The 56,070-nt window shown below is 39.8% G+C and overlaps 2 protein-coding genes across 3 annotated transcripts; both read right to left on the reverse strand.

Annotated features, from left to right (window-relative positions):
• Window positions 1-1,739: 1,739 nt before the first annotated feature.
• On the reverse strand, window positions 1,740-18,001 carry CBLIF (cobalamin binding intrinsic factor). 2 transcript variants are annotated; one of them, XM_003275203.1, is made up of 9 exons: window positions 17,861-18,001; window positions 16,330-16,506; window positions 15,481-15,594; window positions 14,895-15,035; window positions 13,593-13,774; window positions 9,668-9,845; window positions 8,301-8,502; window positions 4,138-4,256; window positions 1,740-2,012 (listed from the first exon to the last, which is right to left on the reverse strand). In XM_003275203.1, exons 1-9 carry the CDS (start codon window positions 17,937-17,939, stop codon window positions 1,951-1,953), a joined length of 1,254 nt encoding a protein of 417 aa, XP_003275251.1. In that variant the 5' UTR covers window positions 17,940-18,001; the 3' UTR covers window positions 1,740-1,950. The 2 variants fall into 2 exon arrangements, with proteins under 2 accessions (XP_003275251.1, XP_012366997.1); XM_012511543.1 differs by having other exon boundaries at window positions 17,730-17,985.
• A 6,728-nt stretch (window positions 18,002-24,729) lies between these two features.
• Window positions 24,730-38,261, reverse strand: TCN1 (transcobalamin 1). The gene is made up of 9 exons (XM_003275204.3): window positions 38,078-38,261; window positions 35,581-35,760; window positions 34,257-34,397; window positions 33,403-33,558; window positions 30,937-31,127; window positions 27,767-27,956; window positions 26,552-26,735; window positions 25,128-25,246; window positions 24,730-24,961 (listed from the first exon to the last, which is right to left on the reverse strand). The coding sequence occupies exons 1-9, from the start codon at window positions 38,154-38,156 to the stop codon at window positions 24,900-24,902; spliced, it is 1,302 nt and encodes a 433-aa protein (XP_003275252.2). The 5' UTR covers window positions 38,157-38,261; the 3' UTR covers window positions 24,730-24,899.
• Window positions 38,262-56,070: the final 17,809 nt, after the last annotated feature.

A 56,070-nucleotide genomic window follows, 5' to 3' on the forward strand; every position in this document is an offset into this window, starting at 1 on the left:
AAAAATAATCTTTGTATAAAATAATGTTTTTTCCATTTTCCAGTTGCTCAATTATTATGTGTTGAATAGCTAAAACTTAGAAAACAGAGAGGCAAATAAAAAAACCCAATCACCAATAATTCTGCACACAGAGATCATCACTGAAACACTCCAGCATGGACAATATTATAATATCGTCGTGTACTTGCCTTCATTCACTTGGAGTTGCCTTCATTCACTTCATTCACTCACTTCATTCGTGTTCATCATGAACGTCTTTTCATGTCGGTAAGAATTTATCTTCAACATGACTTTTAGTAACTTTTAAGTATCCCATCATATGGATGCACCAGTTTGTCCATTGTCTTATTGTTGGACATCTAGATTGTTCTATTTTTTCTCATATTGTAAACATTATGTTATGTGAGAGCACTTTACTCACCACCCCTGAGATTTCCTTCTATTATAGTGACAGTCTTGGCCTTTTTCTGGGATAGAGAGAGTTACCTACTAGATAAGTTTGAAATGAGGACCTGGGCCTGTGTGGCCCACACCTCCTTCTCCTAGGAGCCAGACTGTTACCAGAGAGCAGGTACTTGCTCTGAGATGCTCAGATGGGAGGCTTGTGCCTGGGCAGTTCAGTCTATCTGATTCTGGGGTTCAGTTTTAGGAAGTGTTTTGTGGCTGTACACCTAAGCTCTTGTCTATAGTAGTTACAGCTGACCTTTTGATTCTTGTATATTTATGTGTCTTCATGTATGTATATATATATATATAAATTTCAGAATTGGGATTTTTTTTTTGGCCAAAGGTGTGTCTATTTTAGGCCTGCTTTTTTTTTTTTTTTTTTTTTTTGAGATGGAGTTTTGTTCTCGTTGCCCGGGCTGGAGTGCAATGGTGTGATCTCGGCTCATAGTAACCTCTGACTCCTGGGTTTAAGTGGTTCTCCTCCCTCAGCCTCCCAAGTAACTGGAATTATAGGCACGTGCCACCACACCAGGCTAATATTTGTATTTTTAGTAGAGAAGGGTTTCACCATGTTGGTCAGGTGGTCTCGAACTCCTGACCTCAGGTGATCCACCTTCTTTGGCCTCCCAAACTTCTGGGATTACAGGCATGAGCCACCACGCCCGGTCATTTTAGGTCTTTTGATACAAATTTTTGTATTATTCTCTAGAAAGTTTGTACAAGTGTTCACTCCTACCAGTAGAGATTAGAGTTATGTTTATCTTTGAAAGCTTAATTTTTTTCAAAGATCTATATCTATTTATCATATAAAATATATAATATGTTAAGTTATATATAATCACATAACAAATATTAAGTTATATATAATCATGTAAAATATATGATATATTAAATTCTGTATAATATATTGAATATAAGTTAACTTACTACATATGTAAATGATCTAAATATATATTTTAAATATGAATTTAACAAAAAAATTGGAAATGGAAGGAGAGAGTTAAGACATAACATCAATTACCAAGTTTTGAACCATCTGGGAGTTTTATATGTTGAAATGTTTGGCCATTTCATGTATACATGTATGTATATACGTGGGCATATTTACATTAGGCAATTTGAAAAGGAGTACTTGGTATGATAAGAAAATATGAAATTTAAAAAATATATCATTTGTAGAAATAGGGAGTGTTCTATTTAATTAATCAAGAAATCAGAATGATATCCAAAAATATCAGCTACTCTCCCTTTTCCCCTCACCTTAGGTTTAAATGATGATTGGCGTCATTGTGTTGAGAAGCTGAAAATTTTATTTTCATGAGTCATAGATGTTGAGACTCCAGTGAACTTTGCATTTTTATTTTCCATAGTGGTTTTCCATGTTATTACCGGGAATATGGTAGCATCACAGGCATTCACTTTTTTGCATAGATTTAAAATGAAGTGGAAAAAATTTCACCCATCCTTTGGAGATGTTTGATAGAAGCTGAACCCACCTCTTCCTTAGTACTGTGTGAAATTGGCTGTGATGTGCTCGTGGTTGAAGGGTATGTAGTCAGCAACCCCTGGAAATAAGCAGAGAATAACATGAGGTGACTGTGGTGCATGTAACCACCTCTATTCCCCAAGGGATGCAGTGAGCTAGATGCACTGAACCCACTAAAATTTTTTAAAGGAGTAAAATCATCCTAGAGAGAAATAGACAGTTTGATGATGAAGAGAACATGAAACTGAGATTTAGGGAGTTCTTGTTTCCAGTCTCTGGTCACCACTTCATGGAGTAAGTCTTTGGGTACACTCTTTAAGATGTGCGAGTCTCTTTTTCCTCACATACAAGATTTTGTTAATAATATTTACTCTGAAGAGTTATTTTCAGAATTAGGAATAATGACCACTGGGTACCTAGTACAGTACCTGACACAGAATAATTGTGCAATAAATGGTGGTTATTGTTAAAATGGCTTATTTAGGCCAAAATTAGGGCATTGAAGGGAGAACCTCCTGTTCCTTTTTGAAGATTTTGTAAGACTTAAGAAAGAGCAGTGGGTGGAGAATTTTTGTCTTTCAGAACAGGAAAGATAGATGATGGTAATATCTGTTACCTTTCAGGTAGCTGGGCAACAGAAAGAATGACAGTTTCAGGCCCAAATAGTTTTGTTTCTCAGAGGCCTTTACCATTCTTTCTCCCAGGGAAGAAAAGTAATTGGTAGACATGAGAATATGCCTGATTTAAGTTCCTGGGGCAATTACTTTCTTTTTCTTTTTTTTTTTTTTTTTTGAGATGGAGTCTCGCTCTGTCACCCAGGCTAGAGTGTGCAGTGGTGCAATCTTGGCTCACTGCAAGCTCCACCTTCTGGGTTCACACTATTCTCCTGCCTCAGCCTCCCGAGTAGCTGGGACTACAGGCACTCGCCACCACGCCTGGCTAATTTTTTTGTATTTTTAGTAGAGACGGGGTTTCACCATGTTAGCCAGGATGGTCTCGATCTCCTGACCTCCTGATCTGCCTGTCTTGGCCTCCCAAAGTGAATTACTTTCTTTTTTAAAAAAAATTCTGGGTATTTAAAAAATTTTTAATTTTTCTGGGTACATAGTAGGTGTGTACATTTATGGGGTATATGGGATATTTTAATAGAGACATTTCTTGGGATGAAGGCGATGGGAAAACTAATAATAATGATGATTAGTATTTTTGAATACATGCCATGCAAAAAACATTGTATTAATCATTCTAAGTATATTATTTCCAATCCTTACAATAACCCAATAAATGATTAATGGAATTTCCATTTTAAAGCTGTGGAAACTGGCTCACAGATTTACTACTAATGTAATGCAGCTATTAAATAAGAGAAAGAGCTTCTAACCAAGTCCTCTGTGACTCCAAGATCTTTATTATATGCTTTGCTACAAATCCACAAATTCTGACTGGCAAGATTTTGCTAAATACATGATAGACTCTAAGAAAAACATCTCCTCCACTGTAATATTGGATAATGAAGCATCTTTACCAAGCCAAGTGGCCTTGGCTCTAGTGTGACTTTATTTGGCTTTACATGTCTCTGAATGGTGACAGTTAACATCAGGTTAACTAGGTAACATCATGCTTAGACTAAAACCGTACAGCAATGCTCTTTAAATTGGGGAATATTTTAATATGTGTGCAAAAGCTTTAACAAATGTTAAGGTTTTGCTGAAGTCTGAGTTTTATTCTTCCCACTTTCTCCTAATTTTTTCAGGGGAAACATGCACCAACATCCATATGCAGGCATTCCTGTCTTTGGAGATTTTTTTAAAAAAGAAGGTGAAGCATGAATTTTGAGTGAAACTTTTGTACAAAGCACATTTGTCCTAGAGTTTGGAAACCTGGGTTTGATTATCCACTTTTACATTCTAGATGCATGCCTTGTACAAGACCCTTTAATGTCTCTAAGACTTACTTTCCTTCTCTGTGAAAAGTATTATCGCTGCCTACAGAATTAATCTTTCTCTATGTAATGGTTATATATATATATACAAAATATATATGTAAATACATATATAAGCAATCACTGTCTATAGAATTATTGTTTATACACATATGATCTCATAATTATTAAGTGAATGAGTGAATAAATTAAATGAAAAAATAATTAAGGAATGTAGCCTTCAGACTATGGAAGATAACGCCTATGCCTTTTCTTCCCTCACCTTCATTCAAAGGTGTTACGCCACTAAGGAACTGCCAGTATGTCTTGTGATTAACATTTTCAGCGATATTGTTGATAGAAGAGACAAGAAGGCCCCAAGATGTCATTGTGGTTTCAAATCTAAAAAAAAAGTTTATATATGATTAACATCTCACTTTAGGTCAGGGAATAAGGGGTAAGATGAAGGGATAGAGACAGTCAATTAATTAATTAGTTAATTAATTTTTTAGAGACAAAGTGTCACTTTGTTACCCAGGCTAGTGGTGAGATCCTAGCTCATGGCAGCCTCGAAATCCTGGACTCAAGCAATCCACCCACCAGGATAGAGACACTTTAAATGCTTCAGATAAATGCTTCAGACATTTTAAATGATATTCTCTTTTGAGCATGATTTTATCTGATAAAATGATCAGATAAAATCAAATGAGAAATTGCTTTAACCAGTTTACTATTGATGGGCATTTAGGTTGATTCCATGTCTTTGCTATTGTGAATTGTGCTGCAATGGACATGGATGGAGGCCATTATCCTTAGCAAACTAACACAGGAACAGAAAACCAAATACTGCATGTTCTTACTTATAAGTGGGAGCAAAATGATGAGAACACATGAATACACAGAGGGGAACAACACACACGGGGGCCTATCAGAGGGTACAGGTTGGGAGGAGGGGCAGGATCAGGAGAAATAACTAATGGGTAGTAGAATTAATACCTGGGTGATGAAATAATCTGTACAACAAACCCCATGACACAGTTTACCTATGTAACAAACCTGCAAATGTACCCCAAACTTAAAATAAAAGTTGTTAAAAAAAAAAAAAAAAGATAGAAAATGGGCCAGGTGCAGTGGCTCATGCCTGTAATCCCAGCACTTTGGGAGGCTGAAGAGGGCAGATTGCTTGAGCCCAGGAGTTCGAGACCAGCCTTGGCAATATGGTGAAACCCCATCTCTAACAAAAATACAAAAATTAGCCAGTCTCATAACCTGATCTCAAAATAAATAAATAAATAAATAAATTTTAAAAAAGCAAACATGCAAATGATTAATGAATATGAAATTACTTCACTTAGAATGAAATGAAATGAAAATGAATGGATTTTGAAAACACCTATTAATAATCAAGTTAAAAAAATGTAAATTCCCCCAAATGGGTAAATAGTTATATGAGTGATGGAATGAATATCCAAGATTAAATATTTGGAAGCCGTGAAAATATTTGTCAGTAATTTTCAGTAACACAGGAAACTACTTATGCAATAATATTAAGTGAAAATATGAGATACAAATTTTACATGAAATATCTGTTTGTCCCATATATATGATGGATCACACCTATTTGTAATATGCATAGAAAAAAACCTACAAAAGTTATAAAAAATATTAACAGTTGTGATATTGTGTGTGGACTGTAGATGATTTTTCTTCTTTATGCTTTTTCCCTCAAAATTTCTGCTATATGTATTTATTACATTTATAATCAGAAAAAGAAAAATTAGGCAAAATTAAAGCTAACTTCAGAGAAGCAAAGTACGGTATATTCAGAGGGTTTTAAAATTAAATATTTTTGGGCCAGACACAGTGGCTCATGCCAGTAATCCCAGCACTTTGGGAGGCTGAGGTGGGTGGATCACCTGAGGTCAGGAGTTCGAGACCAGCCTGGCCAACATGCTGAAACCCCATTTCTACTGAAAATACAAAAATTAGCAGGGCATGGTGGCGGGTGCCTACAATCCCAGCTACTCAGGAGGCTGAGGCAGGAGAATCACTTGAACCCGGGAGGTGGGGGTTGCAGTGAGCCGAGATCGCGCCATTGCACTCCAGCCTGGGTGACAAGAGCAAAACTCTGTCTCAAAAAAATAAATAAATAAACCAGTTTTGAAGTGCAATGTTTATCCTGACCTGTCTATGGAAGTTAAGGAAGTTATGGAGTTGTGCAGTAAGCAGCAGACACAATGTGCTCAACAGAACCGGGTGGAATGGACCCCCACGTGGCATCACTCAGTTGTCAATTCCTTAGCCTTTGTCAGTATTCCCTCTTGATATCTTCCTGAAGAATTTGGATCATCTTTTCTTTGAAAAAGAAAAGATGCTTTTTTCCTTTCCATGACTTGGCATTTTTCCTCCTCTACTCCTGTAGCTTAGACTTCTCCATGTTTCTTTACTGCTTCCTCTTTTTGCAAACTATAAACATTCCCTAAAAGTTAATTTTCTCCTCTGTGATTTATTTCTGTATTTCCCCCTACCCTGAGAGGGGCATGGAAAGAACATGAGCATCAGATTCAGTCCAACCTGGGTTCTGCTCCCAACTCTATTAGTTACGTGTTATGTGATCTTAGGAATATTATTAACTTCTTGGGGCCTAAGGGTTCTATCTGTAAAATGAGAATAACTAAATGTGTCTTATGATTTTATTGGGTGCATATATCTGCTACCTACTGCATGGATTCTTGACTTAGGTCATCACCTCTAAGAGATGACTGCCCAATTTTTTCTTTGCCTGTCGTGACCTCTTTTCCTAGTACTTCCCTCTATGCTTCCAAAAGCCTGCCTTTCTTTTTCTTTCTTTCCTTCTTTCTTTCTTTCCTTCCTTCTTTCTTTCTTTTTCTTTCTTTCCCTTTCTTTCTTTCTTTCTTTCTTTCTTTCTTTCTTTCTTTCTTTCTTCTTTCTCTTTCTTTTCTTTCTCTTTCTTTTCTTCTTTCTCTCTCTCTCTTTCTTTTTTCTTTCTTTCTCTCTCAATTCCTTCCTTCCTTCCTTCTTTCCTTCCTTTTTTTTTTTTTTTTTTTTTGAGACAGAGTCTCACTCTGTCTCCCAGGCTGGAGTGCAGTGGCATGATCTCAGTTCACTGCAACCTCCACCTCCCAGGCTCAAGCAATTTTCCCATCTCAGCCTCCTGGGTAGCTGGGACCACAGGCATGCACCACCATGCCTGGCTAATTTTTGTATTTTTAGTAGGCACGGGGTTTCACCATGTTGGCCAGGCTGGTCTCGAACTTCTAACCTCAAGTGATCCACCCGCCTCAGCCTCCCAAAGTGCTGTAATTACAGGTGTGAGCCACTGTGCCTGGACTGTACCTCCAAAAGCCTTCTAAGATTCCTATTTCAAATGCCCACCATTAAACATATCTAAGGAATTTAATCCCTTTCTTTGAAAGATATTCTTCTTGACCTTTTAATCAATAGTTTTGAAGCTTCTTTCTCTTGACCTCTATGTCCCATCACTCACAGAGCCTTTGTGTGGGTCCGTGTATCCCAGAGGAAGTCATCGTCACTTCACAGCTCCATTATTGGAGTCATGTCCTACGTTTAAGCCTTGTCTCCTATTCTCATGACCTAAGCAACATTTTACAAAGTGGATTTTCTTACTCAAAGTTTGCAAAATGCAGTCCAGTCTCCTGAACCTGGTATTTCAAGACTTACACTGTCAGCCAACCTGGTGTGTCCACCTGGCCTATTCATTGGCCCCAAATTCGTTGCTCAGTCTTATCGCAAATGCTTTGTTCTGGCCATTTCTTTTCTTTTCTTTTCCTTTTTTTTTGAGACAGAGTTTCACTCTTGTTGCCCAGGCTGGAGTGCAATGGCATGATCTCGGCTCACCTCAACCTCCGTCTCCCGGGTTCAAGCGATTCTCCTGCCCCAGCCTCCTGAATAGCTGGGATTACAGGCATGTGCCACCACACACAGCTAATTTTGTGTTTTTAGTAGAGACGGGTTTCACCGTGTTGGTCAGGCCGATCTTGAACTCCTGACCTAAGGTGATCCGCATGCCTTGGCCTCCCAAAGTGCTGGGATTACAGGCGTGAGCCACCACGCCCGGCCTGTTCTGGCCATTTCTTTTTCTGAATTTACCTCTTCCCACATCTTCCTAAATAGTACCTATTCTTTGTGGTTCAAAGCTACAAAGTCTCTTTTGCCTATTCTACTCTGCCATGGACTTTCGAATCTCCTCTGAATTTTTGTTTTTAAAACTTCATCATACATTGACTTGTATGATTTAAGTTTTCCTGAGAGCCTTACCTATTTATTAGATTGTAAGCTGCTCAAGGGGCTATTAAATAAAAATCTGTTATCAAAAGGAAAAAAAATTAAGAAAACAGGATGGATTAAAAATGGGAATTCAAATCAGGCCTGAAGAGAATGATGAATGACATTTGTAATACTCACTTGAACATAGGATTTTTGCGCTGTGCTTCTTCTAGGACAACAAGTAACACTGACCCACTTTTCACACTAACATCGATGGTCTTGTTGAAGAGCAGCTCAACCCCCCTCAGCTGGTTATTTATGGTGTATATGACAGTGATGTTAGATGCGGAGGTGGGGCCAGGGCCAGGGTTGCTGGGTAGAGTTGGTTGTACCTCATGATCTGTGAAGGGCAAAGAGGCCACATTTGTCAAAGATTATGGGGTTTGTATCATAGGTGCAAAATCTCTGTTATTGGCAACTCACCCCAGAAGACATTTCAAGAAAGTAATGAGTTTCATACCATTTAACAAAGTACTTGGACAACTAGCATAGAATTCCAGCAAAAACTCCATAGCCACCTTGTTAAGGTTGGGACATCACTGGGAAGCAGCCTAAGGGGTTGAGTGAATGTGGTAGTGTTTGGTAGAATTGGGATCAGTTTGCTTGATTTTGGTCTCCACATTCTGCATTGAGATAGACAAGGAACTTATTAATCGCTTCTTGTCTTAGGAAGTTCATGCAATGCAAGAGGAATGATGCTTTATGTTAGCATTTTATTTAAAAAAAAAAAAGAGTTTGAGGAATCCATACCAAACACTAGTAATCTCTGGAGTGATAAGTTTTTATGCAAGACTTCCACTTTCTAAACGCGTATTTCTGTAATGTTTGAATTTTAAGTGTCTTTCAATTATAGCATAATTGGATAAAATATATTTTTAATTAAAAAGTGGTATGCTAGGTTTCCACTCCATCTCATTGTTATGTTGCGTGCATTGAGCTTTCATATTTAGACCTTTAAGGCTCGACTTAAATATGAATTCTGTTCTTCTCCAAAGCCTCCCAAACAAAATCAACAACTGGTCACTATTTTTCTTTTTTGCATTTGCACTGTGTGTGGCTTTAACTTCTGTTTAATACTTACTCGATTGTCCCAAATATTGTAGTTTTTGTTTACACATCTGTCTTCTGACTTTGCAAAAGGCAGATATGATAAGATATGCATAGTGTTTGATGGTACATTTGTCAAATGAATAAATGAAGCTATATATGTTATTTGATAGTTGGGACCGTGGAGCTTCTCCTACCTCTAGTATCCCACAAAATGCTTTGCACATAGTAGGAGCTGCATAAATATATGCTGAATGAAGGAGATATGGGGCTGAGTTCTGAGTGCAGGAAGGTATGTCTGTGTGCTAGCACACACTCTTAAGGACTGGGAGTCAGATGTGCTCTGCCCACATGGGAATAATGGACATTACAAGCCTATATACCACTTAACATCGATCCACATGTCATTTCTGGCATAAGTTGCTGCTTTATGACATAAGGAGAGGTGGATGTCTTACCAGGGCTACAAGTGACCTGGGGCACATCTAGGTATGTCTTGCCTTTCAGGGAAGGGAGGATTTGAGCAATGGACATGGGGTTGTGGAATTTCCCCTGCTTAATCTCATCCAGTATCATATCCATAGTCGTCTTGCAGTTCCATTCCTTTTTAGGTGGCTCAGGTGTTACAGAGAGAGCCTGGGACACGAAGACCGAAAGAGAGAGAGGAAGAGAAATTAGGCATAGCTGAGAGTTGGCTCTTACATGTCTTAAGAGATAAACTTGATCACTAATCATTGTGATCACGCAGTCACCCAGAATGCAAAGCCAATGCTATGTAAGGTTTGGAACACAGACAGTAGACACAGAACTGTGCAATGATCAGATCCAGGGAACACTATTAGGCAGTCATATTTACGAACGGCTCTTGAATGTAGAATGAGGGTGAGAGCTGGGCTCCAGAGGGAGCTTTAGCCTAGGACAATCTAGCCACATAAACGGGGTAGACCCCTTGTTTTATGTTGTCATGCGCCCCCTTTGGTGGACTTTTCCCTCACTTTGTGCTTGCGTCAGGACTCTCAGAGGCTCCACAACCCTGGCCCAGGATGGACTCATGACCTGGGCTGGGCTGATGGTGGTCACCATCCCCTTGATGACAGTGATTGGTGGACACCTGTACTAATCAGAGTCATTCCCTAACATACAGACATTGGGAGACCGAAAGATTTTTTTTTTCTCTGCTAAGGTTATTCAACTGGGACCACACAAGTAAACAGTAAGCTGCTAGTGACCATCTTTCTCAGCCACTCTGAAGAAGCCCTGCAGCAGGAAAGAATGAGGAAAATCAGGGCTGGACAATGAAAAAAGAGTGGCTCCTGATATCATGATTTGAGCCCTTTATTCTGGTTATTCCTGAAGCCACCTAATTCAGCCCTAGACTTCCCAGTGTATGTGAACAGTAAATCCTCATTTTTTTTCTTGAGCTAAAAGGATTTGGGTTTCTGCTACTTGCAAAATGAGTCTTGAGTAATACACCAAGCCATTCAGCCATTCACCTATTTTGCTGCGTTATCTCTTGCATGAATAAAATAGAAATAATAACTTCTGTCTATTGTTGGGGGAGTCATTTGCGGTTCCAAGGGGCTAATGTATAAAAGCATTTCGTGATGTGTGATGTGTGATGTGGAAGCTGTCATTATCACCTCCCTTCCTTTACAGTGCTGATTATGGCCACCAGAGCATGTTAATAGGCTGAGATTGTTAATGACTGGTTCACCTGAAGATTGGAATAGGAAATGGGAGAAGAGAGAGAGAGGAGTCAGAAATGGCTGTCTCAGCTAGGGTCAGTATGCACAACTGGGCAGTTGTGACACGGACGACCATCACTGAACCTCAGCATCCATGAAGCATGGCTCTGGACAGAGGCCACTTTACAAGGCAGTTGGTTTAAGGGCATCAGGTGGGTGCTCCTCAGCAACAATATCTGGTCCACTTGTCATATGCACCTCCCAAATTTCACTAAGCAAGATATATTCATTGGGATTACACATCACCAATGATGTGAGAGGATAACACATTAAGTGGTTAGATGTCATTAATAACTTTCCATCAAGAAGTTTATCAGCTCTCTTTTCTTTTCTTTCTTTTTTTTTTTTTTTTTTTTTTTTTTCTTGAGATGGAGTCTTGCTGTGACACCCAGGCTGGAATGCAGTGGCGCAATCTCGGCTCACTGCAACCTCCATCTCCCGGGTTCAAGTGATTCTCCTGCCTCAGCCTCCTGAGCAGCTGGGATTATAGGTGCCTGCCACCACACCTGGCTAACTTTTGTATTTTTAGTAGAGATGGGGTTTCACCATATTGGCCAGGCTGGTCTTGAACTCCTGACCCCAAGTGATCTGCCCGCCTTGGCCTCCCAAAGTGCTGGGATTACAAGTGTGAACCATCATGCCTGGCCTATCAGATCTGTTTTCAAAATAAGCGCCTATCAGAGGAAGCTTGAAAGCAATAGGATATTCATGGAAGAAAGATGAGAAGTTCTGGAACAGAGGAAATGCCTCATGAGCGTCTTTCGGTAGGGATGAGCGTGGCCTGGGCCACTGGAAGTGTACTGACTTCTTGGAAGAAGGTGAACAAAGGCTGAAAAGGAAGTTTACTAGCATCACTGCTCTGCTGAGACAGATCTTGAACAATTGTTAAGCATGACATTATGCATGCATTTTTTTGCATACCACACTTTATTTCACCTAATTGCAACCTTATTATTATGGGGAAAATAAAATTTGGGGAAATTCAATATTTGTCTGAGATGGTGGCAGGTCTGGGAGTCAAACCTAAATTGTGATAGTTCCAGAGCCCTTTGATTTTCTATATCAGAATATTTTAGATTAGGAAAATATTATATATTAGACACCTATTGATTCCAGATTTCAGGATGCCTAAGTAAGTTCCAGTTAGAGGCAGTAAAAAGGGTAGGGAGAGATTATGTATTCTGACAAGAAATCCACATGGCCTGTGGTACTTGGATCTAGACAGGGTCCTGCCTTTTGATAGGAAAAGCTTTAATTCCCAGGTACAGCTTATCAGAGTGTAATTGGCAGGTGATAAAATCCAAACAGAATTCACAAACCAAGTTAGCAAAAGTAAACACTTTTCTGTCCAGTGCTAAATTGAAGCAAGGTTATTTTTAGAGAGTCACACATAAAAAAAAAAATCCCCAAGCCATCTTTTGTATCTCTTCCAGATTGCCTTTTTCTTTCCAAAAAGCTTCTAGACCAGAGCACTGGGAATGCTCTTTTAAAATTCAGCCATGAAAAAAACAGGGTTTTGTTCTATGACAAAGTCTCCCTGACTGTGACATAGAAGTGAACTTTATTTTTATTAGTCACTTCTATACTTGGTCCATTGAAGTGGAAATTATTTTTTTTGCTCTTATGTTTAACATGAACCAATTCTTAGGCTGTTTATATTCTTTTCTAATGTTTAATGTATGAAATCTCAATACTAGTCTCTACTGTTTTCCCCAGGAGACAATTTCTTTCTAATAGTTCGCAACTATGTTAGGTTTAGGGCTGGCATCATCATTCCATGATTCTCCCTTTCCTGGGCTTTCTGAGTTGAAGAGTCCCTGGTCCTATTAATCCCCATAGGACATTTTGAGACATTGGAGCTCAAACTTCTCAGTTGGGACTAGAGGATTCAGCCAGAGATGGCTGCTAGTTTTTGATTCTAGTTGGTTATTTCTGTCCACTACCATTGGTGCATCTGTCTTCTATGGAGGCAGCTGCCCTAATCAACTAGAGTAGGGTGGGTTGTTGGATTTGGAACTATGAATACCAAGCACATCTTACAGAATCCAGGCTTGAGAATGCATGCTATTAAAGCATAGAATTGAGTATGGACTTGGCTGACAGATAGATCTGCTTTACCATTTACTATGGGTTTTTGTGAGGCTGGGTCAACTTTAGGTTATTTTCCTTAATCGTTTTGAGTATAAACTTGCTATTTTTAGATCAAGGTAAAACACTGAAAAAGAACACTTGGCTGGTAAGATTGCATCAGAAAATTGTATATTTTTACAGGGCCTGCTTTAATATTCTTATTATTTATACATCAAAATTGTAATAGTCTGTAACTATTACAAATTAACTGATCATTATTAATAATAAATTAATATATTTCTTGATTTATTTGTTTCATTTTTTTTCCCAAGGAAGAGAAACGAGTTCATATAGATTTGTTTTCACACTTTACGTAGGAGGTAGGGAGGAATTAACACTTACCTGCATTTTACCAGTAGAGAAACTGAGGCCCAGGCACCACAAAGACTATATCTCAGGTCATACTAGCTTGACTTTCACAGAGATGTTGGTAGAAGCCTGGCCTCTTGGTTCTGCAATCCAGGCTTATTGGCAGGAACCCAACCAAGAGCATCCAGCACGTGTTTACCTGCATGGCGAGGCCAGTACTGTAGATGTCTCCTATGATGCCATTATCTTTGATCTTCATGCTGATTTTCTCCACAATATCCTTTAGTACCTGACCAAACAGGGATCTGTAACCTTCCTCTGAACCTACAGGGATCTTGTTGTACATACAGGTCAGAGCCAAGGTTGCCATTGCTCCTGTGTCTGTGAATGACAGAGGGGATAGGATCACCATAGTCACCATCACAGCAATATGAACAGCTGACATTTATTGTGTGCTTATTATATTCTGGCTCCATGATTTTATTTGCTCCTCAGAACAACCTATAAAATAGTACCTGTAATCATCTCCATTTAAGAGACAAAAAATGGAGGCTCAGAAAAATTGAGTAGGCAGCAGGGCCAAATATCCATTTGAAAGTTGCATAACTTCATTAAGGGTGCTAGTGTTACTGACAACCAGAAGCAAATAAGTCCAAATTTCTGGAGGCAGAGATGCCCCAGAAATGTGTGAGGTCCCAGATGTGAAAGGGGGACCAGTCTGTTCTTAACCCCCAGGGAGGATCCTAGAGCAGTGGTTCACCTGTTTGTCTGACAGAAACTGAAACGAGAGGTTGCTGATGGGGCATGCGTAAGGGAGTGAAAACCTGAGTTAATACTATTGCTTAGAGAGTTGGCAGAGGAGAAAAGGTGACCATGAATGTGGGCTGTGACAGTGGCCCCCACAGAGAAGGATCATTATCCATAGAAGGGGACAGAAGGAGGACATGATGTTGTAGAGGGAAAAGCTTCCATTCACAAGCAGCCATATGCTTGCAGAACAAAGACGCAAGGTGGTCCCCGAGTTTCCATGAAGGGAAACATCATGAGTTAGGGTTCCGAGAGTAGCTGTTTAATGGAGAGAGGATATTTGGACGTAATGAGGAGAAGCATCGAAAAGAATGGAGTGTGGGAGCATCAGTAGTGATTAAAGAGAGGATGCAGAGGAGAACTGAAGCAAGACATTAATATTTAATTTGGAAAGAACTTGTGACTTGAATGACATGACTATTGTTCCCAGCGGAGATTCTGTAGCTGCCAGACATACCAAGTATTATCAATTGTCTTCGTTTCTACATAATGCTCCCTCCCCTTCCTTCCTTCATGTACTCCTCAATTCACCTGCCTAACAAATATCTGATAAGTATCTCCCATCCACAGGCACGTTCACGTCCTTAGCTCCTCCTCCATGGAATGCTCTCCTTTCCCACTTCCCTGCCAGCTCCACCATTCAGTGCACGAGGCCTCTGATGTTCCTAGCTCAGGGTAGTGGTGACCTACTCACCTACATTGAAGGGAGAGGAGTTGGCCAGCAGGGTCTTGGCAAAGCGGACGGCTATTGGCAAGGTCGCCTCAGAGTTCTTCTGGCACAGCGCCAAGATCGCTAGACTGGGCCCATAGAACGCTGATGCTTCAGTGTTGGGGCCTCGGAAGGGGACAGAGAACCTTCATCAGACTCACATTCACCACGATGAGGACATTTGCAAAGAAGGAAAAGCCAAGCCTTTGAAAAGGAAATTGCTAGAAAACCTGCCCCCAAAGAGAGACACAGCATAGGCAAAGAGCAATTTCAGTGTTTTTCAAAAGAATGTCATCAGGCATCTGCAAAGAATAAAAGGGATGACTGTGTCTTCAGACAGGCGATGGCTGGACAAGCTTGTGTCTTTGGGATCATGACCTTTTCTAGTTCATTTTGGATTGGAAATGAATCTTTCCGTTGTGTGATTATCAGAAGGACCAGAGTGAAGGATACATTGTGTCTCTCCCCTAACTTTCCTTTCTCTCCACCCCCACCCTTTTCCTTTCTGGGTTTAAAATTCTTAGGAAAAACCATGTGCCTGACTCTTTTCTCCCTTCCAGTCAGGTCTTACTGGAAGGTGCCCAGTTCTCCATTTGTCTTTGTAGAAGGGATACTTTATCCCCAGCGTCTCGGCAGGAGGAGGTGAGGGCCATGATGACGAGGCCAAGCTGCCCAATGGTTAGATCTGCGGAGAAGAGAACACAACAGTTAGACAGAGACATCCTCAGGGGACAGCTCTCCAGGAGCCAGTGATGAGTTCTCTGCTTTTTATCTAGAGCATTTTGACTTTTTAATAATATGAGCAGTTCTTTGATCTGTCTTTCCAAAGAAAAAAATATGGAAGAATACGTAAGGAAATATTTAATATAGTGGCCTCTGTGTAACTTGATGACTCTAGTATTTGGTATTTGAGAATCCCTGGTATATGATTAGAAAAGCAGCAAAATACTCATAGATTTATATACAGAAATTTACAGTTACAAAATAATTTAAACTTTATCTAACTTGAGCCTGCAGGCAGCTCCTGGGAGACAGGCAGAACAGAGATTTTATCATTATTATCATCGCTATTAGTAGTAGTAGGGTTATTGTTATTAGAATCATCTGCAAGGCGAGGCTGAGCAGTATCCAGTGACTTGTCTCAGATCCCAGAGTTATGACATGGCAGAGCCAGAACCAGAAGGCTGCTCTTCCGATGTCTAGTCCAGAGCCCTCCCTGCTTTACTGACCTCCTCCATGAATGCTCTGACTTCACACGTGTTTCTTTCCAGGTACCTTCCAGGTATGTAGGGAAAGGTGTTTGGGTAGTTTATTTACAGTCAGAGGCAGAATTGGGGTGGGAAGGACACTGAGTTGGGATCTGGAGGTGGTGTGTGATGTGTGAGATTCAGGGAGAGTGCCAGCGGCTCAGATGTCTCACCGTCGGTGTCGCTGGACATGAGCTGGTAAGTCAGGAGCTTTTGGGCCTTCAAGTTGTAGGCTCCGGCCAGATTCATGGCAATCAGGATGCTGGGGTTTGGGTAGGCTGATGAAGTCACTGAGTTCTCCATGAGTACTTGTATTCCATTGACCAAGGGCTCCTGTGCTGAGGGAACGGCTGAGAAGAGGAAAGCCATTTACTCACCTTCTAACCCTCATTCCTTCTCAAAAACATTATCCCTGTGTCTTTGATTTTTTTGTTTGTTTGTTTTTTGTTTTGTTTTGTTTTTGAGATAGTGTCACTCTTGTTGCCCAGGCTAGAGTGCAATGGCACGATCTCGGCTCACTGCAACCTCCCCCTCCCAGGTTCAAGTGATTCTCCTGCCTCAGCTTCCTGAGTAGCTGGGATTACAAGCACGCACCACCACGCCTGGCTAATTTTTGTATTTTTAGTAGAGATGGGGTTTCACCATGTTGGCCAGGGTAGTCTCAAATTTCTGACCTCAGGTAATCCACCCTTCTTGGCCTCCCAAAGTGCTGGGATTACAGGCGTGAGCCACCTCGCCTGGCCGTCTTTGATGCCTTTTAGGAGAACACTTGGTTAGCATTAGTATCCTAAACGACTAAAGAGAAATGGAGAAAATGCTGAGATTTTACTTTTGAGGATAATTAGTTTCTACATCTTCTCAAATAATCCATATCCTTAACAAAGTGATTTTTAAATTTAGTAACTTCAAGCAATATGGCTCATGACATTTCTCGTAGTTTCTATCACTTTCCTGGAAATCACTGATTTCCTTGCATTCATTTTTTCCCTCACTCTTTCATGAAGAATATTAAAGATTCGGGATATAATTTATCCTCAGCGAGTACCAAAATCTCTCACTACTATGTAGTGGTGTCTGGTCACAATAGCCACTAAGTGTCTGTCTTTGTACCATCAACCATTATTCCTGCAGTAGTACTCTCATCTCTATTATTTTTATTTATTGATTTTTTGAGACGGGGTGCTGCTGTGTCATCTAGGCTGGAGTGCAGTGGTGTGATCATAGCTCACTGCAGCCTCGACCTCCTGGGCTCAAGCAATTCTCCTACTTCAGCTTTCTGAGTAGCTGGGACCACAGGTGCATGCCACTGCGCCCAGCTAATTTTTTATTTTTATCTATTTTTTTTTTTTTTTTTTTGTAGAGATGGAGTCTCACCATGTTGCCCAGGCTGGTCTTGAACTCTTGGGCTCAAGCAATCCTCCTGCCTCAGTCTCCCAAAGTGTTGGGATTACAGGTGTGAGCCACTGCACCTGGCCCCATCTCTCTTAATAAAAAACGTATAGACTTGCCTCTCAAATAACTTATGCTATTAAGTCAGGAAAGATGAACAGCACACAGTCACACTCAGACTTACCCGTTTTGGAATTCCTATAGTGATTGCTATTTTCAACCACTTTCTCATCAGCAGAGCTCAGTGTCAGAGGTCACAGCCCCTTCCCCAGGGCAACTGCTTCCCTGACCTCCTTGGAAAAACATCATACTCACAGCATGAACTCCGGGTCTGGGTACTAGTCCCAGCCGTAGCCCAGAGAAGGCTCAGGAGGTAGAGAGCAAACCAGGCCATTTCACTCTCCTGTCTACGTCTCTCATCCACAGATACCGCGATTAGCAAGTGGAATATTTCTTTACCTTCTCTTATATGTGCTTCCCTTTGTTGAATAATCTGTCCCCAACCCAGCCTCTCCTAACTGCCCCTGTGCTGACCTCTCCTTTTCTGATACAAGTAAGTAAATTTTCATTTGCTTATCTAAGTTTGCCTACTATAGACCCTCCAAGGTGTCTGAAGGTGACTTCTAGGTTACACGGTCATATGAGAAACCTGGGGCTGGGTATGCAGTGAAGGCAATGCTGAGAAAATGTCCTTTACCAAAGGCCTGGGTCAGACATCAGGAAGTTTGGATAATGTGCTAGTATCAACAAGACTTCTTCTAGCCCTTCTTGTATCCAATCAGTTACCAGGCTGCTTTTTAGTAACTACTTCACTGGGATTTAGGCCATTCATAGGCATCAGCTCATTTTATGATCCTAGGCATCTGCTTTACAGCATGCCCTTTTAGGCTCTCAGGCAGGGATCTGCCAGGTGACATCTGGCTTTATGAAATTAATGATGTCTACCTGGACCTGGATTCTAGCCTAGACTCTTTGAAGTTGTTTGACTTTAGGCAAGAAATGGACCTCGGTTTCCCAGAAATGGTTTTGTTTCATTTCTCTTTCCTTATCTGGAGATAAAAGCCATCTCAAACACCCAAAGCTTTCAGATATTATCTTTTAAAGTAAGTAATTAGAAAATGTGAGATCCATTAAGTATACGTATTTCAGATGTGTAGCTATATTATAATGCAAATTATACTTCTTTTTAAGGGAGAACTGAAAATGGTATCTTGAAATTATAAAGAAAGGAGCTTTTTTTTTTTTTTTTTTCCTGCCTGTAAAGTAGCTCATTTGAAGGGGAAATTCTCCAGTGGCACCCATCTTAGCATAAAAGTCAAAGCCCTTTTCATGACCTACAAGGCCTTAGAAGATCTGGCTCCTGGTTTCCTTTCTGACCTCAGCTCCAGGCGTTTTCCCCTTTGCTCACACTGCTCCCATCACACAGAACTTCTTGTGCCCCTTGGACATATCAGCTACCTTTGCACATGATGTCCCCTGAGCCCAGGACCCTCTTCTTTTAAATAGCCTCATGGTGGCTTCCTCACATCCTTCATGTCTCTGCTCAGAGGTAAGCTTTTAGAGACGCCTTCCCAGGCCGCCCTACATAAGATCCTATATCCTCACCTCCACTGACACCCCTCATGCCCCTCGCCTGCTATAACTCATCGCCCTCTGTCGCACTAAGTGTGTGGTTGTTTATCATTTGTTTATCTCCCTACTAGAATGTCTGCTCCACGAGGGAGGGGCTTTGTCTCTTTGGCTCACTGCTCTATCCTTAGCCCTTACAACACTACCTAGCTCACAGTAGAAATAAAATACTTTTTGAATGAGTGAATTAATGAGCAAATGTAAGACATGGGTAATAAAGCATTTTTCCCCCTTGGGAAACATGGGTGAGTTTTGTGAGATGAGAGCACAGGGTATGTATTGGGGTGTGCTGGACAACTTCTAACATGGCCCTGTGTTTTCACCTCCCAGTATTCATGTCTTGTGTAGTCCTCTTCCCTAGAGTGTGGGCTGGCCTGGGGCCACATTCTATTATAATGAACATAATGCAGCAAAGGTGATGGGACGTGGTTGCAAAAGACCGATTTCCCTCTTGCTTGCCTTCTCTCCCTTGCCCTTCTTGCTCTCATGAAGGCAGCTGCCAAGCGTGAGCTGCCTTATGGAGAAGCCCACATATGGCCCCTGAGAGTAGCCTCCAGCCAATATCCAGGGAGGAAAGAACCCTTCCCCAGTGAACTTTGAGATGAAGGCAGCCTCAGCTGACATCTTGATTGCAGCCCTGGGAGAGACCCTCCTAAGCCAGAGGACCCATGTAAACCCTCCCTGGATTCTTGACCCACAGAAACTGTGGGATAATAAATGTTGTCTTAGGCCCCTAAGTTTTAAAGTCACTTGTTATGCAGCAATATATATCCAATACATGGCATATGGTGGAAGATGAGGCTGGAAAGACAGTTGGCATCTACTTGGTGGAGAGACCTGTATGCTGTGTGAAGGAGTAGGAGGCAGAATAACGGCACTGCCTACACACTGCCAAATGCCCATGCCCTAATCCCTGGAACTTGTGAACATGTTACATGGGTTATATGGCCAGGAAGAATTAAAGATGCACATGGAATTAAGGTGGCTAATGAGCTGACTTTAAGAGAGGAAGGTTAGCTTGGATCATCTGGGTGGGCTCAACATCATCACAGAGGTCCTTGTTAGTGGCAGAGGAAGGCAATAGCGTTAGAGTCAGAAAAGCAAATGTGATGTTAGAGGCGGAAGTCAGAATGATGCAATTGCTGGCTTTGTAGGTGTACAGGGGCCATGAGCCATGCAACGTGGGCAGCCTCCAGAAGCTGGAAAAGGCAAGGAAATGGATTCTTCTTTACAAGCTCTGTTACTAGGGCAGCCCTACGGAAATAGCTGGGAAGGCTCCTTATTTTCTTAAACCGTTGCTTCCCCTTAGCCTTTTTATCTATAGGTGCCACTGCTTAAAGAGCTCCAGATTGCCCAGGATGCTGCAGGAGCTTCATGATCCCTTGCCAAATACCAGAGGAAGATAAGACCTGCATGAGACTGGTGCAAACCAGAACCGGCAACCCCTAGTTACTTTTAGATCATTAACATATCATTATAATACTAGATTCCTCTCCCTTAAAAGAAAATTGCTGCCATTTTGTGTACATGCGGGGTATGAAGAAGTATGTCTGGGGACTGCGCCTGCGTGTTTGGAACTCCACCCTCGGCCTGCTTACATACCTCCCCGCCCCATGTCTAACTCTTGAAAATTCCCCTGCTTCCCATTGCTTAAGGAGAAGGCATCTTCAGAGCAAAAGCTCCCTTTCTCCATTCCCTGGCCAGTGAATACAACCCAATTGCTTTTGTCCAATTGCATGTTCCTTCTTTGTGACCCATACAAAGTAGGGAAAGAACTTGGTTTACTGGTGCCACCTCTAGAAGGAACACAGCTCCTTCAACACCTTGATTTTAGCCCAGTGAGACTCTGACCTCCAGAACTGTGAGATGATACATTTGTCTTAAATAACAAAATTTGTGGTAATCTGTTGCAGCAACAGTAAGAATCTAATACAGGATTATGAGTACAGTATGGTGCTGACTTTGGGTTCCAGAGCCTGCTCCTGATCGTCCTGAGATGATCCACACACCCTTGGCCTGCCAGCTCTTTAACCACTCACTTCCTTGTATTATAAATTACCATTTACAACCAGGACTGCTGCAAGATTGATCATGACACAATTGTTGCAGTTAGTAAATAATTCCCAGAACAGGAACCACACAGGCCGTACATTTCTTAACAGGGATATTTTGACAGTCCTTGGTTAACTATTGACTGGGATGATGTGTTCATTTATTTCCTTGCTTCTCCTGTGCCTAATATTTTGGTATCAAAGCACCTAGACTCTCTGGACATAAGTAAGGTTTATTTGTGGTGATTATTCTTTGCTGTGGCAGCAAAAGGAAGTTCTTGTCTTCAGACTCAGTTCAGGTTCTGTAATAGTCTCAAGCTGTAGGAGCTTCTTGTAAGGCAAGTGTGGCCAATCAGGTTTCTTATTTTTATTTTTATTTTTATGTTTTTCTGAGATGGAGTCTGGCTGTGTTGCCCAGGCTGGGGTACAGTGCTGTGATCTCGGCTCACTGCAACCTCCGCCTCCCGGGTTCAAGTGATTCTCCTGCCTCAGCCTCCTGAGTAGCTGGGATTACAATTGCCTGCCACCACACGTGGCTAATTTTTGTATTTTTAGTAGCGACGGGGTTTCACCATGTTGGCCAGGCCGGTCTCAAACTCTTAACCTCAGTTGATCTGCCCGCCTTGGCCTCCCAAAGTACTGGGATTACAGGCATGAACCACCGCGCCTGTCCTCAGAACTAGGTTTCATGGGCCGATGTTAGTGGAACCCTAAGGAGTGTTATTTCATGTCTACTTCTGAGATTAAAGGCATTTATATCAGACAGCAATGTTACTACATTATACTTTTTTTTTTTTTTTTTTTTTTTTTTTTTGAGACAGAGTCTAGCTCTGTTGCCCAGGCTGGAGTGCAGTGGTGCATTCTCGGCTCACTGCAACCTCTGCCTCCCAGATTCAAGTGATTCTCCTGCCTCAGCCTCCCGAGTAGCTGGGACTACAGGCGCACGCCAACACACCTTGCTAATTTTTGCATTTTTAGTAGAGACGAGGTTTCACCATGTTGGCCAGGATTGTCTCGATCTCCTGACCTCGTGATCCACCTGCCTCAGCCTCCCAATGTGCTGGGATTACAGGCGTGAGCCACTGCGTCCAGCCTACATTATACCTTAAGACCTCTGGCTGGGAGAAACTCGGCTCTCTCTGTTAGAAATAGAGGCTAGTAGTGCTAATTGCTAGTATGCAATTCTGACATTTTGCATATTTCTCACCTGAAACCAGTATCCTTCAATTTCACATAGCTTGTATAGGCTACAAACAGATCTGAGCACTAACAGCACCAGGGATCCTGGAAGGGTAACATGCCTCCCAGCTTCTCTAACTTAGCTTTATTATTATTATTATTATTATTATTTATTTTATTTTTAATATTTGTGGGTACACAGTAGGTGTATATATTTTCTAACTTGGCTTTAAAGATGAGACACAGACCCAAGGGATAGAATCCATTTCTGTCCACTCATGAGTGTCATGTGTTACACCCAGTTAATGAAGACCAGGGCAGAGTTGAACCTGAGCATTGAGTATCAATAGCAGAAAGCAGTATGTTGGAAGAGGGTTGAATCTCTGACTGTGAAGCAGTGTCACTGGTGAAGGAGAGGAAGCTAGGATGATCATGAAGAAAACACAGGAGTAATGAGGAAGACGTTATTAAAACAATTTAACTGGCCGGGCACGGTGGCCCATGCCTGTAATCCCAGCACTTTGGGAGGCCAAGGCGGGTGGATCACCTGAGGTTAAGAGTTCAAGACCAGCCTGGCCAACATGGAGAAACCCTGTCTGTACTAAAAATACAAAATTAGCTGGGCATGGTGGTGCATGCCTGTAATCCCAGTTACTCAGGAGGCTGAGGCAGGAGAATCACTTGAACCCAGGAGGTGGAGGTTGCGGTGAGCTGAGATCACACCATTGCACTCCAGCCTGGACAACAAGAGCGGAACTCCGTCTCAAAAAAAAAAAAAAAAAAAAAAATTTAACTAATTCTACCTGAAGGCATTTTTCTTATAAAAATTACTTTACTTTAAACTTTTACTTTAAGTTCAGGTATACATATGCAGGTTTATTATGTAGATAAACCCATGACATAAGGGTTTATTTTCCAGATTATTTCATCACCCCAGCCTAGTATCCGTTAGTTATTTTTCCTGATCCTCTCCCTCCTCCCCACCCTTCACCCTCTCATAGGCCCTAGTGTGTGTTGTTCCCCTCTATGTGTCCATGTGTTCTCAACATTTAGTTCCCACTTATAAGTGAGAATGTGCAGTATTTGATTTTCTGTTCCTGTATTAGTTTGCTAAGGATAATGGCCTCTGGCTCCATCCATGTTCCTGAAAAGGATATGATCTCATTTTTTATGGCTGCATAGTATTCCATCGTGTATATGTACTGTATTTTCTTTAAAAGTCTATCATTGATGGACATTTAGGTTGATTCCATATTTTTGCTATTGTGAATAGTGCTGCAATACACATACACGTGGTTTATATTAGATTTAGATATAGAATGATTTATAGTCCTTTGGGTATATACCCAGTAATGAGATTGCTGGGTTGAATGATAGTTCTGTTTTTAGCTCTTTGAGCAGTCTCCACACTGCTTTCCCCAGTGGTTGAACTAATTTACACTCCTACCAACAGTGTATGTGTTTCTTTTTCTCCGTAACCTCGCCAGCATCTGTTATTTTCTGACTTTTTAATAGTAGCCATTGTGACTGGTGTGGCATGGTGTCTCATTGTGGTTTTTATTTGCAGGAAATTATTTTAAATGGGTTACTTTACGCTTTACATAAAGTACCTTTTGCCCTTTGGTATCTTAAGTGTCCTTCTGGTTTCTGACTGTACTGCATGTAGCCCAGGTACTCAGTATAAGTACAAACTCGTGCTGCCTTGATGTGATTCAACTTTTTTCCTTTAAGATGTGACTTCTTAGCATGACAAAAATTGATTAGAAAAATAAAAAAGGAAAAAAGTGAATTCTGTGGAAATGAACATTATAAGTGACTTTTTTGCATATGTATTTTGATGATATGAATATCGGGGTGATTTTATGGGGAAATAAAGGGAAAATAAATGTAAAAGAAGAATAAGTGGGACCCAAGGGAGACAGCTGGAGGCAGGGGATGAGATGGTTTCTCAAACTACGGGTGGACCTTTTATGTATATGCCTCACGTTTCCCCCTTTCTTCTGAGCAACATGTTTTTTTTACCCACTACCTGTATGAAATCAGTGTGACCAATGGGTTCCTCTCTTGCATCTGGGCCTTGGAGAGCTCAGTCTCTCACAGACTTTCTGCTTGATCTCATTGGTTGTTGCTGCAACATTTAGACCTAGAACCTTATCCCCATTTTACCCAGTTGCCCAATGCCACTGAGATAGTAGGAGAACCTTGAGTAGAACGCCGCTTATTAGACATGTGGTCTCATTTCTTTTCACTTCAGTTCTTTCTTAGGTGGACTTTCCTGTAATAAATTTTAAAATCCTTTCAGAATGAACTAATTAGAACATGCTCTTTTTGTATAGTTGTTAATCTTTTAACAACTTTTATTGAACGTGTAGAGAGAGAAGGGGAGGTTATGAACTCTCCTACTTGTACTGGGATAAATGAAGAAGGCATAAGGATAATCAACATGGAACTCCACTGCAAATGGATTTTATGCAGCTGAGGAAAGTTTGGGCTTATTAGTATTTGCTCCAACGAACCTCCAAGTTTTCTCCATTGTGGACAACATAACTACCAACTCCTGAAAAGGAAGAAGAAAGAGAACTGGGTCAAATGATTTGACCACTAAATCGCCAAATAATGGATGTCATCTCTACTAACCCCTTGGCCCAATCCCCACAAAGGCTCACACCCCTCTCCATTTGGGCATTTTTAGCATGGGTCTTTTTGGCATGTCTCCCCCTTACCTTGGCTCAGTGGTTTGCCTCCACTCAGAAGTTCCCAGTAGGTTCTGTCATTATTGCTGCCACATAGGCCCTGAATACAGGTGATATAGGGCCCCCATGAGCTCTCCTCCATTGTGAAACTGTGGGCGATATCCGGTAGGTTACTGGAACTTAGAATTGTCAAAGGAAACCCACAATAGGCATTTCTCAAACTTTAATGTACCTGAGAATCACTTGATGACATTATAAAAAATGCAGATTTCCTGGCCCTATCCATAGATATTTTTATTTTTAGATATGAGCTGGGGGTCAGGAATCTGCATGCTTTATAAACGTTCCAGCTGATTCGAATGCAGGCACTCCACACTCCATGCTAAATTAGAGAAATGATGCTCATGGTTTCTGCTCTCCCCACCTGCCATGGTAGACACTTTTCAAATAACAGCTTCAACCTTCCACCCCAAGATAGTGACTGCTGAAGACACTGATTCAGTAGAAGAACATGTTATCCTCATGTGCTAGAGACACCATAAGTTACTGAGTTTTCCCTTAGAAAGGAGGAACAGGAAAGGATAATTTGATATTTCATATTGTGTTTATTAAAAAGTGACAGGTCAATATCTGTTTTATATTCTGTAGCCATTTTTCTACCTCCCTTAAAGCCCTTGAGGGTAGCCTTTATAATATAATATTATTATTCTGATTTTATTTATAGCATCCCACGCTATGTTGTTTGATATGATAAATAACTATCAACTAGAGTTAAGAAGCCAAATAAGTCATACTTTTCAGAGGCAAAGCCATTATTTTAATTTTAATACTTGACCTCCTTGACCAGTTACTTTAGTTTAGGGATCTATGACTTTTCTGAAAGTGAGGGCAGGGAGAAGCTTCAGGGTATCTGTGAAACTCTCAGTTTAAATGCTAAATTTGGCAGTGGCTCATGCCTGTAATCCCAGCACTTTGGGAGGCTGAGGTAGGCAGATCTCTTGAGCCCAGGAATTCAAGACCAGCCTGGGCAACATAGTAAGATTCTGTCTGTAAAATAAATAAACAAATGCCAATTTTTGTGTGTATGTTTATTTTTTCCTGGATGAACATTCATTACATTCACTTGATTTTCAAAGGGGTCAGTGATTCAAAAAGAGTTAAGAACCACTGTTCTAGATCTCAAATGTTTGACTTTAGAAGTTACATTTATTGAAAGAATTTTACTGAAATAAGAGAGAGCCCTGAGATTCATTAATTTATTTAGCGAACATTAATTTACTACCTATTATGTGCAAGAAGATGAAATATCTCACCTCCTATTTTAAACTCCTGCTGTGAGATGTAGATGGACAGAAGCATTTTAAATATACTTTGTATTTAGGTGCAAATGCATTCTTACTGCATCTTTAGAAATGACAGCAAACATCTTAACGTTAGGTTAGGTACAGACCTACCCAAATACAGTATCATTCATTTCCTGGGCTTTCTCCATCACACTGAGGAAGACAGAAGCATTTAGCACAGTGACATTGGTGAAATATGTTTCATTGATTCTCACAGAGTAATTGACTGAGATATATGATTGTGAGTCAGGAGGTGTCACAGTTATAGGCTCATCAATGGAGATGTTGAAGGTACCTGGCAGAGACAGAAAAGCCCAGAGCAATATTCAGAAAAATAAAAATAATGTTAGAGTTTGCAGACCTACTCAACCCCTGTTCCAAGGACTCCTTGCCTTAATGCAGACATGGATTTACTATAAGGAGCAATTATCATCACTCAAGGGGCAAATTTCTCATATAACTAAAGCAGAAACTAAGACCCAAACTCACCAGCTTGTGAATGTTGGCACTTGGCTCAACTCCCAGCTGTTTAAGCAATTCAGTTGCTCTAACTTCTGTTTCTCACAGAGGATCCTGATTTTTTTCTTTTTTGGCCTTGGTACAGCATACGATAATGCTTGTCTCTTCTCCTTTTTATTGCTTAACATTTATTGAAAACATCTGAAGTGCCAGGCACTATACTAATCATTTTACATGGATTGTCTCATTCAATCTTTACAAAAACCTTTGTTAGATACTGTCCTTGTTCCCAACTTTTACATTAGAAAACTGAAGCTTAGAGGTTAAACATTTTGTCCAAGTTTCCTAAACCTGTGAGTGGCTGAACCAGGAATGGACAGAGATGTAAGACAATGTCTCCTCTCCTTCTACCTGGTTGCAAAGTCATTTGTTTGAATAAGTAACGTATGCTACAGTTTTCGAATACTGGCATATCCTTTCCACACAGATGTCTCATTTCCCTGAGGGATCACTCACTGTGCAAAGTCAGAGTCATGGTACCAATCCTCTATACTTTATTTAGGATGAGAATGATGCTCAGATCCTTCTATATCCAACAGTCAGAAAATTCGCCTTTGGAGATAGACATGATTTAATCAGGTCTGCCTTGTTAATGTTTGAACTAAGAAGGACATCTAGCACTCAGTTAAGAACAAATCCTCAGGTGACTGTAATCCCTGATAACATGATGAAAACTGAATTCTCTCTGGCAACTGTTATGTTTTGCAGGTTTATCTGGTCACTTTTGGTTTCAAAGGACACCTGAATCTCACATGCTTTGGGTGCTATGGTGAAAAGCAAAAACAGTGTGCTCCTTAATGCTTATACCTGCAGCAGAGACGCAGGAAGAGTTTTTGTTAATATCCAGGAGGGTCTTTCCCATCAGGGCAGGTAAGACCTGGGCTGCAGCATTTGGATTACTGAATGCTCCTTGAGAAATTTCCGTGAGCACTGTATTCAGAGTTTGTTGGCAATTCCAGTCATTTTCATTATAATAGTCTGATGATACAAAGAGGGCCTAATGAGGCAGGGCAGGGGTGGGGGGTGATGAGAGATAAAGAGAGACAGAGAGAGAATATGAGATACTTCAAATAAGGGGGAAGCCTATATATAACTAATTCAGTATTAATTGAACATCGACTACCTAGGAAGCACCTCAGATAACTCAGTTATCTTTCTTGTTACCCAGAAGCTTATAAACTAGTTTGGGCAGGGAGGTTGGAACTGCTTAATAACACAAGCTATAATAGTTCCAATGAAGGCAGACTTTCCCACATTCATTTCTATATCCCAATGCTGGGAAATACCTGTCATATAGAAGACACTCAATAAATATTAACAAACTACTGTAAAAGGAGATCAGAGGAATGCCCTAAGGGATGCATCTAGTGGGATGCCTCTTTCAAAAGAGGAGAGGAGCTCACAAACATTTAATGAAGCCAAAAAAAAAAAAAAAAAAAAGCTTCCTGGAGAAGGTGGTATTTGAGTTAGGCCTTGGAGAGTAGGATAGAGCACTCAAGAGGAACAACATGAACAAAGGTGTTAGGTAGGAATGGCCAGGACATGACCTGGCAGTGATGAGAGTATCTGCATTTTAGCAAAGTTCCTCAGGGGGTTCCTCCTGGTTTAGGAGAACTGTGTATGGGGAACATTGGAGGCAACTGTGGAAGAACAGGCTGGAGAAGGAAGTTGGGCTAGACTAGTAGATGCTTGAATTTTACGGTGAGATGTCTGACTACATTTGATTGACAATGATGAGGAGGTGTCTGACATTATTTGATTGACAATGGGGAGACTAATAGTTCATTAAACAGAAACTCTCCTGGCAGCAGAATGTAAGCTCGATTGAAGGGGCAGAATTGTGAGGTAGTAAAAGTTAGGAGGGCATTGGGGTAAGCAAGACAGGAACTAAAGTGGGTTGGATTTGAACATGCTGCTCTGTAGTTTCCCAGGGATGGACATTTCCTGTTTTCATCTTTTCTTGGAGGTTCTTAAGCTAACCAAGTGGTCCACAAGCATTTGTGGGATATTAAGAAAAAAGAAAACTGGCCATAGTACATTTCCGCTTAAGACACGTCAATAAATGTTATTCACATACATAACAATAAATTAAATGTTATTAATATTTAAAAATACCCAGTAGTGTCTTGTAGGCAATTAGCTCTTGATCCTACTGTGAATTTGTATCACCTGTAGGGCTTTTAAAACAGAGCAAGGCCCAGGCTCCACCTCTAAATTTCTGTACTACCTGGCTGGTGTGGGCCTGGGTATTAGTGTTTTCTAAGAGTTCCTTCAGGTGATTCAAATATGCAACGAAAATGGGAAAGCAGTTTATATTCAGTTCAAACTTAGTAAGGCAATCAACAACATAAATAGTAACAACAACAATACAGATAACCTTATGATTGGACCTGTGCTTACACCTCCAGCCTCCTGTTATGTTTCCCAAGGACTCTGTGCTGGTCATGCCGAACACCTTGACCTTAAAATGCCTAACATTCTTTTGTGCTTTTGGGTCTTTGTCCTCACTGTCATCTCTCCCTTGAAAGTCCTCTAGCCCTGAGTCAGCCTGAAAAATATCTGTTCATACTGATGATGCAGTAAAGGTTTTTTTTTTTTTTTCTGTAAACCTTCCTTGATCGCTTCTTATGTCTTCCCCTTAGAGTTTGTAAATCAATGGCTGAATGAATGCAGGAATAAAGTCTCAGACTTCAAAGAGCGTATGCATGACAGTGTAGGTGCTGAATGTGAGTTTTGAGAACAGCCCAGGTCCCATCCCAATCTACACCACTTTCTGGTTTTGTGAGATTAGTTAGATTATTGACACAGTTACTGTGACTCATGCTCCTAGTTTAGGAAACGGTGGTAATGGGGTAGTTCGCTCTTATCAGCGGTGGATACATTCCAAGACCTACAGTGGATGCCTGAAACCATGGATAGTACTGAGCCTTAAATATACTATGTTTTTCCCTATACATCCACACCTATAATAAAGTTCAGTTTATAAATTAGGCACGGTAAGAGATTAACAACAACAATAATCAAATAGCACAATTATAATAATATACGACAGCACCATTGCTCTTGTGCTTTGGGGCCATTATTAAATAAGTAAGTGTTACTTGAACATACGCACTTCAATGTTGGGACAGTTGATCTGATAACCGGCTACTAAGTGATTAACAAGCATAGACAAAGGGATGAGTCACTTCCTGGGTGGAACAGAGCGGGAAGGTGCAAGATTTTATCACACTACTCAGAATTATGCACAATTTAAAACTTATGCATTGTTTGTTTCTGAAATTTGTCACTTAATATTTTCAAGCCTCAGTTGACCTTGGGTGACTGAAACTGTGGAAAGTGAAACTGTGGATAAGGGGGGGACTACTGTGTGTGTGAAAGTGTAAAACTACGTGTGATAGAACAACAAGGTAGATTGTAGTAGACTCTAGAGTTTCTTAGAGAAATCGTAGTTAGGAAAAGCTTCCTAGAAGCATTGGCTATGGGGAAGTAAAGCTGAAGATGAGAAGAGTACATGTCAGGCAGGGGAAGGGAATCGTATGAGCAAAATCAAAGTTAGTATAGGAACCGCAGAATGGATAATAAGGTCTTAGGAGGCCAATAAGAAAGGAAAAAGATACTGGCTGGGCACAGTGGCCCACGCCTGTAATCCCAGCACTTTGGGAGGCCAAGATGAGTGGATCACCTGAGGTCAGGAGTTCGAGACTGGCCTGGCCAACATGGTGAAACTCTGTCTCTACTAAAAATAGAAAAATTAGCCCGGCGTGGTGGTGGGTGCCTGTAATCCCAGCTACTCAGGAGGCTGAGGCAGGAAAATCGCTTGAACTCGGGAGGCGGAGGTTGCAGTGAGCTGAGCTCGCACCGTTGCAACTCCAGCCTGGGCAACAAGAGCGAAGCTCCATCTAAAAAAAAAAAAGGTGCTGCTTTCTTCCAGAGAAGACTCCTTTCTCTGCCTCCTGTTTCACCCTCTGACTTACCTGCATGGCTTCTCCTGTGCTAAATGTGTTTCCAATGAGACCATTTTCTTTTTTCTCAGACAGAATCTTTTCTACCAGTGACTTTGTATAAATACTGATGTTCTTTAAACTGCCTTCATCTGCTTTGACCTGCCCATTTATTAGACTCCTCTTCACACAGGTCAGAGCCAGGACAGCCATTGCACCAGTATCTGTCAGGAAACAAAACATTGTTTATAGGCGACCAAGCATCTCAGTTTGTCCTGGGCTGAGAGGTTTCCTGGGATGTAAGACTTTCAGTGCTAAAAGAAAAACAGATCTAGAAAAACTGGGATGGTTGGTCATGCTAATTGGTGAAGAAAGATTTCGAGATACAGCAGTCATCTCTCCAGCACTAACCACTCAAATATTTAAAGATTTCTTCCCAATGTTCAGTTGCCATGTACTCCATGTTCATACCTCATACTGTAGTGTGATGGGCCTCCCACTTAAGGTTACTTAAGGGAGATTCACCTCACTAGTGGCCACCATGGCCAGTTTATTTTTCCCAGTGATAATGTACTCTGGCCACCTTTAGCTCATATACTAGCATTGTATATTTTGGTACTTATGACACTGTGTCCTGTGTTGTTCAGCTATTTCTGGTGTAGTTCATCATTTGACTTAAAACCAAGCTCCCAGAGGATTAGAGAGTGGTGTCTTGTATGTGTGTGTGTGTGTGTGTGTCTGCCATCATATGTAAAGAAGTACTTGACATAGGGTCAATGCTGAGCTGAACATATTTAAAAAGAAAATTCAAGATGCATACTGAAAGGGGAAAAGGGAAGTGCTCTGCAAAGATATGTCTGCTGCCTGAACTCTGGGGCCCAGGCCATGGAGCCCAGCTGAGGAACAGGTGTCTCTGAGAATCCAAACATCCTGGAAAGTATCTAAGAACTTGCCAAGGAAAAGAGACCCATCACACACACATAGTAGGTAAAGAGCCAGGAAATTCGCTTAAAAGTAGTTGAGGGTGGGATGTAGCACAAATCTCTAAAGCTCTCTTGCTGCTGTCCGGAGTGTTTGTTGTTGTTGTTGTTGTTGTTGTTGTTTTTGTTTTTGTTTTTTTTGAGATGGAGTCTCGCTCTTGCTGCCCAGGCTGGAGTGCTGTGGTCCGATATGACTGCTAACTCTGCCTCCTGGGTTCCAGCGATTCTCCTGCCTCAGCCTCCTGAGTAGCTGGGATTACAGGAGTGAGCTACCATGCCCAGCTAATTTTGTATTTTTAGTAGAGACGGGGTTTCACCATGTTGGCGAGGATGGTCTTGAACTCCTGACCTCAGGTGATCCACCCGCCTCGGCCTCCCAAAGTGCTGGGATGACAGGTGTGAGCCACCGCGCCCTGCCTTTATTTTTTTTTTAAAATACAATTCTGGGTTTCTTTTTTTACACATACTTTGGTCACAAAACACCTATGGATTTGTAGGTGCATATACATGGACAGTATTTCACTTTTACATCTTGGTTGCTGTCATCTTTTCTATCTTTCTCTAATCTTTTAGCCATGTTGGCTGAGGGACTGAGAAAACCTAGGACGATGCATCAATTAAACTATGTCTTTGTAAGGCTCTCAAGGGTTTCATTAGAGTGATTAGAAAATAGTACTTTACAGAGTTGTTGCCCAGTAAACCTCTTTACAAAAGAGGATGAGGCAAGAGACTGGAAGAAGGAAAGATAAGGACTCGTTTTCTGGCTTGATACTTGGTGTCTCCTGTGTTCTTTAGCATGGGACCTTTCCTCTCTGATGGGAGAAGAAGTCTGAGAAATCTCACATTCTCCTTACTATCCAGAAATACTAAATGGTGATTTGCTTTGAACTTCAATTTGAACTTTGAATTTGGAGAAAGATGAACTTGTATATCTGGATCCATAGAGACTAAGCACCTGTACTAACTGTCTAAAGACTTCTTTATGGATATTAAGGCTGACACAGTGGGAAATTTCTGGTTCATTTCCCAAGGTGAATATATAATCTATTGATTGTAATATTGGACTTTGTCACTGGAGAGGTGGTATTGTTCAAGACTATCAAGGTATCCAAATTGTCCCAATAAACTAGAGAAAGAGGCAGTGTTAAGATAAACAAATGCCATTGCATTTCCCTTTTCTAAAACTTACCCTTTCTAAAATATTTCATGTGGATATTCTCATGCTTTATCCTCATTTTACAGATGGAAAAATTAAGATCAAAGTTAACATTCATTGTTTATATAACCCAAAGAAGAGCTGGAGCAGAAACCGGGTGTTTCTACCATACCACACATCTAGAAAGAAGCTTAAATGTTGTCCATCATTCCTTCTTCTCAAAAAGAAAATTCCCTTTTGAGGAGACTAGAGCAAAGAAGGTAGAAAATAAAGTCCAGGTACTTACTGGTAGAAAAACTCAAAGAGCAAGACCTACTGGTGACCATGTCCTCTGTACCAAGGGAATTGGCCTTAGTAACTCACCTACTGAGAACTGGCTACCAAAATAATAGTTTTTATTTTCAGGAGTGAAGTAGTTGACAACTTCGGCGGTTGAGTAGCTCCCATTGAACAGACACAAGGCCAGAACATCCAGGCTGAGCTGGTAGTAGTTAGTCAGGGGAGTGCCATTGTGTGTTTCTAGAAAAGAGAAGAAATACCTCCCTTGATCATGGAAGTGGTAATGGAGTATGCATTTTCCATCTATTCCTATTTATTCTATTTCAATTTCTTTACATTTAAGGAAAGGTGGGTAATAGAAGGGGAGGTCACCCATAGAATCAGAAAACCTGAGAAATGTGAAGGCTTTTAAGGGCCACTAAATTCCACTCAATTTCTTTCATTTTATAACTGAGGGGACACAGCCTTAAAGAGATTAAGATGGCAGGGCACGGTGGCTCACGCCTGTAATCCCAGCACTTTGGGAGGCCGAGACGGGTGGATCACGAGGTCAGGAGATCCAGACCATCCTGGCTAACACGGTGAAACCCCGTCTCTACTAAAAAATACAAAAAATTAGCCAGGCCTGGTGGTGGGCGCCTATGGTCCCAGCTGCTTGGGAGGCTGAGGCAGGAGAATGGCGTGAACCTGGGAGGCGGAGCTTGCAGTGAGCCAAGATCGCGCCACTGCACTCCAGCCTGGGCGACAGAGCGAGACTCCATCTCAAAAAAAAAAAAAAAAAAAAAAAAGAGATTAAGATACTATCTAGATATTCAGATGGTTAGTGAGATGAATGGGATGAAGAGGAGAAGGAAAGAGCGGAGGGAAACTTCGTATAGTTCTGAATCAGCGGAGGAGAAGACAAGGTCGTCTAGGGTCTCTAAATATTTGATTCTTACCCATATTTTCAATTTCTGCTTGGAATTTATTTTCTAGCTTGTCAATCAGGTGGTAATCACATATTAAGTTTTCCTCAGTGTTACAACATACTCCCAAAGCCAGTATAATCAAGGCAAGCTCTCCCGAGCTTACATCTGACACTGAAAAGAAAAGTATTCAAGCTTAACAAGGTACATGCTTTATGATTTTTTGGGCCTCCTGATTTCCTTGAGACTTATATTGCCTATCACTTTTTTCTTCTGTTGCGCTCTATACAGTCTTGTGTCGCTTAATGATAGGGATAAATTCTGAGAAATGGTTATTAAGCGATTTTGTCATTGTGCAAACAACATAGAGTGTACTTACACAACCTAGATGGTATAGTTGACTACACACCTAGGTTATAGAGTACAGCTTGTTGCTCTCAGGCTAAAAACCAGTATAGCATGTTACTGTCCTGAATACTATAGGCAATTGTAGCCCAATGGTATTTGTGTATCTAAACATATCTAAGCACAGAAAAGGTACAATAAAAACACACTATTAAAATCTTGTGGGACCACTGTCATATATATTCATCATTATGTGATACATTCCTGTACGAATATTTGATTCCTCTCTTCTTTATCCTCAAAGCAGAGCCTTTTAGAGCAGTACTGTATAAATGCAAACTAAATCTTAGTCTTTTCCATAAAAATCACAGAATCGTTTTGGAATCATAGAATCCTTATGAAAGTGAAAAAAGAGGAAAAATACATAACAAGATCTTGGGTTTTTCTTCTCTTTGTGGTACCAGCTTGCTAGGATAGTAATACTTGATTTTTTATGTTCTGCCTTATAGAGTATCAAAACTCTCAGGATTCTCATAATTCTTGTAATAATATTATGAGGTAGGTAAGAGTGGCTTCATTTCCCCTGATACTAATTAGAAAACTGAGGCTCAGTATTAACATGATTGGTTCAAGGCCAACCCACACCTAGTCCAAATCTGGATTGTTCCATGGTTGCCTCTCCATCACCAGCTTTCTTAGTTATGATCTGTATTCCCATATGGTTGTGACCTAAGCTAGCTTATATAACAGCATTAATGGATAAGAATCCATAGCTTTTGTTTGTGGCTTCTTGAACAAAAGTGGCTTTTAAGACCAAAAGAAGCAAGACGTAGCTCTAGGGTGAGTGGCGTGGGATTGTGTTTTGGGCATGTTTCTGTTACCTCAGGTTTGGTACCATTAGAGGGGATGTAGCAGGGATACTTTGGATGCATAATTTTTAGGATTAGTTGCAGATAATCTTTAAATAGGTAGATTTTTTTTCCTAAATCTTCCAGAGAACACAGAAACTTACGTCTCCTTTTCACACTGTATTTGATTCGTTGGATCAGCTTTTGCTTCAGGGTTTGGGCCTGGATTCCAACAAGTTTGAGGGACAACACGACATTGACATCGCTGGTTCCCCTGGTATAGCTTGACTGGATCATTGTATTCAACAGAGGTTTTAGGCGGATGTAGTTTTTTTCACTTACCTCTGTGGCAGAGAAGGAAGGAAATAAGAAACACATACACAGAAAATAGTAAGACTTGGAGCAGGGGTTATATAGAAATATTTGGTAACAGATATGGCACAGACCCAGACCAATCCAGTGGCTGCTGACTGTGTTGGTGGAATAATACAAAGGTGGGTCTTGAACCCACCCCCATGCCAGACATTACTCCTTTAACAACCAACATGAAAATGTTTTCATATTTTAACAACTGGTGCAGACTTATCATTGTGTACTGGCAGACTCCTGCCTGGGAAATCTAGCATCATTCCCTAATTTTGCATACGAAGCTTAGAGAGAGTGTCCTTAAAGAAACTTCCATAATTGGAGGCTGAGCTGAAACTAGACTACATGTCTTCTGACTCTCAGTAAGCAGGACTTTCTACTTCCTGGATTCAGTTCTTTCCTTCTCCATCTTCTAAATCAATTGGGTTAATGTTGAGAAAATGCAGGTAAAAATCTATGTTATACTGGTGATTGACCCCAAAACTTCATTGTCTGATTGCCCAGCTTGCTGGGCATCGAGATCATTATTTAGCATTATGCAGCCTGTGAAAAACTCTCCAGTTTTAGCCTACAGTATGCCCCAATTCCAGAGATGCAGGGAAGTCACATTATACTGTGGAAGTAGGAGAATCCATAGCTCCTAAGGAAATAGAGGAGAATAAAAAGATTTACTATTTAAAACACAGGACACTTTCTCAATATATTTTTCCATAATCTTGAGGAGTAGCCCCAAATCCTACAGTCTCCAGATTATCGAGTGGATTAGTGGGAGAGTGAGAAGAACTTGAGCTTTGGATTCAGATTTTGGCCACATTCTGTGCTCCTTAACTTATGACTGTGGATAATAAGTTATGTAACTCGTTTTACCCTTAGTTTTCTCATTTAAAAATTGTGGCTATTAACACTTACCTTACAGATATTGGACAAGAAACCACTGAATAAACTGTAAAATGCTGCACATACTATTATTTCCACCTCAACTGGAGTTTTTTATCACTATACTTGAGAATCAAGGAAATATAATTTCCCTTGCCCAGGTTTCTTTACTTTAAAAGAAAGAGTCAAGAAGATCTGAATAGAGCGATTGCAGAAAGGTCATGGTTTGTTGCAGACACAATGGAACAACTGTGAGTCAGTTCTCTGAGATTTTGTGGAAGCATCTAGCTCAGCAGATTTTCTGACCCTGAAACAGACTTTTTAGTTCCTGGTCGACAACCGAAATCAGCTTCCTTGACTCTCAAAGATAAATTTAATTATTATTATTATTATTATTATTATTATTATTTAAAATGAATTGAATGCCAAAACCTACATAGCCATCCCCTATTCTTAGGGTCCAACAGGGGAAATGTCAGACCAAGAAGAAAAATTAGAGTCAGAAGAGTCTAGGCTTTAGCCTGTATGTATACAAGCCTGTCTTCTGTGGTTTCTCTTCTTACTGGTTAGAGAGCACAGATAGTACCACTTAGTAATCTTTGGACTGGTTTGAAGCTCAATTTCAGAGTAAAGTCTCACAAAAGAGAAGTCATGCACTTGAGAACCGCACCAGACTTCAGGAGATAATTTGCTTCAATAGTCTCCCCTCATTATCCTTTATTTATGAATGAAGCTAAAGAAATTCAGAAACGTTGGGTCATTCAGTAACTAAGGGATCAAACTAAATCTGAATTTAGTTTTCCTTTCTCTTACTTTAATGTTCTTTTACAGAACCACACAATCTCTGGGGTCAACATCCACGCAAGAGATGATGGAACTTTATCCCATGTGTCCTGGGAAAGAGTTGAAGGGAGGTGGACATGTAACTTGGAACATCTAAACTCACTCGTGACAAGACAGCAGTCATCACTATTTGAACGAGTTTTTTTTTTTTTTTTTCTATGTAGTTACAAGGGGTTAACCCAAAAATCATGCGTTGAATTTCAGGAAAAAAAGATTGCATATGAAAACCAAAAGATAACTTTCCATGATCTAGAAAATTTCTGGGAGCATAAATTTTCTGTCATTGGAAATTCACATGAATAGAGACTTACTTGGTAGGGATGCTGTGCTAGAGAGGATCTGAGCATAGAAAGAGCAGTTAGGCAAGTGAGCACACAATCTATAATTCCTCTTACAACAACATGCATTGTGAGACTTTCCTCACCATCTCCTGCCACCCTTTTCATCATTCATGGAGTCCAACCACATATGAAACTGGAATGGGATCTTTTCTCAGGTAACTCTACATAGAGTCTCTTGTCAACAGTATTCAGTAGACTATCACTCTAGAGTAATTTTAGCTCAAAGTTTACTCACCACAGATCTCGCATAGTTGGCTTGGAATAAGAGAAAACAGTAAGAGCCCCACTAGGGGCAGCTGGTGTGACTGTCTCATCTTTCCAACAGTGTACCAGAATGTTGAGGAATTGGCCGGCTATTTATTAAGTGATGGGCAGAAGGTAATGAGAGCTCCTCCTTCAGGTTGCCTCAGCCTCTTTTCACTCAAGCAAATATTGAGCAATGTCAGGAGGTGTGGTCAAGTGTATTTGTCCATGCAATGTAATAAATAAGGGAGAAGACTTGAAGGATGTGGTTAGGGAGAATGAGGAAATAACTTTCCTTTGTCTCCTTTCCTAAACCTTCGGGGTTCACATCTGTTATTTGCCTTCCGCCCAGTGAACATATATTAGGCAAATGACTGTTTCCTGTAATCTTTCCTTTTTTTTCCATTTCACTTTATGTTTTATGTTTCCTGATAAAGTAGATTTGATCATGCAAACACATACAACATATAAAAATGGAAGTAAAAGAAGACATCCAAATGGGAAGCAGGCATATGAAAAGGTACTTGAAAAGGTGATTAACATCATTGATCATCAGATAAATGGAAATCAAAGCTACGAGATATCCTCTAATCTCAGTTAAAAATGGCTTTATTCAAAACACAGGCAATAACAAATGCTGGCAAGGATGTAGAGAAAAGGGAAGCCTCCTACACTGTTGGTGGGAATGTAAATTAGTACAATCACTATGGAGAACAGTTTGGAGGTTCCTCAAAAAACTAAACATAGAGCTACCATATGATCCAGCAATCCCACCGCTGGCTATATACCCAAAAGAAAGAAGACCAGTATATTAAGAGGTATCTGCACTCCCATGTTTGTTGCAACACTGTTCACAATAACCAAGATTTGGAAGCAAGCTAAGTGTCTATCAACAGATAAATGAACACAGAAAATGTCATACATATACACAATGGAGTACTATTCAGCTGTATAAAAGAATGAGATCCTGTCATTTGTGACAAAATGGATGGAACTGGAGATAATTATGTTAAGTGAAATAAGCCAGGCACAGAGAGACATACATTGTATGTTCTCACTTATTTGTGGGATCTAAAAATCAAAACAATTGAATTCGTAGAGATAGAGAATGAAAAGATGGTTACTGCGGGCTGGGAAGGGTAGTGGTGGGAAGGAGGTGGGGAGGGTTAATGGGTACCAAATATTAGAAAGAATGAATAAGACCTACTATTGGTAGCATAACAGGGTGACTATAGTCAATAATAATGTAATTGTACGTTTTAAATAACCAATAGTATAACTGGATTGTTTGTAACATAAAGGATAAATGCTTGACAGGATGGATACCCCCTTCTCTATAATGTGATTATTACGCATTGCATGCCTGTATCAAGACATTTCATGTGCCCCATAAATATATACACCTACTATGTACCCACAAAAATTGAAATAAAAAATTTTAAAAATGGAAGTAAAAGTTGCAAGTCTGAAATTGAAGCAGGCAGTATTGGAGAACCCAGCACATGACGGGATCTTTGGCATAGTGGTTTCCAAACTATGATTTTTCTCCTAAGATAGATTTCCTGAGAGTTTCCTAACCAAGGGGGAAAACCCGAGAGCTATACATCAAATGTGAATTTCTGCCCTGCCAGGACAGTTGCTACATGTGAGAAGTGTTGCCTATCACAGTTCTTCTGAGAACTATTAGAGAATACTGTCAGCCTAGCTAAGGACGTCATGACTTAGTGAGCCACTATTTGCATTGTACCACTGTGATGGTTAATTTTCTGTGTTAACTTGACTGGCACCTGAGTGCCCAGATTAAACACTATTTATGGATGTATCTGTGAGGGTGTTTCCAGATGGGATAAGCATTTTAATTGGTGGACTCTGGAAAGTAGAATGCCATCTCCAATGTAGGTGGGCATCAATCAATCTATTGAGACCCTGAATAGAATAAAATGGTGAGGGAAGGGAGAATTCACCCTTTTTTTGCCTCCTGCCAGCCTGGTTGAGCTAGGACATCTTATCTTCTCCAGCCCTCAAACAGTTCTTGGGCTTTCAATTTGGCCTGAATCACTCCACTGACTTTTCTGGGTCTCTAGCATGCAGACAGTAGACTGTGGGACTTCTTAGCCTCCATAAAGGCATGAATCAACTCCTTGTAATACATCTTTTTCTCTCTCTCGTATATTTATATTTTACATATGTGGAAACCACATTCTACTCTCTGTTTCCATGTATTTGATAATTTTTAGAACCTACATATAAATGACATGATAGTATTTGTCTGTGACTTATTTCATTTAGCATGATATTCTTCAGGTTCATCCATGCTGTCTCAGAGGGAACTATTTCCTTATTTTTATGGCTGAATACTATTCTATTATATAAATATATATATACACACACATATATGTATGTGTGTGTGTATAAATCACAATTTTTATCCCTTCATCCATCAGCAGATATGTAGGTTGTTTCTATGTCTTTGATATTGTGAATAATGCTGCAATGAACATGGGAGTACATATTTTATATATATATATTTTATTTATTTATTTATTTTTGAGACGGAGTTTCTCTCTTGTCACCCAGGCTGGAGTGCAATGGCGCAATCTCGGCTCACTGGAAACTCCACCTCCCGGGTCCAAGCGATTCTCCTGCCTCAGCCTCCAGAGTAGCTGGGATTACAGGTATCTGCCACCACACCGGCTAACTTTTCTATTTTTTTTTTTGGTAGAGACAGGGTTTCAACATGTTGATCAGGCTGGTCTTAAACTCCTGACCTCAGGTGATCCACTCACCTCGGCCTCCCAAAGTGCTGGGATTACAGGCGTGAGCCACTGTGCCTATTCGGGAGTACATACATTTCTTTGAAACACTGCTTTTGCTTCCTTTGGATATGTACCCAGGAGTAAGATTGTTGGATCATATTGCAGTTCTATTTATAATTTTTTGAGGAACCACCACACTGTCTTCCATAATGGTTGTGCAAATTTACATTCTGCAAACACAAAGGATTCTCTTTTCTCTACATCCTCATCAATACTTTGTTATCTTTTGTCTTTTTGATAATAGTCACCCTAACAGGTATAAGGTGATATGATTATTCTGATTTGAATTTCTCTGATGATTAGTGATACTGTGCATGTTTTCACATGCCTGTTTGCCATTTTTATGTCTTCTTTGGAAAATGTTGAGGCCCTTAGCCCATTTTAAAATCAGATTATTTGTCTTGTTTTTGTTTTCGTTTTGCTATTGAATTGCATGGTTCTTCCATATTTTGGATATGAATCTATTTTCAGATATAGGTTTGCAAATATTTTCTCAAATATTCCACAGCAACTCAGATGGAGCTGGAGGCAATTATTCTAAGCAACACAGGAGTAGAAAACCAAAAAAAAATTTTCTTGCTTATTATTAAGATTATTCCATTCCTTTTAATGGCTCAGTAGTAGAATTCTTCTATACCCAATTTGTTGAGAGGTTTTTTTTTTTATCATGAAAGGATGCTAAATTTTTTTGATTGCTTTTTCTTTTGTATTTTTTTTTAATGTGCTGTTGAATTTGGTTTGCTAGTATTTTGTTGAGAATTTTTGCATCTATGTTTATTATGGATATTGGCCTGTGATTTTTTTTTGGTAGTGTCCTTATCTGGCTTTGGTATTAGGGTAGTACTCATCTTGTAAAATGAGTTTGGAAATATCCTTTCTACAATATTTTGGGACAATTTGTGAGGAATTGCCATTAATTCTTCTTTAGGTATTTGGTTGAATTCACCAGTGAAGCATCTGGTCCTAGGCTTTTCTTTGTAGGGAGGTTTTTGATTGCTGATTCAGTCCCCTTATTTATATTTTTGGTCTGTTCAGATTTTCTTTGTCTTCGTGATTCCTTGTTGGCACATTGTATGTTTCTGGGAATATATGCATTTCTTCTAGGTTACCCAATTTGCTGGCATATAATTGTTCATAGTAGTCTCTTATGATTCTTTGTATTTCTGTGATAGCAGTTGTAATGTCTTCACTTCTTTCATTTATAATTTTACTTATTTGAGTTTTCCCTCTTTTTTCTTGGTTAGTCTAGCTAAAGGTTTGTCGATTTTTTTTTATCTTTTCCAAAAACCAACTCTTAGTTTTGTTGATCTTTTCCATTGTTTTTCTATTCTCTATTTTATTTGTTTCTGCTTTGATCTTTGTTGTTTCCTTCTTTCTGATAACTTTGGGTGTAGATTATTCTTTTTATAGTTCCTTAATGTTTAAACTTAGTTTGTTCATCTGAAATCTTTATTTTTTCTTAATGTAGACATTTATAACTATGAATTTTCCTCTCAGTACTGCTTTTGCTGTATCCTATATGTTTTCAGACATTGAGTTTACCTTTTCATTTGTCTCAAGATACTTTTTTACTTCCTCATTAATTTCCTCTTTGGCTCCTTGATTGTTCAGGAGTAGATTATCTAATTTCCATGTATTTGTGAATTTTCCAATTTTTCTCACATTATTGATTTCCAGTTTCATTCCCTTGGGGTCAGAAAAGATACTCGATATAATTTCAATATTCTTAAATTTGTTAACACTTAATGTGACCTAATGTGATCTATCCTGGAGAATGTTTTATATGTGCTTGAGAAGAATGTGTACTCCCCTGCTGTTGGATGGAATGTTCTGTATATGTCTGTTAGGTCCATTTGGTCTAAATATTGTTCAAATATGGTAGTTCCTTATTGATTTTCTGTCTGGATTATCTATCCATTGTTGAGTGTGGGGTATTAAAGTCACCTACTGTTACTGTTTTGCTGTTTATTTTTCACATTAGTTCTGTTAATATTTGCTTTATGTGCCCAATGTCGGGTACATAAATATTTATAATTTTTATATCTTTTTGATGAATTGGCTCCTTTATCATTATATAATGATTTTCTTTGTCTCTTGTAACAATTTCTTTGTCTCTTGTAACCTCGGCCTCCCAAAGTGTAGGGATTACAAGCATGAGGCACCGTGCCCGGCCAAGAATCTTGTCTTTTATTCATGCAGCCACTCTGTCTTTTGATTGGAGAATTTAATCGATTTAAGTTTCAAGTAATTTTGATAAGTAAGGACTTACCATTGCCATTTTGTTAATTGTTTTCTGACTGTTTTATAGTTCTTTTTTTCCTTTTTTTCTTCTATTGCTTTCTTTGTGATTTGATGACTTTATAGTTGTATGCTTCAATTCCTTTCTCTTAATGTTTTGTGTATCTATTACAGATTTTTCTAAAACTGGTTTTTAACAAGTCACTTCTACTTTGCTGCTTCCAACAGTGATTCTAAATTCTCATTTTACTTGAACCGATAGTTGATTACTCTCTTTTTCTTACTTCATTTGGCTGGAACACCATCCTTTTCTGGAGTTTTTCTACCTTTCTGACTCTTCCTTTTTGGTCTTTTCTTGCTACTTTCTCCTAATATATTTGACTTCTAAATGTTGCAATCTTCTAGGGTTCAGTTTCTAAAACTCTTCATTCTCCTATGTTGATCTCATTTAATCCCAAGGCTTTAAATGACACCTATATGTTAATGCTTCTAAAATTTATATCTTTATATAGAACATCTTTCTAAATTTAGATTTAAATTGAGGCCTGGTCATGTGACTGTCTTGGGTCAAGAGGTAGTTAGCAAATATGAAAGAGGTAGTTAGCAAATATGAAATAGGTGGAAATTAAAAAATTCCTTCTGCATTGGGTTTTATGTTTCGAATTCTGTGACCCACAATGTGTATAAAACTGAGCTCATGTTCTAGTTGTTGTAGCTGTGACCTTCTGGAAAGGTCATAAAGAGGAGAACTGAAACATGCTAGCTGTAGGCTGCCAACTACCTGACATTGAATGAAGTGCCTGTAGATTATTTAGCTTTTGTTGAGCTACCAGATGACTAAAGTCACGTGAATAACACTGGCCAAGACCAGTAGAAGTGCCTAGCTAAACCCAGCCCCCAAGTTGCTACACATAGATTTGTGAGAAAATGATTGTTTTAAGCCACTAAGTCTTGGTGTAGTTATTTATGTGGCAGTAGAAAAATAATACACTATACTTAGAATTTTTTCCAGTTATATAGTTCAAGCAATATTTTAATCAGCTGACCATCTATTTCATTCCCAGTTACCTCATGTTTTGTTAGATGATGTCATAAATCACTGTGGATCAAAGCACTTCTATTGTCACTCTGATTCTATAGCCAGCTATGGTAATTTCTACAACTTGTCTTTGATGATTAGGTACTGCCATCTAATTTTGGCTAATCTGGGATCACATTATAGTGACTGAGATAATTTCAGTGGCTAAATCTTTCACTGTCAATCCCAACAACTTCCCTTTACTAATTCATATGTTAATGTCTAGTTAAGGTAGTATTCTCTGGGCCTTTCCAGGAAAGAAAGAGGCCAGGTGAGTTGGAACAGATTTTGTACTTGTCTCTTTGGGGCATAATGAGATCCAATCCTAATGATGGTTCTAGAGGCAATTTAATATTGTACATAGTAAATCTCCTTCTAAATTCTTGTCTCTCTTAGCCTTTGGCCACAAATTTCTGGCATCTCACTGAACTGAAGTATATAGTTTAATGGTTTTTAGTGTATTCACAAATATGTGCAAACTATGACCCCATAATCAATGATAAAGCATTTTCATCACCTCAAAAGAAACCTCATACCCATCAGCAGTGATTAACCAGTCCTCCCAGTCTTAGGAAACCACTTGTCTACTTTCTGCCTCTATACTTTGCCTTTTCTGGACATTCATATAAATGGAATCATACAATATGTGGTCTTTTATAACTAGTTTTTTCATTCAGCATAATGTTTTCGAGTTTCATCTATGTTGTAGCATGTATCAGAACTTCATTTTTTTTTTTTATTTTTCGAGACAGAGTTTCACTCTTGTTGCCCAGGCTTGAGTGCAATGGCGAGATCTCGGCTCACTGCAATCTCCACCTCCCGGGTTCAAGTGATTCCCCTGCCTCAGCCTCCTGAGTAGCTGGGATTACAGGTGTGCGCCACCACATCTGGCTAATTTTTGTATTTTTAGTAGAGGCGGGGTTTCGCCATGTTGGCCAGGCTGGTCTCGAACTCCTGACCTCAGGTGACCCACCTGCCTTGGCCTCCCAAAGTGCTGGGATTACAGGTGTGAGCCACCATGTCCGGCTCAGAACTTCAGTTTTAATGGCCAAATAATATTCTATTATGTGGATATATAACATTTTATTTATTCGTAGTAGTGTCTTTTTTTTTTTTTTTTTTTTTTTGAGACAGGGGCTCACTCTGTCACCGAGACTAGAGAGCAGCATAAACACCACTCACTGCAGCCTCGACCTCCCAGGCTTAGGTGATCCTCTCACCTTAGCCTCTGAGTAGCTGGTACTACAGGCATGCACCACAATGCCCAGGTAATTTTTGAATTTTTTGCAGAGATGGAGTTTCACCATGTTGTTCAGGTTGGTCTTGAACCCCTGGGCTCAAGCAATCTGCCCCCCTTGGCCTCCCAAAGTGCTGGGACTACAGGTGTGAGCACCATACCTGACTCTTTTCAGTAGTTGACGGACATTTATGTTGTTTCTATTTTTTTTTTGGCCAATGGTGCTGTAAACATTTGTTTACAAGTTTTCTATGGACATTTTCAATTCTCTCCATGTATATTTAGGAGTGGAATTGCTGGGTCTTTTGGTAACATTTTCTCTACCTTCTGTAATGACTAACGATGTTGAACATCTTTTCATGAAATTATTGGATGTTTGTATATATCTAATATATATACAAATACACACACACACACACAGACACACACAGATGTATATGTATTTTTTTTTTTTTTTGAGACAGTCTTGCTCTGTCGCCCAGGCTGGCGTGCAGTGGCACGATCTCAGCTAGCTGTAACCTCCACCTCCTGAGTTTAAGCAACTCTCATATCTCAGCCTCCCAAGTAGCTGAGATTACAGGCGTGTGCTACTGCCTCCAGCTAATTTTCGTATTTTGTTTTTAGTAGAGACAGAGTTTCACCATGTTGGCCAGGCTGGTCTTGAACTCCTGGCCTCAAGTGTTCTGCATTCCTTGTCCTCCCAAAGTACTGGGATTACAGGCATGAGCTGCCACAACTGGCATCTTTTTTAAAGAGAAAACTATTCAGAACTAATTGTTTTAATTGGGTTTCCATATATCTTTTTATTAGTGAGCTGTAAGAGATCTTTATGTATATTCTAGATACCTACTTTGCAAATATTCTCCCATTCTGTGGGTTGTATTTTCTACCTGAATTCTTAAAAATCACTGAATATAGTTGATTCTTCCTTCAAACTCTAGATACATTTCCCCACGTTTTCTGTTGCAGTATCATCAACCTTCAGCCCCGTAATTTTTCTCCCAGTGTTTTTTTGACTCCTTCTTTGTACTCACTACCAATCTTTTTTGAAACTTTAAATGTTGTATGACCTCAGAGCTTTGTACCTATATTATTTCTCATGCTACACACTCTCTCTAGGTGTTCTCACCCACATTCAAACCTTCAAATAGACTAATATCTTCCCAATTTTCACTTTTATGTTAGATTCTCTTGAGTCTCAACTTATAGCCAAAATGCCTTCTCTGTAATTCTACTTGGATGTCTTATAGCAATTTAAAAATCAGCATATCCAAAATTGACTTCTTAGTTTTCCATTGCAAACTTACTTCATCAGTTTAGCCATCTTTGCCATTTTAATAGCTCTGTGGCCTTCGGTAAATCTTTAATTTCTCTAGGACTCCAAAATGTAGAAAATAGTTCTTATCTCCTAGGTTTTCATGAGGAGTCAGTGAGTTAATATATGGAGGGTGCTTAGAGTAGTACCTGGTGCATAATAAGCAGTACGTAATTGATGGCTATTATTATCTCACTAATAACTGTCAACTCAGTTATACCTGCCCAAAGTCTGGTTGTTATGCCTGATACTTCTGTCTCCTTTGATCACTTAACCAACCAACCAGAGTGACACATTCTACCTTCTGGGACCAGTCTGTTTCGCCTTGCCTTTCCTGCCAATAATCTGATCAACATTTCCAGTTTCTTGACCTGTCCAAAATAACTTCCACATTTGTGTATTACTATTCACTTGTACCCCTCTCCAAGCCATTCCCCCCCCAACTCCTACACCAGCACTTCTCCAACTTGAGTCGTATATGGACCACATTTAGAGAAGGAATTGTTGAGGAACACAGTTTGAAATACACTGTCTTGACTTTTAATCCAAGAAAATGGAAGTTGTGAATTTTCTTTTGCAACAGAGATATGTTGTTATTGTGCTGATGTTTTTAAAAAATATTTTAAAATCCTCGTTCCTGGTTAAATCCTTGAAGCCTTCCACTGCATTTCGAATAAGCCTCCAGACTTGAAATGTGATCTCTAAGAACCAGTACTTTCTGGCCGTTTGTTAGCCACTCTCTTGACATTCTGTACTTTCGTTTGCAGCACTTATGAGAATAGCAATTAATTTTTTGCAGAATTATTTCTAAACTGTGTGTATTTAATGTTTGTTTCCTTGCCTGACTGTGAATTCCTCAAAGGCAGCGATACATCTTTCTCGTTCACTATTGTGTCCTCCACTGTACCATGCAAAATGCCTATGCTGTAAGAGGTTATCAAAATGTTTGCTGAAAGGAACCTCAGATCCTTAAGCCAAATGATAAATTAATAACACATACCGGTAGATAATCTCATTGGATAAATATTAGAAGTTTTTACAGGAGCAAACCAGGAAAAAAGTAAATGATAGAAGGGCCTTCCATGGAAATCAGGAGTGCCGTGGGGATGTAAACATCCAGGGTTAAAGTCAAAGTGGCCCAAGCATGAAGTATGTTGTTGACATTTACCCAGAATTCCTTTATCTCATCAAGCAGATCCACTTTGAAATAATCGATATCTTTTGTTTCACCTCTCTCCATGCTAAGTGAGAGTTACATAATTCTGATTATTTGCTTGACTTACTGAAGGCGAACATTGACGAGTGACCTAAGCACAAAGATGTTTAGTGAAACTCAGGTCCTTTCAGGCTTATTGGCAAAGCAAGACAAGTCCCTAAGAGGGTTCCCAAGGAAATCGGTCGATCTCTCCCAAGACAAGTTATTAAGGTAGTGCAAAACTAATGGCGATTTTTGCCATTAAAAGTAATTGCAAATTAAAAGTAATGGCAAAAACCGAGATTACTTTTGCACCAAACTAATACTTTGCGTGGAGGACAAACGGCCCCAAGTATGCTCCCACCTCACATGCATGGGGACTGGAGCAAGGGTACAAGTGGAGGCACATATCATGTATATTTACATAAAAGCTTTAAATGAAACTGTTAAACGAGATATGTTATGTCTCCTATTTTGACAAACTGACTTTCATAATGAGAAAGAAAGGTAGACTTTAGTCTAGAATTCTCAGAGTCCAGAATCTCTAGAATTTCACACTGGAACTCTGCAATGTGGTGAGAGCCACCATCTGTCTCCACTGTGCTACCCTCCCCTGCCCATGGCCCATGGCCAAATCCTTCCTCTCACTAACCCCCCTCTGACCTGCATTGTAGGGGGCCTCAAGTGCACGTGTGTGGACACACCAGGTGTTGTGTCCAAGCTCCGTCCATATTTCCAGCAGACAACTGCCCCTTGGCCGCCATTAGGCCCAGGGCTATATACACCTGAGAGAACTGACTCAGGGAAGGGGCTCAAGCAGCCCTTGGATGTTAAGTTCAAGGCCATTTGGGCAGGAAATTATGAAGGCTTGGGATTCTGATGGCATGTTCCTTTGTTTCAACACATTTCTGGTGCCCAGAGAAGAACATGATGGAGAAGTTCAGAGCGATACCGTCTAATGCATGGGTCCCTGAGCAGAGGCTCTTCCTTCCCAGAGGCTCTTCCTTCCCAGATCTGAGGGTGATTCAAAGTGGTAAGGTAGCAAACTGAATTATTCCATCTCTTTTTTTCTGTTATAACATGTTTCATTGGGTGAAGGAATTTTTATTTTATTTTTTATGTCTCTTATGGGAAGGCTTTGTTTAGACTACTGATTCTGGAACTTGGCCCAATGTCATGCTAGTTGGACTGGTCTCTGTTTTCTTTTAGGTCATTCCAGATTCTCAAAAGATAATGACTGGTGGCGCAGATAACATACATGTTTTGCAAAGTTTATATTATAGATGTTGGAAGTCTCAGGAGAGTATATGATGAGAAATAGTATTTGGATTCATTGTTTTATTCCTTATTGATCCATCAAAGATGTAATTTAATGAGTAGCCCCAGGCACATTTGATTTTTTATTTAAAATTATGAGGTTACATTTCAGGTCAAAGGATGCTGCGAATTTTTAATGTTGGTGTTTTCAAAAGAAACCCCAAAAGGATCTAATATAAAACAGATATAAATAAAATGAAAATAACTGAAAAAGAATTGGAGATCTGCCTCCCTCCTCCCTCATCAGCAGCCCTGAGGACTTCTGCTTAGAGTTTCTCAAAATGTGAGCCTCCAGGAATCACCTGGGGGGCAGTTGTTTAAAAATGCAGATTCCTGGGTCTTGCCCCACTGAGTTAGACTGTGAGAATTTGCATGTTTGACAAGACCCTGCAGTGACTCATATGCATTCTTACATTTCCAGCTATAACAGATCTCAATGCACTAGATTGGGGTTAGAATACACATATTTTTAAATGGCGTTCCAGATAATTTTGCAAATTAATCTAAAATTTGGGAGCCATTGAAATAAATACTTCCTAAAGTGACCATGCCTGAAGCACAGTCTCAAAGTATGATCCTGGGGTCAGCAGCATCAGCAGCACCTGGAAACTTTCAGAAATGTGAATTCTTGGCCCTTCCATTCCCAGCCCTGAATAGGAATCTCCAGAACACAGTTCAGCTATCGGTATATTAACAAGTGCTGCAGGTGTTTTTGATGCTGCTAAAGTTTGAAAATCATTTCCCAACAATTCAATAAACATGCATTGACCTTCTGTGAACATTCTGTTCTAGGAACTTTGGAGGGCCTGAAGAAGTCACAGTTCTCAAAGATTTGTCAATGGTACTTTGTTTGCAGCCTGATTTTGGTTCTGGAGTGATGAAGAGAAAGTCACGTTTCAGCAGGGAGAAAAAATTCTTTCTGTGAATATAAAAATAGTGGTTTTTATAAAGAGTTTTAATTTTGTTCTTTATACTCTCTGTATTTTCCAAACATTAAGCAATTTAAATTGGCAAAAACAATACATTCCTGGAAAATATGAGCCATTGGCAGAAAGTGATTTGTAAATGTAGTCAGCTGGGTGTGGCAGCGGGTATAAAAGTATCCAAAGCAGGGCAGCCTCTTCCAATTGCCTGAATTTTTCAGGGGTCGTTAGTTGGCAGCTGACGTCATGTCAGCTCTTTCTGAGCGAGAGTCAGGTACAGGTGACCTTTATGTTTTGTTGTTTGAAGGCATAGTTTCTTAGCGGTTGTGGGCCTTTTACTGTTTGCTGTTTTGAGTAGAAGTGACTTTCTAATATAGTTTTCTGACTTCTGTAGTGGTATTGCTTTCTCTTGTTTGCTCTCTACCACCCCACAAAGCAAGTGATTTATCTAGTTTATCCTAATACTTGGGAAAGAGCTAGTTTTATTCTTCCTCTGGATTTAGGTGTTTTCTGTTGTATTTTGTCACCCAATTCAGCCTACCTGTGGAAAAATATTTCTCAATTTAAGGTTTCAACTTGCTCTTCCACCTCCCACCCTGATCTCCCACTCATAATCCTGCCACCTGCCTCCTGTCCTGCCCTGTTGCCTCCTAAGTGGTCATGAGTTAGTGATCATAAATCAGGTTGAGAAAATAAAGTTCTTCATTTTTTCTCCTTTCACTTCTTATTCTCCCTAAGTCATAAAGTTGTTATCATTAATATTAATAGTTTTATTTGCATTCCACTTACTTTTTCCATATTTTACAGTAATCTTTTCTCATCTAAACTATATATTTTTATTTATGTAAAAAGTTACTGGATAGAAATAATACATATAAAATACATGTAATTTTGTTATTTCTAGTTTTTTTATCATGAAAATACAGTGATGAATTGCTTTATCTAAAGGACATGTTTTTGTCTAAAAATGTTTTTTGGATATGCTTCTGGTAGTAGAATTAATGGACACAAAATGAAGAAATGCTGTTGTAGCACCACAGCTGTGAATGTTTTGAGTCGACAGACTCACCACACAAGGTTTTAATGTGAGACTATCTTCCTTTTGCCTCATAGAAGGATATGGGGTGGAGACAGAGCAGGTGCAGATCTTCATCTTACTGGCAGGTCCAGCAAATGCCCCAGGGTACAGTTTCCCTTGTCTCTTCACCCACCTGGGATGTAGATGTCTGCCAGGGATGAGAGTCAGAGGCTGTAGAAGCTGCAGCTTCAGTGCCCTATCAGTCATTTACACCAGCCTAATTATATAAACTCAAGGCCAGCACACCAGCTTGAGGCTCCCCCAATCCATGGGCAGCCCCATACAGCAAAAGCAGCAGAGACAGCATCCCATATTTAGCTTAATGTTGAACTTTTAAGGAAACAGTACTGGCAGGGGAAGAGACAGAGGTTGTTTCCAGATAGGCTTGAATGAGGCTGATCCTTCATTTACAATTTTACCATTTCATCTGAGTGATCATATTGTATCTCTCAAGGCTCTTTTACAGTGGTATATGTGTATATATATATATATACATGTTTAAATATGCTATGTTCAAACTTTCTCTGGGTGTTGTTTGGCATAAAATTGCTATCTAAATTTTAGATATGCTATCTTAATCTTTAGACTTTGAATGAATCTCATCATTCAAAGTTAATAATTTATTAATTAAATCTTAAAAAAAATTTTTTTCAACAGTGTCAGTAGGATGTACTTCCTCTATGTTCTGGGTTGTGGCTGAACCAACTTTACTTGGTCAAGATCATATTTTGCATTCTGATGAAGCATCTCTGGGAACTGGCTGTCCTGTAACCAATGTAACTGTGAAGGGATATGAGTTTAATTACCCTGCCACTGAGTGTGGGATTCAGAAAGAGGTAAGAGCTGCAAGCATTTCTTTTTTTTTTTTTTTTTTTAAGATATATGCCACAAGGTTTAATACAGAACACAAGGAGATAAGTACTATAATAAAAATATTAGCAAAGTAGTAAGGAAGCAAAAAAAGCAAAGAGTGAGTGCATGGCACAGAGAATACAGCATTTTTTTTTTTTTTTTTTTTGGTTTTTGAAAGTTTTTTTTTTTTTTTTTATTATACTTTAGGGTTTTAGGGTACATGTGCACAATGTGCAGGTTTGTTACATATGTATCCATGTGCCATGTTGATTTCCTGCACCCATTAACTCGTCATTTAGCATTAGGTGTATCTCCTAATGCTGTCCCTCCCCCCTCCCCCCACCCCACAACAGTCCCCGGAGTGTGATGTTCCTCTTCCTGTGTCCATGAGTTCTCATTGTTCAATTCCCACCTATGAGTGAGAACATGCGGTGTTTGGTTTTTTGTCCTTGCGATAGTTTACTGAGAATGATGTTTTCCAGTTTCATCCATGTCCCTACAAAGGACACGAACTCATCATTTTTTATGGCTGCATAGTATTCCATGGTGTATATGTGCCACATTTTCTTAATCCAGTCTATCGTTGTTGGACATTTGGGTTGGTTCCAACTCTTTGCTATTGTGAATAGTGCCGCAATAAACATACGTGTGCATGTGTCTTTATAGCAGCATGATTTATAGTCCTTTGGGTATATACCCAGTAATGGGATGACTGGGTCAAATGGTATTTCTAGTTCGAGATCCCTGAGGAATCGCCACACTGACTTCCACAATGGTTGAACTAGTTTACAGTCCCACCAACAGTGTAAAAGTGTTCCTATTTCTCCACATCCTCTCCAGCACCTGTTGTTTCCTGATTTTTTAATGATGGCCATTCTAACTGGTGTGAGATGGTATCTCACTGTGGTTTTGATTTGCATTTCTCTGATGGCCAGTGATGATGAGCATTTCTTCATGTGTTTTCTGGCTGCATAAATGTCTTCTTTTGAGAAGTGTCTGTTCATGTCCTCTGCCCACTTTTTGATGGGGTTGTTTGTTTTTTTCTTGTAAATTTGTTTGAGTTCATTATAGATTCTGGATATTAGCCCTTTGTCAGATGAGTAGGTTGCAAAAATTTTCTCCCATTCTGTAGGTTGCCTGTTCATTCTGATGATAGTTTCTTTTGCTGTGCAGAAGCTCTTTAGTTTAATGAGATCCCATTTGTCGATTTTGGCTTTTGTTGCCATTGCTTTTGGTGTTTTAGACATGAAGTCCTTGCCCACGCCTATGTCCTGAATGGTATTGCCTAGGTTTTCTTGTAGGATTTTAATGGTTTTAGGTCTAACATATAAGTCTTTAATCCATCTTGAATTAATTTTTGTATAAGGTGTAAGGAAGGGATCCAGTTGCAGCTTTCTACATATGGCTAGCCAGTTTTCCCAGCACCATTTATTAAATAGGGAATCCTTTCCCCATTTCTTGTTTTTGTCAGGTTTGTCAAAGATCAGATAGCTGTAGCTATGCGGCATCATTTCTGAGGGCTCTGTTCTGTTCCATTGATCTATGTCTCTGTTGTGGTACCAGTACCATGCTGTTTTGGTTACTGTAGCCTTGTAGTATAGTTTAAAGTCAGGTAGCGTGATGCCTCCAGCTTTGTTCTTTTGGCTTAGGATTGACTTGGCGATGCGGGCTCTTTTTTGGTTCCATATGAACTTTAAAGTAGTTTTTTCCAATTCTGTGAAGAAAGTCATTGGTAGCTTGATGGGGATGGCATTGAATCTATAAATTACCTTGGGCAGTATGGCCATTTTCACGATATTGATTCTTCCAACCCATGAGCATGGAATGTTCTTCCATTTGTTTGTATCCTCTTTTATTTCATTGAGCAGTGGTTTGTAGTTCTCCTTGAAGAGGTCCTTCACATCCCTTGTAAGTTGGATTCCTAGGTATTTTATTCTCTTTGAAGCAATTGTGAATGGGAGTTCACTCATGATTTGGCTCTCTGTTTGTCTGTTATTGGTGTACAAGAATGCTTGTGATTTTTGTACATTAATTTTGTATCCTGAGACTTCGCTGAAGTTGCTAATCAGCTTAAGGAGATTTTGGGCTGAGACAATGGGGTTTTCTAGATATACAATCATGTCATCTGCAAACAGGGACAATTTGACTTCCTCTTTTCCTAATTGAATACCTTTTATTTCCTTCTCCTGCCTGATTGCTCTGGCCAGAACTTCCAGCACTATGTTGAACAGGAGCGGTGAGAGAGGGCATCCCTGTGTTGTGCCAGTTTTCAGAGGGAATGCTTCCAGTTTTTGCCCATTCAGTATGATATTGGCTGTGGGTTTGTCGTAGATAGCTCTTATTATTTTGAGATACGTCCCATCAATACCTAATTTATTGAGAGTTTTTAGCATGAAGGGTTGTTGAATTTTGTCAAAGGCCTTTTCTGCATCTATTGAGATAATCATGTGGTTTTTGTCTTTGGTTCTGTTTATATGTTGGATTACATTTATTGATTTGCGTATGTTGAACCAGCCTTGCATCCCAGGGATGAAGCCCACTTGATCATGGTGGATAAGCTTTTTGATGTGCTGCTGGATTCGGTTTGCCAGTATTTTATTGAGGATTTTTGCATCAATGTTCATCAAGGATATTGGTCTGAAATTCTCTTTTTTGGTTATGTCTCTGCCAGGTTTTGGTATCAGGACGATGCTGGCTTCATAAAATGTGTTAGGGAGGATTCCCTCTTTTTCTATCGATTGGAATAGTTTCAGAAGGAATGGTACCAGTTCCTCCTTGTACCTCTGGTAGAATTCGGCTGTGAATCCATCAGGTCCTGGACTCTTTTTGGTTGGTAAGCTATTGATTATTGCCACAATTTCAGAACCTGTTATTGGTCTATTCAGAGATTCAACTTCTTCCTGGTTTAGTCTTGGGAGGGTGTATTTGTCGAGGAATTTATCCATTTCTTCTAGATTTTCTAGTTTATTTGCATAGAGGTGTTTGTAGTATTCTCTGATGGTAGATTGTATTTCTGTGGGATCGGTGGTGATATCCCCTTTTTTGTTTTTTATTGCATCTATTTGATTCTTCTCTCTTTTCTTCTTTATTAGTCTTGCTAGCGGTCCATCAATTTTGTTGATCTTTTCAAAAAACCAGCTCCTGGATTCATTAATTTTTTGAAGGGTTTTTTGTGTCTCTATTTCCTTCAGTTCTGCTCTGATTTTAGTTATTTCTAGCCTTCTGCTAGCTTTTGAATGTGTTTGCTCTTGCTTTTCTAGTTCTTTTAATTGTGATGTTAGGGAGTCAATTTTGGATCTTTCCTGCTTTCTCTTGTGGGCATTTAGTGCTATAAATTTCCCTCTACACACTGCTTTGAATGTGTCCCAGAGATTCTGGTATGTTGTGTCTTTGTTCTCGTTGGTTTCAAAGAACATCTTTATTTCTGCCTTCATTTCATTATGTACCCAATAGTCATTCAGGAGCAGGTTGTTCAGTTTCCATGTAGTAGAGCAGTTTTGAGTGAGTTTCTTAATCCTGAGTTCTAGTTTGATTGCACTGTGGTCTGAGAGACAGTTTGTTATAATTTCTGTTCTTTTACATTTGCTGAGGAGAGCTTTACTTCCAACTATGTGGTCAATTTTGGAATAGGTGTGGTGTGGTGCTGAAAAAAATGTATATTCTGTTGACTTGGGGTGGAGAGTTCTGTAGATGTCTATTAGGTCCACTTTATGTAGAGCTGAGTTCAATTCCTGGATATCCTTGTTAACTTTCTGTCTCGTTGATCTGTCTAATGCTGACAGTGGGGTGTTAAAATCTCCCATTATTATTGTGTGGGAGTTTAAGTCCCTTTGTAGGTCACTCAGGACTTGCTTTATGAATCTGGGTGCTCCTGTGTTGGGTGCATATATATTTAGGATAGTTAGCTCTTCTTGTTGAATTGATCCCTTTACCATT

Source organism: Nomascus leucogenys, chromosome 4, assembly GCF_006542625.1.
Source record: "Nomascus leucogenys isolate Asia chromosome 4, Asia_NLE_v1, whole genome shotgun sequence".
Lineage (NCBI taxonomy): Eukaryota > Metazoa > Chordata > Mammalia > Primates > Hylobatidae > Nomascus > Nomascus leucogenys.

Bases quoted from the DNA above. Each gene is read 5' to 3' on its own strand.
- CBLIF (XM_003275203.1), bottom strand. From the start codon at position 17,939: ATGGCCTGGTTTGCTCTCTACCTCCTGAGCCTTCTCTGGGCTACGGCT. The intron at 13,775-14,894 runs GTGAGTAGGTCA...TGTCATTCACAG, and splicing joins CTCCTCTCCCTTCAATGTAG to ACACAGGAGCAATGGCAACC. The intron at 9,846-13,592 runs GTAAACACGTGC...TTCGTGTCCCAG, and splicing joins GTACTGGCCTCGCCATGCAG to GCTCTCTCTGTAACACCTGA.
- TCN1 (XM_003275204.3), bottom strand. From the start codon at position 38,156: ATGAGACAGTCACACCAGCTGCCCCTAGTGGGGCTCTTACTGTTTTCT. The intron at 34,398-35,580 runs GTAAGTTTCTGT...TTTTCTTTTCAG, and splicing joins ATACAGTGTGAAAAGGAGAC to TGTCAGATGTAAGCTCGGGA. The intron at 27,957-30,936 runs GTAAGTCAGAGG...CTGCCTCATTAG, and splicing joins GCACAGGAGAAGCCATGCAG to GCCCTCTTTGTATCATCAGA.